General features: G+C 38.7%; 1 pseudogene across 1 annotated transcript; it reads left to right on the plus strand.

The window, feature by feature from the left end:
• Window positions 1-19,063: 19,063 nt before the first annotated feature.
• Window positions 19,064-54,940, plus strand: LOC309972003 (bolA-like protein 3; annotated as a pseudogene). Its single transcript has 2 exons — window positions 19,064-19,130; window positions 54,568-54,940. The product of its transcript is annotated as a bolA-like protein 3 (transcript).
• Window positions 54,941-72,089: the final 17,149 nt, after the last annotated feature.

Here is a 72,089-nt window from a genome sequence, read left to right on the forward strand (position 1 = left end):
TACACACACACATATATATGTATGTATATGTGTGTATACGCACACATATACATACGCACAGGTGCTAGGAAGGACAATAATCATATCATATGCTTGCATAGTGTTTCTTAATTTTTCCAGAGAAACTTCACATCTATTATCCTCCTCAGTGCAAGCATCACCCTTTCTTACCTGAAATATTTTTCAGATATTAAAATGCAGTTGTGCTGTAAAAAAGAATGAAATAATGCCATTTGCAGCAACAAGGATGGACCTAGAGATGATCATACTAAGTGAAGTAAGTCAGACAAAGATCATATATCGTTCTATGTGGAATCTAAAAATAAGGTACAAATGAACTTATTTACAAAACAGAAATAGAGTCAGAGGTGTAGGAAACAAACTTATGGTTACTGGGGGAAAAGGTGCAGGGGGGATAAATTGGAAGATTGGGATTGACATATATACACTACTATACATAAAATAGATAACTAATAAGGATTTACTGTATAGCACAGGGAACTCTAGTCATATTCTGTGATGACCTACATGGGAAAAAAATCTAAAAAAGAGTGGATATATGTGTATGTATAACTGATTCACTTTGCTGTACAGCAGAAACTAACACAGCATTGTAAATCAACTATACTCCAATAAAAATTAAAAAAATAAAAATAAAAAAATGCAGTTGTAATTATTTCTATCGGAAATGTCAAGCTGAAAAGAGCAAATTCCAGTGTGCTTTCTGGTAATATTTCTCTCTTTTAAATTAGATTTAACAAGCAGTCTTCATGAGCTCAATGGAGAACACCACAGTGATAAGCCTCCCTTTCTTTCCACAATTACCAACATGGAATTTCTACAACCACAGTTTTCTATCTCTTGTTTTAACCAACTTGTCATACAGACAGCCTGTCTTTCCCCAGTCTAATTTCCTAGCTGCACCCTAAGTCCACTTTGTCATCAAAGTTCACATTGACTTTTCCAACACTTTTTCCCTAACGGTAAATGGCATTGCTAGATTTTTACAGTCATGGCAGACACATAAATTTGCAACTAATAAAATAACTAGAATAATAATTATTACTATTTATTGAACACTTTGAGTATGCAAAGCTACTCAAAGTATATGCCAGGTACTTATAACTACATGCTGAAGTAACTACATGGCAAAGTAATTATTACACCAATTTCATAAATGACCAAACTGCAGAGAGGTTCAATTACGTATATAGCTTTATATTCTGACTAACCAAAAAATTAGAGATTCAAAATGAGGTCTGTTTGGTAAAAATACCCATACTCTTAAACATTACACACTATCTCATGAATAGACAGGAGTCCACCTCTTCCTATTATCAACAAATCCTTACTTTGACTTGACATTACTAGCCAAGAAGAAGGAATACCCAGGATGATATCTAACAAGTATTTTGTTTTTGTTTTTGTTTTAACCATGGCCATGATTACCACTGCCACTGTTGCTGCTGCTAACACATCTCTTAATTACTCAAATGCTGTTAATGTGTCTCTTAATTTCATGTTTTATAAACAATAATATTCACTAAGAAACTCTTAGCACAATCAAATGTGCCTACACAAACACTCTGAATATGTTTTAGAAATTCTTAGAATAATAATTTTGATATCATTTCTTATTAGTACTGCATTGATATAAACTGGCCAATCTTCATGGAAAGCATCCATTATAGATGCCTACCATGTTATTTTGACCTTTCTTTTGCATACATTTTGTTGCTGTTGATGTGTGTTTTTAAAGTTAATTCCCACCTCCACGCTACCCCCATTGTCTAGGTATTAGACAAAGTGTTTTGCCCTAGTGGAAGTTCAGCAAATGTTTGTTTGATTTGACTTGAACCATTAGAGATACATTCATTCCATAAAATGCACAGAAGTGTGAAATAATCCATCCAGCGAGCTGTTAATCTGCTAAATTATCAATTAAGGGCACAGCCATCCATAACAGCAATCATTAAAGACTACTAAGTCATTTATCTTGAAGTCTGTAAAACAGATTTCTGTTGGCAGACTTGGACAGCTCAAAGCATCTGCAATATGAATGAACAGGTCAATAATCCATACATTAAATGGTCACTAAGTACTAAAACTCTTTGAAATGATAGGCCATTAAGGCTAAGTCAGTTTCATTTATGGATTTAAAACTCACTTTCAAAATAGTCTCTAGATATGAATTTCTATGATACATCACTCAGGATGTACTGAGAAAGTATGTGTTCATTCATTTCCCCAAAAAGTATGTATTGGGTACCTGCCATATCAATGTGATACAGTTTATGAAATGTACAAGAAAAGAAGGTTGTCCTTAAAGAGCTTATAATCTAGTTTAAGTGTTATCTAAATAGATTATATTTAAAAAACTTTTTTTATTGTCTGTTACAACGTTATGTCTTCTGCCACCGCAGGCTCACCCACATTCCAATTATAACAACCATACCCCTCCCACCCCCCTGGCCTGAGTGAACCAGAGCCCCCTAATTAGCTGCTGCTTTAATGCTGTCCTGTCTGGATGGGAACAGAAGCCTGAGGGCAACCTACGCACAGAGGTGAAGCCAAAACCAAAGCTGAACCCCAGGAGCTATGCGAACAAAGAAGAGAGAGGGAAATTTCTCTGTGCTGCCACAGGAGCAGTGGATTAAATCCCCCCATCAACTTGAGGTATGCTGCATCTGTGGAATACCTGAACAGACAACGAATCAACCCAAAATTGAGGCGGTGGACTTTGGGAGCAACTGTAGACTTGGGGTGTGCTGTCTGCGACTGACTTGTTTCTGATTTTTATGTTTATCTTAGTATAGTTTTTAGCACTTGTTATCATTGGTGGATTTGTTTATTGGTTTGTTTCCTCTTTTCTTTTTTTTATTACTTTTTATTTTTGTTATTTTAATTATTTCAATTATTTATTTATTTATTTATTCTTTCTCTTTTTCTCCCTTTTCTTCTGAGCCCTGTGGCTGACAGGGTCTTGGTGCTCTGGCCTGGTGTCAGGCCAGAGCCTCTGAGGCGGGAGAGCCGAGTTCAGGACATTGGACCACCAGGGACCTCCTGGCCCCACATAATATCAATCAGCAAGAGCTCTTCCAGAGATCTCCATCTCAATGCTAAGACCCAGATCCATCCAATGGCCTGCAAGCTCCAGTGCTGGACGCCCCATGCCAAACAACTAGCCAGAGAGGAACACAGCCCCACGCATTAGCAAACAGGCTGGCTAAAATCGTACTAAGCTCACAGACACTCCAAAACACACCAGCAGACGCAGCCCTGCCCACCAGAAACACAAGATCCAGCACCACCCACCAGAACACAGGCATCAGTCCCCTCCACCAGGAAGCCTACACAAGCCACTGAACCAATGTACGCACTGGGAGCAGACACCAAAAACAACGGGAACTACGAACATGCAGCCTGCAAAAAGGAGACCCCAAACACAGTAAGTTAAGCCAAAAGGGAAGACAGAAAAATATGCAGCAGAGGAAGGAGCAAGGTAAAAACCCACCAGACCAAACAAATGAAGAGGAAATAGGCAGTCTACCTGAAAAAGAATTCAGAGTAATGATAGTAAAGATGATCCAAAATCTTGGACAGAATGGAGAAAACATAAGAAATGTTTAACAAGGACCTAGAAGAATTAAAGAGCAAACGATGATAAACAACACAATAAATGAAATTAAAAATTCTCTAGAAAAAATCAATAGCAGAATAACTGAGGCAGAAGAATGGATAAGTGACCTGGAAGATAAAATAGCGGAAATTACTGCTGAGTAGAATAAAGAAAAAAGAATTGAGGACAGTCTCAGAGACCGCTGGGACAACATTAAACGCACCAACATTCGAATTATAGGGGTCCCAGAAAAAGAAGAGAAAAAGAAAGGGACTGAGAAAATATTTGAAGAGATCATAGGTGAAAACTTTCCTAATATAGGAAAGAAAAGAGTCAATAAAGTCCAGGAAGCACAGAGAGTCCCATACAGGATAAATCCAAGGAGAAACACGCCAGACACATATTAATCAAACTGTCAAAAATTAAATACAAAGAAAAAATATTAAAAGCAGCAAGGGAAAAACAACAAATAACAAACAAGAGAATCCCCATAAGGTTAAAAACTGACCTTTCAGCAGAAACTCTGCAAGCCAGAAGGGAGTGGCAGGACATATTTAAAGTGATGAAAGGGAAAAAACTACAACCAAGATTACTCTACCCAGCAAGGATCTCATTCAGATTCGACGGAGAAATTAAAACCTTTACAAACAAGCAAAAGCTATGAGAATTCAGCAACACCAAGCCAGCTTTACAACAAATGCTAAAAGAACTTCTCTAGGCAGGAAAGACAAGAGAGGAAAAGACCTACAATAACAAACCCAAAACAATTAAAAAAGGGTAATAGGAACATACATATCGATAACTACCTAAAATGTAAATGGAGTAAATTCTCCAACGAAAACACATAGACTCGCTGAATGGATACAAAAACAAGACCCATATATATGCTGTCTACAAGAGACCCACTTCAGACCTAGAGACACATACAGACTGAAAGTGAGGGGATGCAAAAAGTTATAACATGCTAATGGAAATCAAAAGAAAGCTGGAGTTGCAATTCTCATATCAGATGAGATAGACTTTAAAGCAAAGACTATTATACAAGACAAAGAAGGACACTGCATAATGATCAAGGGGTCAATCCAAGAAGAAGATATAACAATTGTAAATATTTATGCACCTAACATAGGAGCACCTCAATACATAAGGCAAATGCTAAAAGCCATAAAAAGAGATATTGACAGTAACACAATCATAGTAGGGGACTTTAACACCCCACTTTCACAAAAAGACAGATCATCTAAAATGAAAATAAATAAGGAAACAGAAGCTTTAAATGATACATTAAACAAGATGGACTTAACTGATATTTATAGGACATTCGATCCAAAAACAACAGAATACACTTTCTTCTCAAGTGCTCATGGAACATTCTCCGGGATAGATCACATCCGGGTAACAAATCAAGCCATGGTAAATTTAAGAAAATAGAAACTGTGTCAAGTATCTTTTCCAACCACAACAATATGAGACTAGATATCAACTACAGGAAAAAATATGTAAAAAATTTAAAAAACATGGAGGCTAAACAATACAATACTAAATAACCAAGAGATCACTGAAGAAATCAAACAGGAAATAAAAAATTACCTAGAAACAAATGGCAATGAAAACATGACAAGGCAAAACCTATGGGATGCAGCAAAAATAGTTCTAAGAGGGACGTTTATAGCAATACAATCCTACCTGAAGAAACAAGAAACATCTCAAATAAACAACCTAACATTACACCTAAAGCAATTAGAGAAAGAAGAACAAAAACCCCCCAAAGTTAGCAGAAGGAAAGAAATCATAAAGATCAGATCAGAAATAAATGAAAAAGAAATGAAGGAAACAAAAGCAAAGATCAATAAAACTAAAAGCTGATTCTTTGAGAAAATAAACAAAATTGAAAAAACATTAGCCAGACTCATCAAGAAAAAAAGGGAGAAGACTCAAATCAATAGAATTAAAATGAAAAACGAGAAGTAACAGCTGACACTGCATAAATGCAAAGGATCATGAGAGATTACTACAAGCAACTATATGCCAATAAAATGGACAACCTGGAAAAAATGGACAAATTCTTAGAAAAGCACAACCTTCCAAGACTGAACCAGGAAGATATAGAAAATATAAACAGACCAATCACAGCACTGAAATTGAGACTGTGATTAAAAATTTTCCAACAAACAAAAGCCCAGGACCAGATGGCTTCACAGGCAAATTCTTTCAAACATTTGGAGAAGAGCTAACACCTATCCCTCTCAAACTCTTCCAAAATATAGCAGAGGGAGGAACACTCTCAAACTCATTCTACGAGGCCACCATCACCTTGATAACAAAACCAGACAAGGATGTCACAAAGAAAGAAAACTACAGGCCAATATCACTGATGAACATAGATGCAAAACTCCTCAACAAAATACTAGCAAACAGAATCCAACAGCACATTAAAAGGATCATACACCATGATCAAGTGGGGTTTATTCCAGGAATGCAAGGATTCTTCAATATACGCAAATCAATCAACGTGATAAACCATATTAACAAACTGAAGGAGAAAAACCATATGATCATCTCAATAGATGCAGAGAAAGCTATCAACAAAATTCAACACCCATTTATGATAAAAACCCTCCAGAAGTAGGCATAGAGGGAACTTACCTCAACATAATAAAGGCCATATATGACAAACCCACAGCCAACATCATTCTCAATGGTGAAAAACTGAAACCATTTCCTCTAAGATCAGGAACAAGACAAGGTTGTCCACTCTCACCACTCTTATTCAACATAGTTTTGGAAGTTTTAGCCACAGCAATCAGAGAAGAAAAAGCAATAAATCCATATCGGAAAAGAAGAAGTAAACTGTCACTGTTTGCACATGACATGATACTATACATAGAGAATCCAAAGATTCTATCCGAAAACTACTAGATCTAACCACTGAGTTTTTAAAGTGGCTGGAAACAAAATGAATGCAGAGAAATTTCTTGCATTCCTATACACTAATGATGAAAAATCTGAAAAAGAAAGAAGGAAACACTCCTATTTACCATTGCAACAAAAAGAGTAAAATACTTAGGAATAAACCTACCTAAGGAGATAAAAGACCTGTATGCAGAAAAGTATAAGACACTGATGAAAGAAATTAACATTGCTACAAACAGATGGAGAGATATACCATGTTCTTGGATTGGACGAATCAACAGTGTGAAAATGACTATACTCTGCAAAGCAATCTACAGATTCAATGCAATCCCTATCAAACTAACAATGGCATTTTTCACAGAACTAGAACAAAAAATTTCACAATTTGTATGGAAACACAAAAGGTCTTGAATAGCCAAAGCAATTTTGAGAAAGAAAAACGGAGCTGGAGGAATCAGGCTCCCACACTTCAGACTATACTACAAAGCTAGAGTAATCAAGACAGTATGGTACTAGTACGAAAACAGAAATACAGATCAATAGAATAGGATAGAAAGCCCAGAGATAAACCCACGCACACATGATCACCTTATTTTTGATAAAGGAGGCAAGAATATACAATCGAGAAAAGACAGCCTCTTCAAAAAGTGGTGCTGGGCAAACTGGACAGCTACATGTAAAAGAATGAAACTAGAACACTCCCTAACACCATACACAAAAGTAAACTCAAAATGGATTAAAGACCTAAATGTAATGCCAGACACTATAAAACTCTTAGAGAAAAATATAGGCAGAACACTCTATGACATAAATCACTGCAAGATCCTTTTTGACCCACCTCCTAGAGAAATGGAAATAAAAACAAAAATAAACAACTGGGACCTAATGAAACTTAAAAGCTCTTGCACAGCAAAAGAAAACGTAAACAAGACGAAAAGACAACCCTCAGAATGGGAGAAAACATTTGCCAATGAAGCAAGTGACAAAGGATTCATCTCCAAAATTTACAAGCAGGTAATGCAGCACAATATCAAAAAAACAAACAACCCAATCCAAAAATGGGCAGAAGACCTAAATAGACATTTCTCCAAAGAAGATATACAGATTGCCAACAAACACATGAAAGGATGCTCAACGTCACTAATCATTAGAAAAATCCAAATCAAAACTACAATGAGGTATCACCTAATACCAGTCAGAATGGCCATCACCAAAAATCTACAAAGAATAAATGCTGGAGAGGGTGTGGAAAAAAGGGAACCCTCTTGCACTGTTGGTGGGAATGTAAATTGATACAGCCACTATGGAGAACAGTATGGAGGTTCCTTAAAAAACTAAAAATAGAACTACCATACCCAGCAATCCCACTACTGGGCATATACCCTGAGAAAACCAAAATTTAAAAATAGTCATGTACCACAATGATCATTGCAGCTCTATTTACAACAACCAGGATATGGAAGCAACCTAAGTGTCCATTGACAGATGGATGGATAAAGAAGATGTGGCACATATACAAAATGGAATATTACTCAGCCATAAAAGGAAACGAAACTGAGTTATTTGTAATGAGGTGGATGGACCTAGAGTGTGTCGTACAGTGTGAAGTAAGTCAGAAAGAGAAAAACAAATACTGTATGCTAATGCATATATATGGAATTAAAAAAAAAATGGTACTGATGAAACTAGTGGCAGGGCAGGAATAAAGACGCAGACACTGAGAATGGACTTGAGGACACGGGCCAGAGGGGAAGGTGGAGCAAAGTGAGAGCAGCATCGACATACATACACTAGCAACTGTAAAATAGATAGCTAGTGGGAAGCAGCAGCATAGCACAGGGAGATCAGCTCGGTGCTTTGTGACAACCTAGAGGGGTGGGATAGGGAGGGTGGGAGGGAGGTTCAAGAAGGAGGGTATATGAGGATACATGTATGCATATCGCTGATTCACTTTGCTGTACAAGAGAAGCTAACACAGCATTGTGAAGCAATTATACTTCAATAAAGTTGTATAAAATAAAAGATATACTTCAGAAGGAAGAAACATGATCTCAGGAGGAAAATCTGAGATGCTAGGAGTAGTGAATAAAGAATCTGGCAAATATGTGGCTAGATCTCAACAGATTATGTAAAACAATAGATTTGAAGAAAAAAAACCAATAGATTTGGGTGATATAAAAATAAGTGACAATTAAAATACTGGATAACAATAATATAGAACATGGGAAGGATATAATCATGTTTAAAGAATTCTGAAATTACTTCATTGTTCATGAAGAGAGTAGGGATATTAAATTTAAACTTTAGTAACTTAAGTAGGCATATTAAAAGTTTTTGAGCGATCACTCAAAGAGCTACAGTGTATATAACTTCCAAAGCAGTGGGAATAGGGAATAAAACAAACAAAAACTCTAAGGATTCAATAGTGGCAGAAAAGAAAAAATAAAATATGAAGCAAAAAAGTAAGATGAGACATATTAAAAGTATAAGTAATAATAAGTGTAAATGGTCTAAACTATTCAGTTAATAAGCAGAAATTGTAAAATTGGGTTAAACATAAATTCAGCTTTAGGCTATATACAAAAAATCACATAATACATAAGGACTCAGAAATACTTAAAATAAAAGGCTAGAAAAAGAATATATCACTCAAATATTAGACAGAAGAAAGCTAGATTAATACCAGAAAAAAATAATTTAAAAAAAATTTAGGAATAAAGAAAAGTTAATATATAATAATAAAAGTTTTGATTCATGAGGAAGATTTATCACTTTTAAACTTGTAAGTACCTAATCTCAACAAGCATGAGGCAAACAACTGACAAACCTGCAAGGAGAAATTGACAAATCCACCGCAGTAGTAAGCAATTTTAATATACCTCTCTCAGAAATTGATAGATAAAGCAGACAGAAAATGAGTAAGACAATAGAAGATTGGAAGAAAACTATAAACAAGTTTGATTTGACTGACATATATAGAACTCTGCATATAGCAATTTAGACATAGAGATACTTTATGAAAATTAGCCACATAATGGGCCAAAAGCAAATCTTATTAAATATCAAAGAATCATTATAATAAAGTCCATGTTCCCTGGCCACAGTGCAACTAAATTAAAATCAATAACAAGGCAAAACTATAGAGATTTTATAGAATATGTAAAACAATAGATTTGAAGAAAAAAGACAATAGATTTGGGTGATATAAAAATAGGTGACAACTAAAATACTGGATAATAATAGTATAGAACATGGAAAGGATATAATCATGTTTAAAGAATTCTGAAATTACTTCGTTGTTCATGAAGAGAGTAGGGATATTAAATTTAAACTTTAGTAACTTAAGTAGGCATATTAAAAGTTTTTGAGCGATCACTCAAAGAGCTACAGTGTACATAACTTCCAAAGCAGTGGGAATAGGGAATAAAACAAAAGTAACTGAGTTATTTGTAGTGAGGTGGATGGACCTAGAGTGTGTCGTACAGTGTGAAGTAAGTCAGAAAGAGAAAAACAAATACCGTATGCTAATGCATATATATGGAATTAAAAAAAAATGGTACTGATGAAACTAGTGGCAGGGCAGGAATAAAGACATAGACAATGAGAATGGACTTGAGGACACGGGCCAGAAGGGGAAGGTGGAGCAAAGTGAGAGTAGCATCAACATACATATACTAGCAAATGTAAAATAGATAGCTAGTGGGAAGCAGCAGCATAGCACAGGGAGATCAGCTCAGTGCTTTGCGACAACCTAGAGGAGTTGTCTCCCTGTCCAACTGCTAATGCCAGTCTTCACAGTCAGCCTAAGTTCTCTCTGCTCTGTCAATCTTTTTTTCAACTACATGAGATAACAGGTATGTTGGTTTTTTAAATGTATGTCGTCATGACTCTGAAGACTGGCAATAACTTGGGTAAGTGGTGAGATGGTGGGACAGCGTTTTAGGTGATGAAAATACAGTGAGCACATACACACGTGAGGATAGAAGCATACTTGGGTAGCTGTCCACTGGCCTATGTGAAATGAAAAAGACAGATTCCTTGGAAGGACCAGTGCGAGGACAGGTTGAAGAGGAGGTTGGAACCCAATTGTGCAGGGACTAAATGCCAGAATGAGAAAGTTGGGCTTTATTCTCTAGGCTCTGGGATTTCTTTAAGGTCTTTGAGTGTAAGAATAGTGTACTCCAGTGTCATTTTCAGAAATTAATATGGCAGCCGTGTATGAGATAAATTAGATAAGCCTAAGAGTAAAGACAAGAAGACAAATAAAGAGGTTTTTAATTATGGAGGACTGAAGCAACAGGAACCTAAACATGGATGGTGGGGAGAGATAGAGAAAGGCTCAGATTTAAGAAACATTACAAAGGAATCACAGGAATAGATTATAAAATTGGAATGTGCTCCTATTCCACTAAGACGTAGACAAAATAAAAGCGTATGAAGGGTGAGTAAAGGGAAAATCTGGAAATTTTCTATCATATTTCTAATTGTAACAATATTGATGATGACTGACTTTTTAAAATCTACAAGCCCAACCTCTGGCGATAATCTTCTTTCAACTATACATGAGCACATCTTTTCAAATGCGTCTGTTCAATAGAACACTTTTGCCCTTCCCCCAGAAATACCACAATCAGCAGCCTCTGCATGGAATGCAAATTATAGTATTAAGAAGCTGCTGTTAGCTGCTGACAAATCAAACAGGGTAGATGGCCACCTTATTTTTCTCTCTGTTGCAGGTAACTAGTGAACTGCAAAATAAAGATATTTTCTTAATTTAACACAGAACCATTTTCCCTTAGTAGTGAGACCTTGACCTGATTTTTATACACTGGATAAGATACTATTAGCATAAGATACGATTTGGGACTGATTAGTCATCTAATTTTTTTTACAGTTTCAGCCAATGTTATGCTAAATTTCCACCTAATTTTCAATTGAAATATTTGAACTCTTATTTCAACTCCTTAAGTATATGTCTACACAATATAGAATATACTATACAATACACTAGAATTAAATTTAATAATGTTCTAATTTCTAATCTGATTTTATTATGTTCTAATGGATTTAAAGCATAAATATATTTCTTTTCTTAAAAAAGCAATATGGGGCATTCATATTGCTAATCCATTAGTATTCACTTGGATTTTGAATACTTAATGAATTAGCTTTAATGCACTAGCCCTCATACAAACAAAATATTATTTCTGCCCCAAGGAAATGCTTTCCACTCCACACTGAAGATATAGTGCTAAAAGAATGTAAATATTAAAGCTTAATGTTTTTTTTTGTTGTTTTTTTTTTTTTTTTAAAAGTGAACTCCAGCATTCATTTATTTTTAAAATATATTTACATTTTCTGCCTGTATTACTTCTTGTGGGGTAACTTGAGGTGGATAAATTTGCTTTTCATTGTTGGCTGAAGAATTCCTTTAATTTGCTCTAAACTACCTATTTCGAACTTTAAAGGGGTGCTCATATCCTGGGATTTGGTGTTCACTTTTCCTATGTGAGTCATTGTTTGTTTGTTTGTTTTTAACATCTTTATTGGAGTATAATTGCTTTACGATGGCGTGTTAGTTTCTACTTTATAACAAAGTGAATCAGTTATACATATACATATGTTCCCATATCTCTTCCCTCTTGCGTCTCCCTCCCTCCCACCCTCCCTATCCCACCCCTCTAGGTGGTCACAAACCACCTAGCTGATCTCCCTGTGCTATGCGGCTCCTTCCCACTAGCTATCTATTTTACATTTGGTAGTGTATATATATCCATACCACTCTCTCACTTTGTCACAGCTTACCCGTCCCCCTCCCCATATCCTCAAGTCCATGCTCTAGTAGGTCTGTGTCTTTATTCCCATCTTACCCCTAGGTTCTCCATGACCTTTTTTTTTTTTCTTAGATTCCATATATATGTGTTAGCATACGGTATTTGTTTTTCTCTTTCTGACTTACTTCACTCTGTATGACAGACTCTAGGTCCATCCACCTCACTGCAAATAACTCAATTTCGTTTCTTTTTATGGCTGAGTAATATTCCATTGTATATATGTGCCACATCTTCTTTATCCATTCATCTGTTGATGGACACTTAGGTTGCTTCCATGTCCTGGCTATTGTAAATAGAGCTGCAATGAACATTGTGGTACATGACTCTTTGAATTATGGTTTTCTCAGGGTATATGTCCAGTAGTGGGATGGCTGGGTCGTATGGTAGTTCTATTTTTAGTTTTTTAAGGAACCTCCATACTGTTCTCCATAGTGGCTGTATCAATTTACATTCCCACCAACAGTGCAAGAGTGTTCCCTTTTCTCCACACCCTCTCCAGCATTTATTGTTTCCAGATTTTTTGATGATGGCCATTCTGACCGGTGTGAGATGATATCTCATTGTAGTTCTGATTTGCATTTCTCTAATGATCAATGATGTTGAGCATTCTTTCATGTGTTTGTTGGCAGTCTGTATATCTTCTTTGGAGAAATGTCTATTTAGGTCTTCTGCCCATTTTTGGATTGGGTTGTTTGTTTTTTTGTTATTGAGCTGCATGAGCTGCTTGTAAATTTTGGAGATTAATCCTTTGTCAGTTGCTTCATTTGCAAATATTTTCTCCCATTCTGAGGGCTGTCTTTTGGTCTTGTTTATGGTTTCCTTTGCTGGGAAAAAAAAGCTTAATGTTTTAAGGCACTGTTGTAAGTTGAGAGCATGTAGGGGTGGCTGCAGAGAGAGGGATTTTGATTATGTCAATATTAAAGTCATATATATATCTATCAAGATAGATAGATAGATAGATATGTATCTAGATATGTAGATATGTGCCGGGACAGTCAAAAAATGGAAAATCCATGTCCAACTGGAATGCAAAAGGACAAAAACCCTTTCTATAAAGGCTTTTGTTAACACAACATGGAGAAAGCAGCCATCTCAATAAGAGGATGCTAACCTCTGCAAAAAGAGAAAGCGAATTATAGGGATCTTGGTTTAGAGACTCAGAGATGCAGCAACGATTGACAAGCTTAACAAGTAAGAATTCAGCAACAAAGCATGTGTCAAGGACGAGACTCACTAACGTGCATCCATGTTTTCACCTTCCCCATTAAAAATAAGAATCCATCTTCTACCATTCAGCTTTTCTTCCTCTCTGATCTCCGAAGGACTTAACAGCGTCTCTTTGCCAGACCAGTTGCTCTGGAGTTTCTCTGGAGAGTAGGTACAATAGAGAATTTTAAAAGAACCTTGTGCTCAGAAGGGTCCCTTTCTTGGTTTAATGCTCTGTTGTAGCCTTCAGGAAATTTTGCATAATTTCTGAACATGGAACAATTTTTGAACAAGGAACCCCATACTTTTATTTTGCATGGGGCTTCACAAATTATGTAGCTGGTCCTGAATCCATAGGGTGGAAAAATCCAGGAGCAGCAGCAATAGTTAGCACACAACACACAAACAGCTGGACAGGACAAGCCACACTCAACAGATATCAGTGGCTCACTAGTCAGATCAAGGGAAATTTCCAGGAAAGCCCCAAAAGACACAGGCTCCTCCCTGTGGCCCTGAGGCCACCCACACCTTCCCTTACACCTGGAGCCCACTTTGGAAAGGAGGATGGACCTTTGAGAGAGGAGAAATAACAATAATGAAGAGTTTGAACTTTAAATCACCAAAACATAAAACTGAGATAGCTTTACTTTAGAAATTGAAGTTTTTTCCACCATTTTCAGGTATAAAGCTCAAAATCAAAGGAACATCACTTATACAAAATAAGATTTTTCTTATATTTTTCCCCCATCTACATCATCATTATGTAAATTTTGACCCCTCTGTAGAAGGAAAGCAGTACACTCAGAAAATGAACTGTTTCAGATTCAAGGGCTTGCCTTCCCACACATGAGTTATCCATGAATAGTTTAGATGTATAAGTCCTAGTTTGAGACTCTCTTTTGTTAAGCATTCTGGAAAAAGTGTGGTCAGAATACCAGTTGCAGGGGCGCGGGGGGAGACTCTTTTGTCCTCTTTTAGCAATCATCTGGACATGTGGATGCAGACCTCTGAAACAGGGATCTCTGCAGGGATGCTTGGCAGTAAAATAAGGCAATCCAGAAAATATGTAAAATATACATTTCGGAGCAGATTTTTAAAATGTACCAGATGGTTAGTCATTGTTTTTTTTTTCAAAGTTCCTCATAAAAACATATGAAATACTTTCCTTCTCTTTAGATTAAGCCTACTCAAGCATGACAGATGACATGATTTCCCATTCAGGAAAATGTTTCATTACTTCAAACTAGGATAGACGGCTATAAAATGCCCTTTTCTTATGAAATTTAGAGGTGAACTCACTGGTACTACTCTTCCTCTTCTGTTTCTCCCCCATACACACCCTTTCTTCATCAAGAAGCTCCCTGACCTGTTACCCCTTCTCTTTAATGTAGTCCCTTTGGTGGCCTCTTGTGCTGTATTTTACTAAAGGAGAAGAGGAGGTCATGGTAAAGAAGACAGAAAACTGGTGGAAAGGTATCTACAGTTTACCTGGGAATTCAAAGCCAAGAGTAACTGAGATGATCTCCCTCAGATGTAGTACCAAATGTTAAGCCTGTAGTGCTGCACTTCGCATTCAATGGGTGCTCTAAGTGTCAGTCACTTGCATTATTTTGCCCTAATCATAAAAGGGCCATTTTGCCAGCAATATCTGTGCTGAGACCTCAGTGCTCTCTCCACTGCCATTTTCCCACACCCACCTGAACCAGACTTGTTAAGAGAACCAGTCACAGATACCCAGGAAGATCTGGAACAAAAGTATGGCTGTGAAAAGTTAGATTACAAAGGCTTTGTATCATGGTTTTATGGTATAAGTCACCTTATAATTTATTATAGAGTTTCTCAATTTTTCTATCCATATAAAAGCACCATGAAGACACAGGCCATGCCTGTCTAGTTCATATCACTTCATAGCACCTAGGATAGCACATAGTAGGCGCTTAATAAATAGGTGTTAAATGAATAGGCAAATCAAGCAAATAATAGATGCTGACATTTAAAATCACACAGCCCAATCCATTTCACAGTGGCCCAGAGAGTTGCCCAAGGTCAATGAAATATGGAACTAACCCTAAAAGTAATGGATTTCTATGTCCCACTGCACAGATCCCTGAATTATGAGCACTTTCTCCAACTGAAATAACATGAACATAATTTTCTTCCCAATTATTCTGGCTGAGGGATATACAAAAGGTTTCAGTGGGTGGAAGATTTACGGCACAGCTTCTGGGAAATCCTAGAAGCACCATGGGGCAACTGCTAAAGGTCTTACGGTAATAAAATCGATAAGCCTGGGGACCCCTGGAGGCCCACAAGGTAGGCAGGAGGACGGCCCTCTTGGAGGAAGGCACTTTCGCTGATGTCCATTATATAAAAGATCCTTAGGCAAGCAAGAATGAAAGCAAATACAAGAAAAGAAAAATGCCTGTGGTTTCCTGTTGCTTCCAAAGTTCTCATGTACACCGACCTCTAACGTAGCCTTCAGCTTGATTGAATATTTCCCTGTCCTATTATAGCAAGGTGGACAATTCACACCCTAAAACTCGGATATACAGATCTTCCTCAACTCACAATGGGGTTATGTCCCAATAAACCCATTGTAAGTTGAAAATATCGTTAAGACAAAAATGCATTTAATACACCTAACCCACTTAACATCATAGCTTAGCCTCGCCTACCTTAAATGTGCTCAGAACACTTATATGAGGCTACAGTTGGGCAAAATCATCTAACACAAAGCCTGTTTCATAATAAAGTGTTGAATATCTCGCCTAATTGAATACTGTACTGAAAGTGAAAAACAGAATTGCTGTGTGGGTACAAAATGGTTATAAGAGTACAAGTTGGGCTTCCCTGGTGGCGCAATGGTTGAGAGTCCGCCTGCCAATGCAGGGGACGCGGGTTCCGTGCCCCGGTCCGGGAGGATCCCACATACCGCGGAGCAGCTGGGCCCGTGAGCCATGGCCGCTGAGCCTGCGCGTCCGGAGCCTGTGCTCCGCAACGGGAGAGGCCACAAGAGTGAGAGGCCCGCGTACCGCAAAAAAAAAAAAAGAGTACAAATTGTTCACCCTCGTGATTGTGACCATGTAGCTGACTGGGAGCTGCAGCTCACTGCTACAGCCCAGCATCACCAGAGAGGATCATACCCCATCTCATGAGCCCGGGAAAGGATCAAAATTCAAAGCATGGTTTCCACTGAATGCATACTGCTTTCACACCATGGTAAAGTCAAAAACGATTGGAAGTTGGGGACAACCTATACTACAAAAAAAAATGCAACATCCTTTTTATCCTTATAAGTTAACTAAACCTCTCACGAGCACCTCCCTTTAACTGGGAATTGGGAGAATGGGGGAAGATAGAAAGGGAGAGACAAAAAGGAGGAATTTTAAACTAATAAAGATTTCTCTGTCTATGCAATTTAGAAGAATTTCTTAAGGTCTCATTTGGAAAAATACTCAACCTGTCAGGTTTTCTTTATGACATCCCCCCCATCTTTTAAGAGAAGGTGTCACATGGGTATAAAGAGTAGCTTATGAGTCCTCAGTGTGATGGGGTGGGGGTGGGGCTTGATCAGCAGAGAGTCCTTCAGGTCCTGTCACTAGGGCAGCCCTGGGCCCTCAGTCCCCTTGAGGTGACTTCTGGGGGCAGCACTGCACTGGAGCAGCAGTTGGAATCCATGATCAAGGTGACCCATCTCTGGTTGAGAAGGGCCCCTGATTCCTGATGGCCCATTCTACATCTCTGTGCTCCCCAATGGGGACCATGGGAACTTTGAGATCCTCTGCAACCCATCCACTGGCTTTGGGGATTGAAAAGTGCAAGATGTATCCCTAACCCATGGCTAAATCACATCCTGCCCCCATCAGCGTCGAGTTCAATGTATTGCTACTCAGACAGGTTGGCTGCGTCCCCAGGCTACTCCTGAGGAAGTAGGACACAGCTTCCCCCTCTCAGCATCATAGGGGTTCCCTTCTGCTTCCTATTTGGTGAAGACATCCTGAAGGTTAAATCCCTTTTCTCTATCTTATGGATGTATTTGCTCTAAGGAGATATTATGCATTTGCAGTACATAATGATTGAAGAGGAATGAAAAATACAGTGGCTTATATTTCCAAAACTCTGTGTCCATTTCACTATAATCTCAGAGAGTCCACAAGGATACAGGCCTGACTCCTATGATTTTGGTCAGACATTGTTCAAAAATTAAGCTACAATATAAATAAGTAACATAAAATAACATAGGAAAAAAATCTTATTAAATGTAGTACAGTGAACTATATTTAACATCTACAAGTCATAGCTAAGCTTTGGTTTCTTTATAAAATGTGGATAATTACACCTGCTCTGCCTACCTCACCTGGGTATAAGGAAAATACTTTGAAAGCTATAAAGTTCGGAGGAATAAAACTTAGGATAGGAAATCCATAAAACAAGTTTGATACTTGAGCCCCAGCCCTATGGCATAATGGGAACTCACTATCAAGAAAAGCCTGACCAGACGTCCCCTGACCTCCCAAGAATCAAGCAGCAGTGTCCCATCACACCGCATAAAGCTCAGTGTGGTATATAAAGGTACTATTGTTGAACCAGATTTTATATGTACTCTTTCTATTCTATTCACAGAAAAAGCCACATTTACATGAGTGTGGTTGAAAAGATTTGCTGTAGAGCAGCGATTTTATGGAAACGCGTGTGTGGGAAAGGTTTGATTGAAGTGCATACGGCAATCCTTTAAGACTGATTTAATAGAGGGAAATGCCTGCCAGCATCTGGAACCCTGGATGGGAGTAACTCGGAGCCCGCAGATGCTACAAACATTTCAGGAGCCTTCTGCTGACTAGAAATTGGACACATTTTGAATCAAATCATTCTGCAGAGCAGGCTTATTCTGTAGTAGTTCTCCCAGCATCTGGAACTTTTTGCCAAGAGTGATCATATTTTTGTAATCCCAAATCCACAGCAAGTTATACTAGCTAGGAACTCCCCTGAAAGATGGGAAGGAACCCAGAAAAGCTGGGGAACACAGGGGCATGATGTTTAGCCCAGGAAAGATCTTCTTCCTCACTCCTGGAATTGCTTCAGGGTCCACACACCCCACTTTCTCCCCCATGTATCCATAGAGCAGACTGTCCATTTTACCTTTCATCTAAAATGTCAGCTATGTGTTTTTGCCATGGCTGGATATGCAAGTTCTAAAAATATATGCATATAAGGAAAATTTGAGCATTTAAAAATAACACTTGCTGGTTGTGGCTTTCGGGTGCCTTCTAACTCAGCTAGAACCAGTTGCTCCCATCTCACCAGCTGGATGATGATACCTAACTGGTAGCCTATGCTCATGGCTCTCACGAGCTGCTTTCTCGTGCCTCGCCTTATGGGATCCTCTCAAACATCCTGGCATCACAGCAATGCAGGCATCACTAGCCCCAGTGGAGAGAATGACCCAGAGATAATACACGGATAACACACTCATTTGGTAAGAAGAGCCGCGATGAAAGCCCAGATCGCCAAAGTTCCAGATGATTCCTTTGACTCTTCCAGCGACTACTCAATCATAGGTGTTTTAAAGTTATTAAGAAAATGACAGGCAGTCATGCTGCTTTCAGCGATAGCCCTCGCAACTGATAAGTTTTCTTACACTAGTTTCAAAAGTTAGATATTTCAAACTCCAAAGTCAATGTTCTCACCTATCCTATTCCTCTGTTCACATCATTCCCTGCCAGCCACAGAGAAGATGAGCAGCGATCATTTGTCTCATTGCTTAAAAAGGTTCAGAGCTATCAGTTATTTTCATCTCTCAACACAAGATACAGGTGCAGATTGATATTAGGACCCTGGAATAATACTGATTAGCCGTTCCCAAACAAATGTGTAATTTATGAAAATTTAAGATTCCAGCTCACTTCTGACTAGAACAGAAGAAAAAAAGAAATGTTCATCTTTTAAAACAAGTTGTGTATGCCATGGTACCTCTTCTTTATCCATTCATCTGTCGATGGACACTTAGGTTGCTTCCAACAAGGGCTATTCTATATCGAAAACGTCAAGGTCAAAAAGGACCAGAGTGGTACCTGGTCTCCCAGGCAACAGTACAATTGCACTAGGCAAATGTATAGGCTCTAGGGCACCTTTGGGATGGCACCAATACAGATGCCTCTTTTCCACCTTCTAGATTCCTAACGAAATTATATAGAAAACAAAATGTGGACAAGTCTATATTCATAGTGGGCACAAGTCAGAAGGTTTAAACCAATGCTGCCAGATGCTAACAGGCCTGGATTGGAGAAAGCATAGAAGACCGATTCATGGCCTTCCTTCTGGAAAAAGCAGAAGTCAGTAAGGAAAGTCAGTAGGACAACCTGAAAGGACCAGACAAGAAGCAGGAGCTGGAGGTAAAGGGCTCCCTGTGAGGAACTTCTGGTGACATTAAGAGATGCTCTTAAGAGTAATTCTGTTGTCATCTAGCAAAATCGAAGCACGTATTCTAAGACCAAGCAATTCCTCTCCTAGGCATGTAACCTAGAGAAATTCTCGCACATGTATGCAAAAAAGCATGTACAGCGGTGCTTATAACAACTATATTTGCAAAGTCAAAAACTAGAAACAACCTAAATGACCATCAAGAGAACAATGATTAAATTGTTTGTAGTATATTCATGTAATGGAAGACAACATAGCCATGAAAATGAATAGAGTCACATGTATCCACATGGATGAATTTCACAAACAATGCTGAGCAAAAAACTGGCAAGTTTCAGGAAAACAGTTTATTCGATTAACATAAAATATTAAAATATGAAAAGCTGTACACCATTTTCCTTATACATATTTACCACTGTATTCTATATATTACTGTACTGTCTTTAGTCAAAGAATAAGATGTAAATGGGAATAATAATTACCAAATTCAAGATAAGGGTACTTCTGGTGGGGGTGGGGAGGTGATAAGATAAGAAAGGATACAGGGAGTTTCAACTTATGGGTAATATTTATTTCTTAAACTGAGTGGTGGGTACACAGTTACTCACTATATTATTATTTAGAGCTTTTTGTTGTTATTTATTTTATTATAATTTACAGCTTTATCTCTGTTTTAACATTTCACTGTAACTTCTAAAAAGGAATATTAAAAGAATCATGTACTTTTTTTGAGTGTATTTTGCAAAACACACGGTGCCTGCCATTATGGATCCTGAGCTATGGCCGCACACGATCCAGTTGTGGGTAAAACATGTGCAAAAATGCATAATATCCAAAGCTCACGAATATCAGGCTGTGTAGTATAAGGACTGAGAAGGGTTGCTCGTAAACCCTATAGCCAAGTCCTGGGAAAATAATCCCATAAAACCTTAACAGTAGACACAAGAAATGGAGAGAAAAAAACATATTTCATTACACCTCAATTTCCTTTCTAATGTTTTGAGGATTAGGGCCGGATTTATTTTTCCTCATCTAATGCCTTTAAGTGCCTCATTCCCATAAGCCAGATAAAATTTATGTTTAGAGAGGTAGGGCCTAGATATGACCAAATGAATGCTTCACCCTTGGGTGCCCATATACAAGGCTATAGGAACTCTGTCGTATTTCCAGAGTTTGACAGTCTCATCCTGGGTGGGTTTAAGTATGCTTCGCAATACTCTGTCCATTTTTCCATGTGTTAAATAAAGAACCAGGAGTCATTTTCTTACTCTCCTTGTTCAATAGTTTTACACCTGCCTGAATGCAACGGTTATGTGAAAAGTCACACCAACATACGGTAAGTGGGAAAGGACACAAGATGGGTACCCATCAAGAACTCACAAAATTAGTTACACAAACATTTATATTAACGTAAATATATCCTATACTTAATATAAAAACTTTAAGGGCCTCCATCTTCAAGGGGGCAAAAGAGTCAAGTGTATTCCCTGTTTTACCACAGGAGGAAAACTTGGTTAAATGGCTTGACTCACATCACATGTCAGAACTTGGTAACTTGATAACGTAAGAAAAGTATCTCACTTAGTTTGTGCAACAGTTATATTATTAAATTAAACTTTATTAATAATTGTTATTATCATCCCTTAATTATTCTCAGGAGCAGAATCCGAATGGAAAATCAAATTGCATGTGTGGTTTCTGGCACATGGTCTCACCTCCATCAATGATATTGTGCCCTTACCCCAGTCCAGAATACAAAAATAAATCCACTTCTACTCTGTCTCCTTGGCCACAGGAGTCCCCAGTAGCAGTGTACAATATCAGCTCACCTTATTGAGAAAATGGTCACGGAGGCTCCTCTCCATGTATTTTGAATTTTTCCATCATTGAAGAAATATTCACTATACATAATTGTATGCTTTCTAATACTGCTTTCCTTCAAATTGGATTTTCCCCCCATGGATTTTAAGGCTATTTCCATTAGGGAAAAGTAAAAACAGTTGTAATTTCAGCAATTTTCCATTTTCCTCCTTGTGGGATAGACCTACTCATTGTATTTGAAGGATAAATAACTAAATGATCTTGAAATATTTAATGTGAAAGAGTTGCCAAGATTTTCAACACAAGAAAGCATATCTAATATGCCACAAAAGGCAGCTTGAAAAACAGAACCGTTTTTAATAGATACATAAACTCCTATTTAACTACTAGCACTTTCCATGTCTTTATTCCTGCCCTATAATGAGCCATTCCAGGTTTATTGGTATTCAACTTGGTTACTAGTGCCACTTAATATAATCCCACATGGTTAAGGCTTTGAGAAGCGTCACACACACAAAAAAAGTAAATCAAACAGGAAAGGAAAGAATCAAAACGGTAATGTAACTAAGAACCAATCTGGGGGTAAAACAGAGTAGTGTGTCGTCTTAGATTGCAGAGATTTAAACATGCCATGAAACTGCATCAAGCATCCTGCAGTGGGCCAAAGCAACGCTTTTACATAACTTCACATATCTAAGAACGGCAGAAATCCAGAGAGCCGCATGTTTTTCAACCGGTTCCGGTAGTTACCATTCAATTCATCAGGTTTTCCATTGGCCTAACTCAGGTCCTATACATCTGAAGCTTTCCCTACCAAGAATCAAACTTTGAAGACTGAGACGATTTGAGGGAATGTATAATTTTTGTATTGTAGATTTATAATGAGAGTGTGATCCCCTCACTCCACATCAGACTCTATTCTTGCAAGAGTGGTTTATAGCTCATCTCTGACCAAAGGATCCTCATATTGCATTTATTTAGAAAGCCAGTCTTGGCCAAGGCAACGAGCATCAGGAGCTGTGAGATCAGCTTCCCCAACTACTAAAAATAAGTCCCAGAAAAGGATGGAGAGGAAACCACATGTCACTTTGAATAATTATTAAAACAATATAAAGAGACTGGAAAACTCATCTGAGTTCTTGGTAATAAGATAGAACCCTTTTCGTAGGCTTGCTTTCTGAGAATCACTCCAGGGCATGACTAATGAAATAACGACTGACACAGCACTTACTACGTACCAGTAATTGTTCTAAGCGCTTTACATGTATTAAATCACTTGGTTCTAATAACAACTCTATGAGGTATATTCCACTAATATCCTCATTTTACGTATGAGAAAACTGAGGCACAGAGAGGTTAGGTAATTTCTCCAAGGTTACACAGACAGTAAGTAGTAGAGTTGAGAGTCAAACTCAGAAAATCTGGCTCCAGAGTCTGTAAATTTCACTCTGACCTGCTGTGGTACAGAACTAGGTATTGATCAAAATACAACCCAAAACTTTTAACCAAAAACAAAAGCATGAATTTAACAATCTTTTGATTATTTTTTGGTCATTCCACAACCTGTGAACTCATTTGTTCACTCAACACATATTTATTGAGGATCTACTTTGTACCAGGCACTATTCTAAGAAATGGGGACAGAGACAAAAAAAAAAGAGTACTTTTAAGATGCTCAGAGACTACCTGGAAAGAGACAAAAGTGATAAAAGGGAGAGGGAAATCCAGGGTGCCATGAAATAAAACACTTACAACACATGTCCAGTGCTAGAACTAAATTGTCAAAATATATCCTAACCTTAAAAAAAAAAAAAAGAAAGAAAGAAAAGAAAAAAATTTCTCTTCACTGATCTTTTCTAAAAATCGAAATACAGCCTTCCTATGTCCCATCCCCCCACTGCTACCACCTCCAAGAGCCTGAGGTTGACGGCAGCCTTACTAAAAACGTTTTTCTTAGCATTGAGTTAGAATTCCAATATTACCCTTATAGTTTTCATATTTCCTTTGATATTCTAAAACCAGTGTGAAAGTTGACTTTAAAAATTATCCATTGCTAGCAAAGGTCTGTTATGCTAGCAGCTTCAGATAATGCAGGCGCTTGAAACCCAGCACAGGAGTCTAACCACTCTACAGGCCTTACCCAACATGAGTGAAATCCTTACCATTCGTGTGCCAACCCCCCAGCCTTGCAGTAAAGCAGTTCTTTGCAAAACGAGATTGTGCGGCTCTCCAGGCTCTTTAGAAACCATTTGCAGGCTGCAGCCGGAGAGAAACCAAAATGGCCTGAACTAGGGGCAGGAAAGATAATTACCCTGGGAGGACAACTTGGGGGCTGGCTTTTCACAGCCACAGACCGACTCTGCTTGAATTAAAGCCATGCCTTGTTTCAAACCCCTTCTACCTCCGGCTACCTGCTTGAGGATTCAGCTCAAAGTGGGACCAGAACGACTATCTTTCTGGAAGGATTAGGCCACAGCCTGAAGCTTCCGAGACTGATTTTGAAATCCACAGTTATTTTGAAGATGGCTTCTCACATCTGTTCTGCTTCCCTGCTCCACATGAAGCCCTAGATCTCCCTCCTCATCCTAAGGAGATTGCACCTGTCATGTACTAAATAATTTTAAGTCTCTTCCCTAGAATTAAATGCAGCTTCATTTGCTGTTTGGATTTTATAATTTTTAAACAGGAAGACAGAACAGCACACATAAGACAGATTGCTTCCTGCCCTCTCCTCTTGCCTTCCACTACTGTAGGGGCTTGAGCCATTTGTGTTTTTTTGGTCTCAATTTCCCTTTCTAGCAAATGACCATAGTGCCTATTCATGTCAGTTTATAAAGGACGCTGGTGTGCATTTTTAAAACTGTATCTGTTGGCTCTCTGTTTCTGAAATGTCTCTTTTTGAGTTTCTCCCACAGAAATTGGGATCAATTTTCATTTCTTTCTGCTCCGTTGCATCACCAGAAGTCTATATACCTTCCTGTAATTTGAAAAGTGCTGATCTGGCGGGCACCTCAGTTGACCAGTCATCAGGCCTGAGGCCTAATTTCTTTTCCTCCTCTGGCTCAGGCAGCTCTTACCTCACCTCCCCCTCTTCTCTCTAATTTTTCCAATTCATTCACCAATTATTCATCGATCACCTGTAATTCTGACAGATGTGGGATAGGTGTGAGGGAGCAACAGTGCACATGCTCAGTCCTTGCCCTCAAAGATTTTGTATTGAAGGGGAAGAAACTTCCCACCGGTGACAGCCCCAGCCTGAACCTGGTTCACAGAGTAACCCTGACTTGAAGGAGCAAGTTCTTAGACAGCCGTAGCCTTACCCGCCATGCCCACTAGCAGCCTCACTCCAGGCCATGTGGGAGCAGGTCCCAGTCCCTGGAGATCAGACCCAGAAAGCAGAGCAAAGTGATTCCCCAGGCTCCTCCTCTAGCAGCCAGAACCACATGGCCCCCATCGACAGCTGCTGATGGGAGAGCACTGGTCCTCTCTGTGTGGCTTCATTCTTAACTAGGAACTCGCCTTCCAGAGTCTTGGAGACCGAGTTGGCCACTGTGTAGCCCAGTTCCCATGATCAGAAGCTTTCATGTAGACTTTTTCCGAAGCCCTTATTCTCATCATTTGCCTGGTAATAAAGGCTCAGTTATGGAGGGGGCTCACTCCAAGCCTCTACCCCGGGGGCTAAAGCCGCACCCCTGAACCAAGCTCAGAGGGAAAGCAGTGTGCCACCTGGACAAGGGCATCCTGACTCTGTTGGGGCTTCCAAGCTCTCGCCAGTCCCACTGTGCCTGCCAACCACCTCCTTCATATGTACCCCCGCCTTTCTGCTGCACTGTGCTCTCCTGAGCCTTGAAGGTACTCTCCCAGAACTCCAAGTCCAGGTTGTTTTCCTGACACATACTCTTAGGAGAGATGGCTAGCGTTTCAATTGGGCCTACTATGTGCCTGGCACTCTCCTATAGTATGTGTGTGCATGGGCACATGCACATACAGGCTTTTCAATCTTCACAACAAGCCTATAATCCAGGGCCTATTTTTATGCCCATTTTATAGATTAAGAAACTGAGACATAGAAGTTACATGACGTGCCTAAGGTTACACAGCTTGGAGTGGCAGAGCCAGCACTTGAAACCAGACGTTCTTGTTCCAGAGTCTACACTCTTAACCTCTATGCTGGGACCCAAACTGCCTTCCCAAGGGAACATTACTTGCAGAAGATCAAATGCCATTACTAGACAAATTATTTAACAAATTCTACATAAACTCATATATTGTTGAGACACATCTCAATATTCTATTTAAAATTTTTCTATCTTCTGAAAAGAATCTGAAAAAGAATAGATATATAGATATATATGTATAACTAAATCACTTTGCTGTATACCTGAATCACTGTAAAAGAACTATACTTCAATAAAAAATTTTTTTTACCTTCTATGCAAATATTTTAAAAGCCTATTCCATGCTCTGAAAAAATGCTGTTGTTCAAGCGTACTTCAATATCTTTTATCTTCATACATTATTTAAGAGAAATGATCTGAAAGGTCAGCGTGGTGGTAGTGTGGCTTAATGGAACGAGTCAAAATGCCTTCTCAGTGAGCTGCCCCTTCTTCTAGCAGGCACCAATGATGCGATCTTCTTAATCAGTCACTACATGCTTTGAGCCTCTGTTCCACACTGTAAAATGGAGATGTAAGGAAAACTCTGCCTACCTGGTATTTTTGCTTTGAGGCTTACTAAGGCAACGTATATGAAAACACTATGTAAATGATAAAGCTTCATGTAAACAAACACAAATTCTCATTAAAGACAAAATGAAAAGACTAAAAAATGAAAAAGTATCTCTTGCTAATAAGAAAAAAGCCAATGACAAGGCTTCATGCTGAGAGACACAAGACCTAGGTCTTTGTTCTAGCATCTGCCGAGATAGAAAAAGAAAACAGAGAGAGGAGAGAATAAATTATTTCAGAGAAACCTCTTGAGAAACTGGCTATGGGAGAAAGCCTCATGGGAATGACTCTTAAGATGCGCAGCAGTCTGTGAAGTGCTGGAAGAGGGTCAGCCTTCTCTTTCAGGATCTTTGGTAGTTTCCTTCTTGGTGTTTCTTTTTGGACTACCAGCACTAGAGAACAGTGGAAAGAGGAGAAATCACCAGCACCAAGGAAGTTATTGGAGCAGTAATTTCCAATGTCACAGAAATTCAAACAGACTAGAAGGATGGGAAGAGAGATACCTTGGTGAAGCTAGTTTAAGATAATATTCCTGGAAAACCATAATGTTAAAACTGGAAGAAGAGACTAGGATTAAAAACAGTTATCTGGGAATTTATATTTTGTAAACATTACTTTAAATCATGAATGTGCTTCACCAGGAAGTCAACATCCAGATGATCTAGCCAGTAGGTCCACTAGAAGGAGACGGACCCAGCAAGTTTTCAGTCCTCAGGGTCTGGATTTGTCTCATCTACTTCTGCATCCACAGTAACTAGCACAGTGCCTGCCATGGAGGAGGTTCCTATTATAAAAAAATCAAATGGACAGACAGAGTCAAGTCCAAGTCCTGACTTTTCCTAATCTTAACTAATCTTGTAACTTCACTTCTCTAAGCCTCAATTTCACCATCTGTAAAGTCAGGGAGTTAAAGAGTCTCTAAGCTCCCTTTAGTTTCCAAAATTCTGTAATTCTATTGTTTGCATTGGAAATCAGATACCTAGGAGAAAATTAAAACTCCCTGGGGCACTGGTCTTTTCAATCTAAGCCTACTAATTGTAAGTATAAGAGTTGGAAGGCTTAGCTGATGAATAAGGCCTAATGTACAAGATAGTCTGTTCACCTTTCCCTTCTGTCCAGTACAAATGAAATTATCATTTCCTGGTGAAACAACTAGAAGAGGATATTTGAATGAGAATCACATCTATCATCACATACAAATAATTCAAAGCACAAACCCTACTTGGAATCAGCTCCTTGTAGGCAAATGTGGCTCTTCCTATAAATTCATTAACACCAGAAAGTATTTATAACTTGTCAAAACACCATGAACACAGTACTAAACATGAACAATACAAAATGAGCAGCATTAGATTAACCTTGGCCTATGAGAGTTTACAATGTAGGACTTTCTAAATTACAACATGAGATTAATGTGGTATTTGGGGGTCTTACTGACAAATTCAGAACGGCTATAAGCTATCCAATCAATTGTATGGTGACTGGCTATAGCAAGTTGAAAAAAGTTAGTGAACTGACATAGACCATTCCCCCAAAGTGCTAAATAAACAGGGATTAAAAGCAGAAATCAGGAAAAAGAGAAGCTGTTACTATCATTTCAAAATCAGGCGAGATGTATGTGATCCTTGCCCAGTGGGTTCTTGCCTGGATTAAATGAGCAAGAAAGATTGGGAGGGACGTACGACCAACCAACATTTTGAGTAAGAAGCAATACCCATGCTTTCCAGGCTCCCCAGAGCAGAATCACCATCCCTCCAGACCCCAAACAGAATGTCTGTGGCACTGATCCTTCCGTGGCCTTCGCTCTGAACCGAGTAAGCACACAATTGAATTAGATCGCGCCATTAGAGAAACTGGTCCCCAGAGGAGAAAGCACGTTTCATGGTTTGCTGAACGATTCTGAGGCTTCGTATAAACCAAGCGCGGAGCCTGCTGAGCGCTGCGCTCCATCTATAAATTCCACACTAGATCAAGGGGTGATAAATACTCAGATAAACATTTATATTTTATGCCTCAACAATTTATCCTCTCTTCCTCTTATCACACTGTGTTGACCCAACTTACTCAGTGAAAACACACATTCAGCGAATAATTGTTTACCTCTGCTCACTCGGGCAGAGGAGTAAGAAGACTCTCCCCATTTGTTATCCTGGTTGCCTTCTCTCCCTCGCCCATTCATCTTGATTTTCTCTCCCTTGCTATTGATTTTATGAAAGAGATCTTTTTTTAATTTGTCCTTCAAAAATGGTATTGACATAACTGTGCTTTGCCATTTTGCCTTACATATTGTACTGTAAACCTGTGTGAGAGAGTTCATTTTCTCCCACGGGGGAAAAAAAAAAGCCTGATAAGGGGGCTAGACTAGCAACACAGGGGTCAGAAAAGAAGCCTCTCTCCTTGACAGTCTCTCCACCAAATCTCAAGGACCTTTGTAGAAAATCATGCCTCACCTCCTTGGTTCCCTTTCTCCACTTGTAAGCAAGGAAGTTGAAAGTAGCTAGTACTGGGCAAACAGATGAAGCTACATTTGTTATGTATGTTGTGATGACTAACTGAAAAACTCTCTATAAAAGTCAGAAATAATAACATTGCTATTAGATTTGTGAACACCTTCACCACAGATGTATTACTCCATAACACTCATAAAAACAAGCAATGAGGTATTTGGGAGATATATGCATATCATTTTATAGGCAAATTTTTATTTGATGTCAAGCCTTGTCATGAGTAGCTCTACCAAATTATAATTACTAGTACTTGGGAGATGTTTTTAAGTGTATCTAGTGGTTAAATCAGTTTAAGAGACAAACAAAATAAAGTCAGTGTGTCGTTGGAGGGAGAGGGAGTCCCGATGCTTTATTATGAAATTAAGAATTAAATATCTGTGGGCTTCCCTGGTGGCGCAGTGGTTGAGAGTCTGCCTGCCGATGCAGGGGACACGGGTTCATGCCCTGGTCCGGGAAGATCCCACGTGCCGCAGAGCGGCTGGGCCCGTGAGCCATGGACGCTGAGCCTGCGTGTCCGGAGCCTGTGCTCCGCAACAGGAGAGGCCGCAACAGTGAGAGGCCCACGTACCGGAAAAAAAAAAAAAAAAAAAAAAAAAAAGAATTACATATCTGTATTCAAAGGGTTCCAATGAATATCTTACTTTTATGGTTTTTAATGTCAGCAGTTTTTATGGAGATAAAACTTGGTCTAGAATATAGCATTTCCTTGAAAATGTTAAAATCATGCCTCCAATACTAACTATGCATTTTGTTTTGTTTTTACTGTCCATCTTCTTACAAAGATAAAATGAGAATAGCTCATCACCGGTGAACCTCATTTTCTGCTAACTCAAACTTTTCCTGGTCCTCAGAAGCCCAGAGAGAATGCAAACATTGGCCTTTAGGAAACAGTTTACTTCTTGCTCTTGGAGTCTGCAGATGTATAGTCTAATTAACAATACATATTTTCTCCTTTAGCTTCTGTTTGAATCTCTAAGTCTCAAACATGCCTCTACAGGGCACAGTGCATAAAGAAACCTAAAAGTACCTAGATGTAGATTGAAGAGCCCAACTAATCATGTCAGAGGCAACCATGTCCAACCCTACCATGAGGTTTGGACACAAATTTTACCCTCAAAGAAGCCAAAAAAAGATAACATGTTTTTAAAAAAATACAGGTATAAATCTCATTATCAATCTCATTTAAAGTTTATCTTTCAAAGCTTCTCAAATTTTTGAACTTCAGTCTATGACTCTATTTATCATTTATTTATTATCCATAATCGACCAAGTATAAACAGAACCCTTTCCCAAAGCATTAGATAAATTGTTTGGGGGTGTAGGGAATTGTGGGGAGATATTTCTTGAGGCCGTTGTAGTTGCACATCAAGAAATACTCAAGTTCCTCAAAACTGGCTTATACCATTTCAACACAATTTTTCATTCTTGTAGATAAAGAAAAATGATGCGCTTTCTTTTAGGTCACAAAGAATCTCACATTATTGGAGGTTTTTTATTTCTGTTCAGAATTGTTTTACTATTATTAACAAATACCATAATTATTAAATACTCACCAGCATCTGGGTTCCTGAATTCTATTTTGAGGGCTGAATTGTCCCCACCCTCCAAATTCATATGTTGACATCCTAACCCCTAGTATTACAGAATGTAACTGTATTTGGAGATAGGGCCTTTAAAGAGGTAATTAAGGTAAAACAGGGTCATTGGGGTGGGTCCTAATCCAGTATGACTAGTGACCTTGTAAGAAGAGATTAGGACACAGACAGGCAGAAAGGGGAGACCATGCAAAGACAAAGGGAGAAGACAGCCGTCCGCAAGCCAAGGAGAGAGGCCTCAGAATAAATCCAACCCTGTAAACATCTTGATCTTGGACTCCTAGCCTCTAGAATTGTGAGGAAATAAATTTCTGTTGTTTAAGCCACCCTATCTATAGTACTTTGTTATGGCAGTTCTAGAAAATTAATACACACCCCTCCTCAATGAGCTTGAAAACTTACCCAACTTTTCAACAGAGGGTTGGTTTGGTGCCCTAAGCAAAGTCTACTTACTAGTCCAAGGCTGTGCATAGTTATGGTCACTAGACCAGAAACAGACAATCTGGGGTCTGCCTGCTGACACTGGCCCATCAGGAACTTTGCAGCCTGTCTATTCCATCCACGTGTGCCCCGTCGTCACTTAACACCATCTCCAAAGGCAAGCCCCCATAGCCACGTTATCCTCTCAAAAGGCGGCAGCTTATTGTCCTTCATCTCCGTATTCCCAGGTAGTGGAGAAGCCACCACATGGGTGGAAAGCAATGGATTCTTAACTGCCTTTCTCTCTTTCTTAACCTAAAACATCAAAGTTATAGCTTCGGGGGATTTGTTTTTCTTTCTTATTTTAAAATTTACTTTTATTTCTTTCCTATTTTCCTTTTTTGGGAACAGGGACTGTTGTTTCGCAAAGACTTTTTCTTTGTATTAATTTGTATCCTCTTGAATCACCACTGAGCTCATGCATTTTCCAATAAGTAGGGTAGAAACTATTGTGAACCAGTTTGCCATTCTTTTATCCCCAACACGAGACACACAAGTGAATATTTATATAAAACTAAGCACAGCTTGTTGTGGTGGAGTCAGACTTGTTTGATTTCATTCTTTCTCTGGAGTTTCTCTTTAAAGTATTCATGGTTTACTGGCATCTTTGCATCCTTTCCATCCTGGCTCAAATTTCACTTTCTTGGGCATTAGTGGTCCTTTTTATAATTGTCTTTAAATAAAACTTTCCACAAAAGACCAAATTAAAACCAGCTAAACAGCTAGGTACCACACTAGGGAAGGCCTCCCAGTGAGATGGCATGGAGCCATGTCTGCTTAAGGAAGACTGAGATAACTAGGCCTGGAACCCATCACTCCTGGACGTAGAAGTGGCTGTTCAACACAAGAAGTGGTACCTAAGGCCACATTTACAGAAGAGGCCAATTACTGTAAAGCATGTTTAGTTTCCCCAAACACCTAGAAATTTGAATGCGAACCAATTTAAAGCTATTAGCATATCATAGGCTCTTCAGTGTTTCAAACAGTGATAATATCCCAGTTGGAGTGCGAATTTGACTGAGGAATTATCTCTTCCTCAATTAGCATACTTGTGTGAATATTCTGATCAAGCAAAGCATTTTAAATCTGCCCATAAATTTCTTTCACCCTTGGCTCACTGTAACAGCGGTAAGTTAGTATCATGTTTTGTTGCTTTTGTTAATCTCCTAAGAAGTGCAAACTTCGGAAAAGTTTTGCTTTACTCATCAGTTCCCTTGGTGGAAGAGACTAACCCAACATATTGTTGAAGTGCAAATTTATATGTCCATCTTGTGAAGCAGAGACTGAGAATCAAGTAGCTTGATTCTAGAGGATTCCCCAAGTTCTCAACCTCTGATTTCACCACTTCTAGTCACTTCCATTGGCCAGCATGGTAAGGAGCATAGAAATTTCCTTTCCTTTCATAATGGATGATGTGCCCAGAATCAGATAATCCCCTAACCAAATGCAGAATCTTCCAGAAATCATTTCAGCCAATCAAGAAAAAAATCCTCCGTAAGTCTGAGGAGGATCTCAAACAATGGCACACTAAAGTAGCATTTCTCATTCCATAGGCTGTATGCATTGCTGATGTACAGGGTATTTTAGGAGGAACACAGGTGAACTTTTCTATTGTGATGTACATATAATTATTTAAATAAAATAGTTATAGTCTCATTAGAAAAATTATAACTGGCATATTAAACCCATGATTTCACAGCCTTTTAATGTTTATTTATACTATAATTAAGAGTTTTTGAAGTCAATTTAAAGAAAGATATTAAGTAAATTACGGTACAAGTGGTAAGCAGACAAAGCAAACATTGGGAAGGCAATTGATAAATGATGGAAATTTAGGAGAGGCAGTACAAGAATTCCTTTCTAAGGCCTCAGACAATTCTTTTTCCTGGTACTGAACAGGATAAACAAAAATGACTCTATCCAAGCACAGAGTGGTGCAACTGGAGTACAGTGAAGACAAAAATAGTGTTTTTACAATAAATCATCTAGAAAGCAAAGGCAGTCCATAGAGGACATCCTAATAATAATACTGGAAGCCAGAAAAAAAGATAATACAAAGTCCTAAAAAAGAAAATAACTGTCCACTTACTGTTACATGCCCAGCTAAACTATTTCTTAGATAAATTAGACATTATTTAGAGTAACATTTTCGGACTACAAAACTGAGCATAATTACCATTAACAGATCCCTACAGAAAAGGTCCTTTTAAAGATGTACTTCAGGAGGGCTTCCCTGGTGGCACAGTGGCTAAGAATCCACCTGCCAATGCAGGGGACACGGGTTCGAGCCCTGGTCCGGGAAGATCCCACATGCCACAGAGCAACTAAGCCCATGCGCCACAACTACTGAGCCTGCGCTCTAGAGCCCACGAGCCACAACTACTGAGCCCGCATGCCACAACTACTGAAGCCCGCATGCCTAGAGCCCATGCTTTGCAACAAGAGAGGCCACTGCAATGAGAAGCCCGTGCACTGGAACGAAGAGTAGTCCCCGCTCACCACAACTAAAGAAAGCCCGTGCGCAGCAACGAAAACCCAACACAGCCATAAATAAATAAATAAATAAATTTTTAAAAAAAGATTATTCACTAAAACCTTTTTAAAAAAAAAAGATGTACTTCAGGAGAGTGAAATCAACTTAGAATGGAAGAGGGAATGAAAAGGAATGAGGGATATGCAAGGAGGATTGATGAGCAAAGACTTAGAAGCGTGGGGTAAATCTAAGCATTGGCTTTCTAAGGTAACACTAAAAACTAATTTTGAGTTTTTAAAAATTATATGAAACTAAGATATGGGACAACAACAACCTGCAAGCTATTACAGAGGTGATGAGAGCTGCTGAGTTCTAAGGTTTTTATATCATTTGGGAGGAGGGCAGAACTTTGACTAATATTTGGTGTTACTAAGTCAGAAGCATGTGTTAATAACAAGTGTAACCATTAAGGTAATATACAGCCTTCCAACTAGGAAGGGGCAGTGGGTGCAGGTGGGAGGGAATAATTAAAAGAAAAACAAACAAAAAAAAACCCATCATCACATAGAAGCTAGAGAAGGAGATAAGAGAAGGATAAAGGAAACCACCAACAGAACCAAAGCAGAATCTAAACCAAACCTGGACATTTTGGAAGAGCTACATCCCAAAGCAGATTGCTTCTTTCAAAATGCAAATGGTTCTCTGTCCACACTCGACACACCCTGTTGCTGTCATTATTATCACAACCACTTTCTGTTACAGAGGCTGCCAGATTTAAGCTGCCAGGGTCTAATTAGGAAGCCCCCTCCATCCACAACTGCAGTTAGGAGGTTCACCCACCACACGTCCTTATTATCCCAGCTGGTGCTCAGTTTAGCATCGGTTTGGAAGAGCATAACAAAAACCATCTGCCAAAAAGACCTCGCATTCGTAAGTCCACACGGATACATTCCAAAACCCTAGAGCTCGTTACACGCTTCTTTATCTTGATCCTGAGTATGTACTGTATAGACCCCTGAAGTCAGATCCTCTTCCCACTATAATTTAGCTGAGGATTCTGTTACATCCGTCTGCAGAAGGAATTTAATTTTTCAGAATGGAAAGTAATAGAGCTCACCAGAAACTGAAATTGCAAGGTTGGAGCCTCCCTGCTTCTTAGCATCAGTAGGCATGTAAAAAGAATAAGATTTATGTCCCTAAACCTAAAATATTCTGAAGCAATTATTTACTTAATATTTTACTAAATTACCTAGGATTGCAGTTTTGATTAGGAAAGCAAAAGAGAAGTCTGCAGGTGGCCTGTAAAGCGAATTTTGAAGATAGCTCTGCTAAGCGCATGCAGTGGTCTTGGAGAATACCAACACCGTGTTAAAAAACGCAGGGCCCTCAGGGTGTCCACCTGCCACAGAATTTAATTTATTTTATATATCCTCTAATAGACTGAGTCTCATCCATTAGGTAAATGTAATGTGGAAACACTGTCTTGTTTCTCTAAAGCAGAAACCAGCGAAGACAGGAGATTTATTCTCGCAGAATCTTGTGCTACTCTAATTGGGTTCTAATTGGGTTCAAATTCCCTTGTTAAGGTTCAGTGTATATGATACCGCTCACATGCTACAGGATCATGTGTGCTGCTTTAGAATATGTAAGACAGACAAAAACAAAAATCAAATCAAATAGACAATTTCTGTAATGATGAATTTACCAGTCGAACTTAAAATGTCATCCTATAGTTGCCTGACATTCATAGACTGAAAATATGTCTATGTACCGTGTACTCTGATTAAGCGTTTCGAGGTATTCACCAAGCTTGGTAAGGATAATAGACCCAGAACTGGATAATTCTGAGGAATGTTTCATATTAGTGGTGACAAAGAAAGAGCCTTGGAGCAGTAGGCAACCTTTAAAAATAAAAATAAGAAGTAAGTGAATCAAATATGGCATTACAATAGAGAGGAAATTGAATTCCTCTGCACACGATAAGGGTGGCTTCATTATTCACGGGCGTCCTGGCTGTGCCATGACACCGGAGACTGATGAGACCATCCCATCTCTGGAAGATAAATTCAATACACCAGGTATTGTTCTAATATATCCTAGAAATGTATGGAATACACTTAACTGATGGCAATGGGATAGTATTTTTATCTTCAGACATTCATAACAAAAAAGAACATAATTTGCAGTAAGGCAAACCTGGAATAAGTTTCATACAGACCCACCTTCCCAACTCATTTGGCAAAATTAGAATAGTTTCTCAGGGGGAGGGATTGGAAGCTAAAGGCATTAGGATGCTTTTATAAGTCACCTAGGTAGAAGTGAGTTCTTCACCATGAATAAAATAGCTGAGAAAGTGCTATCCCTAAGCCTTTGAACAAGAAAGCCTCCAAACATTTGGAGAAATCATCCACTGACAGAAAATTTCAATCAAAGTTCACTGACTCAGTTAGTTTAATCTTTGCCTACCAAAGTTTTTTTAAAGCTTTTTAAATTCTCTCATGGCAACTAATAATTCTTTCTTTCTATTCATCTCTTCCCTGACTCCTCCCAAATTATAAATCCAGTTGAATAGATGGCAAATACCCAAATCTGTACCCACACATTCCCATTTCAAATATGCTTTCCTGGGGCTTTACTCTCACCTTTCCTTCTGATTATTTGCCCACCTGATTTCAGCAAACCTCCCCATTTACAAAAAAAAAAAAAAAAAACAAAATAACATGATGCCAGTCAGATCAGGGATTTCAGTTTGGGGTTCTGGTAATTTCTCTAAGATAGAGTTACCTTAAAGCCTGATTTCCAAGTATATAATCTAGAAGTAGCTAAAACAAAGGTGAAAACTGCCAGGGGAAAAATGAAATCAACTTAAATAGCATGAGATACCTCAACAACCACTGAAGCATTTTTGGAGAAAGCTTTGGACAGTAGAGGAAGTTACTTGTCCAAATGATTATGTATCATCCAAAATACACAGAATAGTTTCTTTGTTTCCAAATGCTAAAGTTTGCTCTTCCCTAGTTATAATTATAGGGGAAATCATTGCAGATGAGGCATCATTGTCTCTGGGTTAACTGTCCCAAATGAAGGACTGGAGAGGCAGGTTTAATTGAAGTGAATGAAATTTAGGATATACTTAATCTTCTAAAAGTTGAGACGCTTACCTCTTGAGTTCTTATAATTAAGATCTCTAAGTAGTAGTTTCTTGCAATGTTTGGTCAGTATTCAACACTTTTAAGCCAAAAATTCTACAAGAGGTGGCCTTACTTGTGTCATTACAATGTTTTTGTTAACATACTGGACTGAAATACTGGCTCAGATTAGTGGCATAAATTTAAGTTTTTGTTTCATGATCAAAATGTCAAGGAGACCATTTTTACCTATTGTTTAAGGACAAAATAATTACATCTCCAGCAAGCTGGTGTTTCCTCCTTTCTTGCGTCCTCCTTTCTTACTCCTATTCACCTCATACCAAAAGCTATTAGATTGTTATTTACAATTATATCATTTATTTGGCCTTTTTGTCTGTCCACTGCTAATGCAACATGCAAAAAGTAATGTAGAATAATTATGACATCAAAATTTATACACTGTTACAAAGTTCAGAAAGTCCTTTCACATTCATAATCTCATTTAACTCTCCCAATAATCCTGCAATGAGTTATATTAGCTTAAAAGACAAGGATTTTAATGTTTAGAAATGCACTGTAACTTTCCCAAGTTTGCACAGCTATCAGGCAGCCAATGATTCTTGATTCCGAGCCATGTTTTATTTCCTACATGTTTGTTTCTTTAAGGATGTTCTGATTCAATCAAGATTTGAACTAACGAACACTGTGTATCCACTGAATTTTCTCTTCCTGGGGAATAAGATTTACTCCAACTCAGAGTTACACAGATAATGCTCCTGGGAGAAGTGGGAGCATCTGGATCCTTCTAGGAAATGCTCTAGAAGTTCCTCAGAGAAGCTACAGGAACACAAATTCACCAGGAGCCTGGAATCACAACTGCTGGAGGAATATTAAAGGACAAGTATGCAGGAATTAAGTTTGTACATTCCCATGCAGAAGAGGGAGGAAAAGGTACAGATATTGTCAGGTTGAAACTACCAGGAAAATCTTCAAGAATATTCCAAAGACCTACACAAAAGCTCCTTTCCATGGTCAAGCAATAAGTATTTCATATTCAGGTTTCCAAATGTTAATACCATGCGGCAACTTTTCAAGGGGAAATTTGCAGGAGGTAATTGAGGCTGCAACATCCAGGGTTTTTGGCTTATCGAACCTTGGACTCCGCAAGCGAAGCCCAAGTTTCCCCAAAACTGCAGATACTTCAAGAAAGCAAAGATAACCTTACAAAACAGAAGGAAAGAGGAGGAAGAGGAGGAAATCCACTCAAGGGAACTATTTCAGAAAACCTCCACAGTGTTTGCCTGACCTACGAAGAGGAGGCCTCTCCCCCGTTAATGATAGCATACTCAGCCCAAACAGCCACTTGACACACCTCAAAACAGAAACTCTATGGGCATAGTGACTGAAAAAGTCACAAATCTGGGACTCAAATTTAGATCTTATGACGCTAAATTATATTCTCTTCCACTCTGTATCATAGAAGAGAAAAGGCATGCACATGAAATTACAAAATATTACAGAGAAAAAATTAAATGAAACATTCTCCGTTCCCCCTTCCCATTCCCATGGGTTTCAGTCTGCTTGGCCTATCATAACGTATGAATCTGGAAGGGACACAAACATTTAGTGCATGGCACCATGTCACTTCTTGTTTGAACAACTGTGATTGTCCCCTGATGGGTCACCTATCCACCAATTTTTCCTTTGCTCTGATCCATCTGCCATGCTGTACCCAGAGTGATCTTTCTAAAATATAGATCTGGTCATGGCATCCCCGTTCTCTCCAAAACACACACACACACACACACACACACACACACACACACACACACACACACACACACACACACACACACACACACACACACACACACACCATGCTTTAACGATTTCTCACTGAATACACATCAAAGCCTAAATTCTTCAGCGTGAATACTCCTTGCACCTTTGCCATACTGGCTTCCCAAACACAGAGCACTTCTAGCCTCTGTGCCTTGCTGGTGCTGTCTGCTTTGCCTGGGATATTTACACGCTCTTTTCTTCTGTCCGTTAACTCCGGCTGACATCTCTAAGTTCACATCCCCTCAACAGCCTTTCCTGACCCCATCTCCCAGTTTATTTCTTCTATTTAAGTAATGTGATTATGTTTTTGTAAAGATGTGGAGAAAATGTTATTTCTGGCACCAGAAATTCTCTTAGAAAGGGAATTGTATTTCTTTGGAAAAAAATATATTCTGAAAATGACGAGGGTAAAAGGTGAGATGGCAAATGGTCTGGGTGAGGGAAGAACTGCTAAGGTTGGGACAATGGAAGGAATGTGTTATTCTGCACAAGGGTCGGAAGGCAGGAGTCAGAGAGAAACGATGGAGAGCTGGCAACTCTGAAAGAGCAGATGAAATAATACTTAATGAGATCCCTCCAGGAATAACCTGAAATTATTGGTACATTCTGAAAAGATACAAAGAAATCTTGAACTGAGCGGATTTATACTTGGAAACCCATATAGGACCAAATCCTTGTGTCCTAGAGGAGATGGGTGAAGAAAGTGGACATTGACACAGGAGCCAGACCATAATAGTGTAAGCTCTGTAAAACTGCAAAACTTTTAGAAGGTTCATATAAACTCAAGCAATAGAATTGGAGAGATAAGGGAATGCTACCTATATACTAGAGCCAAGAAGACCCAACCTGAACTCTAAGTTACTCTTCAATCATGGGCTCTTCTCTAGTCCGTCTTTATTATAAATAACTGTGTATATGTCTGGCTCCCACACTAAACTATGATCTTTTGTAGGACAGGAGCCCAGGCTTATTTACCTCTGAATCCTCTTATACAGGAAATACAGCAAAATACTTATAAGCAAAACTCAACAAATGTTTGTTGAACTGAATTGAATTGAATTATTGATAGGAACACTTTCAAAACATTCAGAAACTCCAGAATAATTCATTTCAGGTGCAGTTTTCAAAGGTCAACCAAAGTATGAATGGGGCCTTGGGAAGAAAAGGAAGCAGATAATGTGAGTGTAGGAGTGGAGAAGCCTGGGAAGAGGTGGCAATCAGCAGGGTCAACATGTAATATGAGGCCAATATGCAGGAGACACATCCTTTAAAAATGACTTCTTTAAGACCTAAATGTAAGGCCAGAAACTATCAAACTCTTAAGGAAAACATAGGCAGAACACTCTATGACATAAATCACTGCAAGATCCTTTTTGACCCACCTCCTAGATAAATGGAAATAAAAATAAACAAATGGGACCTAATGAAACTTCAAAGCTTTTGCACAGCAAAGGAAACCATAAACAAGACCAAAAGACAACCCTCAGAATGGGAGAAAATATTTGCAAATGAAGCAACTGACAAAGGATTAATCTCCAAAATTTATAAGCAGCTCATGCAGCTCAATAACAAAAAAACAAACAACCCAATCCAAAAGTGGGCAGAAGACCTAAATAGACATTTCTCCAAAGAAGATATACAGACTGCCAACAAACACATGAAAGAATGCTCAACATCATTAATCATTAGAGAAATGCAAATCAAAACTACAATGAGATATCATCTCACACCGGTCAGAATGGCCATCATCAAAAAATCTAGAAACAATAAATGCTGGAGAGGGTGTGAAGAAAAGGAAACACTCTTGCACTGCTGGTGGCAATGTGAATTGGTACAGCCACTATGGAGAACAGTATGGAGGTTCCTTAAAAAACTACAAATAGAACTACCATATGACCCAGCAATCCCACTACTGGGCATATACCCTGAGAAAACCATAATTCAAAAAGAGTCATGTACCAAAATGTTCACTGCAGCTCTATTTACAATAGCCCGGAGATGGAAACAATCTAAGTGTCCATCATCGGATGAATGGATAAAGAAGATGTGGCACATATATACAATGGAATATTACTCAGCCATAAAAAGAAATGAAATTGAGCTATTTGTAATGAGGTGGATAGACCTAGAGTCTGTCATACAGGGTGAAGTAAGTCAGAAAGAGAAAGACAAATACCGTATGCTAACACATATATATGGAATCTAAGGGAAAAAAAATGTCATGAAGAACCTAGGGGTAAAACAGGAATAAAGACACAGACCTACTAGAGAATGGACTTGAGGATATGGGGAGGGGGAAGGGTAAGCTGTGACAAAGCACGAGAGAGGCATGGACATATATACACTACCAAACGTAAGGTAGATAGCTAGTTGGAAGTAGCCACATAGCACAGGGAGATCAGCTAGGTGGTTTGTGACCACCTAGAGAGGTGGGATAGGGAGGTGGGAGGGAGGGAGACGCAAGAGGGAAGAGATATGGGAACATATGTATATGTATAGCTGATTCACTTTGTTATAAAGCAGAAACTAACACACCATCGTAAAGCAATTATACTCCAATAAAGATGTAAAAAAAAAAAAAAGACTTCTTCCATTGACTTCCTCAAACTTGAGCCAGTTGACCTGTTGGATCAGATAATTCTTTGTTATGGGGGCTAGCCTATTATTAGACAATATTAAGCAGCATCCCTGGTCTCTCCCCACTAAATGCCAGTAACACCCACCAGCTGTGACAAGTAAATACGTCCTCAAACATTGCCAAATGTCCCCTGGAAAGCAATGTCACTCCCAACTGAGATTAGCTAATCTGAAATGTAGGAGCCTTTTAGCACCCACTGAGGAAGAACGGGGTCCCAGCTTCTAAAGCGGATGGAGTGACTGTTATGAAGACATTTGCCATAAGACATTCAACTGACTTGTTCAGTATACCCTCACTCTTAAATGGTCAGCCTTATTCTTGGTTTTAGCCCCTACTCTTCAGTGCTCATCACCACCTGACTCTGCCACATCTCCAGCTTGGCGACGCTGTTGGAGTGAACATGATCTCTGCTGGCTGGCTGGTTTGTCCAATGCCTTCTTACAACCACTCATTTTGATTCTCTTAATCATTCATCAATTTGTCATTAATTTACTGAACACCCCATTCAAAACTCAAGCTCCAGAATCAATATTAGCCTGACGCAAGGCCTGCCACTTTCCCAGTTCTGTCACCCTATCCTGGCTTCCTGTGGCTTCTCTGTCTACCTGTGTTCTTATCCTGAATATTAGCCTCTGCTTTGACATTAAAGGGTCAGCATGCAATTTGCAGTAACTGCCTCACCACTGGAGCCTATTTCTATGAAATAGGAATCATTGGATCCCACTAAGTGTAGCTTCAAGATATAGAACAGCATTTCCTTTTTGCATCGTGGGTTCTCAACATCTATAAACTACCGTGAAGAGAAGAGGAGCCAATGGCATCAAGGAAAATGATGACCATATTTTTGGATTACTCCAGAATGCATTCCATTCCAAATAAATGTGCACAACAGTGACACTCTACAGTGTAATACTTTAACTAATGTAACTGAGACTTTAGAAAAATAAAAGAAACAAAGACACTGTCACTGTGACCACATCAATCACTTTGGAATGGATGATAATGTATAATGGAAAGAAGTTGGAGGAAGGTAAGAAAATAGGAGGCCGAGGTCTCCATCCACTCAGAAACTAAAGAGAGGTCATTTTTTTTTTTAATGCCCAAGGACAAGCCAATGAATAACTCAAGCATAGCTCATGATACATAGGAAATACAAGCACTCAGGATTCCTCAGAAATTTCTAATTCTAATTAGAACTGAGAGAATTGACTCTGAAAATGAGTTATGGTAATCAGCTTCTTATGAGACTTGAGCCCCAAGAAATCAAGAGTTTTAAACTACTAATTGACTCATTTGGTAAGAAAGATACATATTTAAATCAACTTGGATTTCTCTACTGGCCCTATTTTATACAAAGGGAAGAAAGAACGAGGGAGTGGGCTATTGAGCATACAACCCCTGACTGATTGGAGATTAAGAAGAATTTAGAATATGCTTTACCATTAAAGCCCTAAAAAGAGATATAGCTATTTGTTAATCAGATGCTGCTTCAACACAAGAGCTTTTCCTCATTTAGTTTTCCAACTGCAATAATTAAAAAATATATAAGTGGACTTGCTTTAGTCTCAAACGTGAGAATATTTTTCTCACACATACAAACACCCACACTACTAATCATAAGACAAATCTACCCCATTCATTCTGTCAGTCATTTATTCAACAGATATTTCTTGAGGTCCTCCCCTCTGAGAAGGCTGTTCTGTGAGTCCACAGAGGGATCCACCTGGAGTTGGAGAAAAGAGGGCATGCGCACTGACCCAGCCGAGGCACATGAACCAGACCAGGTGGCGACAAGAGTGGGAAGTCCACGGAGCTGCCTCATTTGTGATGGCTTCTCATCCCAGGCCACCAAAATTTTCATAATGAACCCCCTCTTCCTTGAGGTATCTGAGTGACTGTCTGTTCCCAGTCCCTGAATAACAAAACGTAAGCTTCAGCCTGGCATGTGCTCAAGATAGCACTTAACCATTGAAAATTAAAAACAAACAAATTTTTACAAATCCAGAAAATTTTACTCCAGTATTGAGTCAAAATTCAGTTTTGATACATGCACTGATAGGTCAGGCCAGCAAGTTGATAATCTGCTTTATATGCAAATTCAGGACACCCCACCCCCGCCTCCCTCTCCAACCAGCCTTATGTTAGATATTTGGATCCGCTGAGGCAATTCTATTTGTGTCCGTACATCCCTGTCAGGCTCTAGTCTGAACTGCTTAAATCCCCCATGTTGCTTACCCTGGAGTTATGAACAGGTAATACAGGCAAAATGGATAGCATCTAAGCTAGCAGGGAGACTAATGTAAGTAAAACACAGCATTGTACTGTGGAACCTGTAATTGGTTTTAATCATATTTAACATCTGTTTCTCTACTTTACCATATAATTTAGAAGAAGCAGCTTAGAAATCTCAGCAAGAATCCATATTTTACATTTATTGAAAGAGGAGCACTTTCTAAGTGATCAAATTGTTCTCCTAATTCACTCATAATAATGCAGTAATTTGGAAAGTCTTTTTTTACTCATGAAAGGCTCTTAATCAGTGGTCCAGCTACTAAGGACTTCCCATCTGCCATTCCAACAATAGCAACATAAGGTTATCAACCCCATAGAACATCTCAGATTTTCCCCTCTGTGGACATGTCTTTCTTTCCATTTGACCTCTAACTTGACCTTGCTGCTGAAACTGCTCTCTAGGAAGTCACCAACTGCCTCCCACCCATCAGACTCTGCGCCATTCTCACTTCTTGCCCTCCGTAACTTCCCAGAGCGATGGAACCCAGTCAACTTGAAATTCTCACTTCCTGTTGCATCATAGGGATTGATGAATCCCTACGAACCATGGGAACTTGGCTCTACCCCTACTTCTCTGACTGTTCTATCTCTACCTACTTAAGAAGGAGGGCTCCACGGCCCTTAGTCTAGGCCAGGACAACAGGTATGTTCTCTTTGTTCTGCACAGTGTTTTTAAAAATCTGACTTATTGTTTTATAATACCATGATTCCCATTATAATCTAGATTCATGATTTCTCTTGGAAACTCAGAAGATCTGGTGACACTGGGCCCACTCATTAAAACTGAGTCCCAATGGTCCCCATGCAGCAGGCTCACCTCCTTTGTGCCCCAGAATACCTACCTCATACTCAGTGGGTGAGTATGCACTAATCCCAGGATCCCCTCCTCATTAAGTTACCTGCCGGGCCCTTGAAGGCTTTTCCCACACCTACTCCCACGGTGCCTTCACCCAACACCCCTACACCAACAGTAGATATTTGCTAATGTTCTAACTTTAGCTTTCTTTTTCTCTTTATTTTTCAGGAATCTTATTCCTTTCCATAGTCTCAAAATTACTTCCTTTGAAATGATGCCTAAGTGTACAGTATACTTGAATCTTTATCTCTCTTCTAGCTCCATACCCAAATTGCTAACAGCCTGCTGGTCACCTCCACTCAGAACTTAAATTCACTCACTTACAACTTAAATTCAGCATACCCCAAACTGACCTCATGACTTATTTCCATCTTTCTTACCGCACAGGTCAGCTTCTCCCAAATTCTTTATTTCTACTATTTCTCTCTTCCTCTCACCCAGCCCTCAAACCTCCAAATCATCTTGTCATTGTCTCCCCTGCTTCCTATAAACCTAAGTTGTGTCAGGTGTGTTCCTACAAAGCCTCTTGAATGCCTCCCCCTTCCACTGCCACAGTCCAAGTTTACATCATCATAACTTCATGGGCGCTACAAAATCAAGCCCTGAAATAGCTATCAAACTCCCGTGCTATTTTCCAGCTGGACTGTCGCAGTCTATCTCTTTCCTTGAATGTTACTTGCACCCTCCAATTCATTCTACATGCTGCTATCAAACTAATTTTCCAAAGCAAAGCTCTGATCCAGTTAAAACACATTCCATTTTTTCCCCTGACTGCCACCTAAATGAAGAACTTACACAGTATGACCCAGGCTACCCTCCAATATCCATCTCCTCACTACTCTGTAATGAATGCAAACATCATGTTCCATGCAAACTAGTCGACTCACTGTTTTTTGTACAGGTTTTTCCTTGCACTGTTCCCTCTGCCAGAAGCCATTCCTAACCATGTTTCCCCTCCCTGCCCTTTAGAAGCTTACAGACTCTTCAAGGTTCAGGGCAAATTCCACTTCCTCCTTGGAAACATCCTGTGTTAATTTTTCCCTAATTCCCGTAATAGCTTAATTATGCCATCAATTTAATACAAGCCTTGTCCAGGAGTGACCCAAAGGTCTCTGATTTGGTGTGATTTGTCATTTGAGTTGTATATGCAACAAGGAGGTGAGTTATTCAATTAGAGAATCAGCCCAGCCTTGACATATCTAAAAGCTATTGTCCCTTTTTGGTACATAATCTTATTTAAGTCACGTATAATAACAATGTACTGTGGGTAGATATTATATCTCTCATTTTACAAATGAAGAAACCAAAGAGATTTTTGAGTATAGTAATATTTGGGAATCTAGGGACTCACCAAGCTTTCTACACAATGAGGGACCAAATCTAATTCCCTGAAGGCATGAACCCCTTAACTCAAACACCTATAATTATTGTGTCCTTGCCCAATCCATTATTCTAGACTGAATTTTCTTAGAGCAAACACTGTATCTGTTATAAGAGCTATCATAATGCCAAGCACATAGCAGATATTCAATGCCTATTGAAATGAAATGGGGGGAGGAGAGCCAACTTTTTATGTCCAGCTTTTTCCTAAAATTTTGAATTTAAAAGAATTGTATCCACATCAAAGGATGAAGTATGCAATTGAATGAATGCAGTCTCCATAAAGCATCAGGTGACGTTCAGTAGTGCTTCTCAGGGAACAGAGTATGAGACACAAGAAGAATCAGTATCGCAGATCACCCACCTCAGGGCAAATGGGTTAAAACCTCCACGGTGCTCAGGTCCGCTCCCGCTTGACCCAGCTGGTCTAGAGAGTCACTGGATCAAAAGCCTTCTTGGCACTAAAGCCCTGGTCCAGGAGGTTTCCTTTTAGCAGGATAGACTCAGCCTGAGACTCTCCATTCTTGCTTCTTTCTGTCATTGCACATTTTCTTATTTAAGCTGTTGGCATTTGAAAAGTCCCTCTGAATAATTGATGACTTTCTGGAAGTGGGCAGAGAGCATTTTTGCCAAGAACAGGAGCCCCATTTGGGGAGCTGGTCAGATTAGAAATTCAGTTTCAAGTCCAAATCCCTTTCAACCTGAAACCTTCTGCCAGCTTGGAAAAGGAAGGCCAGGTCTGGTCAGCACTTGGCAAGGAAATAGCCATTTATAATGAGGAAAGACTTTTTAAAGCAACAGATATCACTCATTTCAATGAACAAAAGAAGCGCTGGGGATTATTTTCACTGCCATTACTCTTTTGTAGAGCATAATCGCTGTATACAATAATGCTACATGGCAAATCTCATGCTGTACATAAGACACAAAGAATTAAGGGCATGGCTCTATTTTATGTGGCTTTTTAAAAGATCATTTACCTATTGCTGAGAGGGTCTAAAGAGATGTAGTTAAAAGTACTTTTTAACCAATGTATGGGGGAAAAAACAAAGAGCAAATGGTTATGACCTCTTTTCTCTTTTCTCTGTTTCTGCAGACATTTCTGACACACAGTAGCAACAAATGTTGCCTCTCCAGTCTCCATCTTATAATCATAATAGACCTGGTCAGTAAAAGGGACTTTTTCTTTGTCAACTTTGAGGTAGGCTCCTGGACTTCAAAGTTTATGATCAGTTAATTCCCAAATAAAGACAATCCAACTGTGGTTTTGACTGCCATTAAACCAGGGTTTCCTTTTTTTTTTTTTTTAATTTTTTTAAAAAATTTATTTATTTTGGCTGTGTTGGGTCTTCGTTGCTACGCACGGGCTTCCTCTAGTTGCAGCGAGCAGGGGCTACTCTTCGTTGCGGTGCACGGGCTTCTCATTGCACTGGCTTCTCTTGTTGCGGAGCACGGGCTCTAGGCACACGGGCTTCAGTAGCTGTGGCACGTAGGCTCCGTAGTTGTGGCACACAGGCCCTAGAGCACAGGCTCAGTAGTTGTGGCACACGGGCTTAGTTGCTCCGCGGCATGTGGGATCCTCCCGGACCAGGGCTCGAACCCATGTCCCCTGCATTGGCAGGCGGACTCCTAACCACTGCGCCACCAGGGAAGCCCAAACCAGGGTTTCTTAACCTTTCCTGGGCCTTAGTCCCTTGGAAAGTCTTGTGAATCTTCTGCATTTCTTCCCAGAAATATTCTTCAGTGCATAACATAAAATAAATGGGATTACAAAGGAAAACAAATATATCATAAAGCTATCATTTTTAATTTGCAATCTAGTGATTTATGTGCTTCTTTATTAATACATTTAATAACAAGATCCAGTGGATTTGTCTAATAACTGCCATAATTTCAAAGCAGAGATGAGCAAGCATGCATGCTATTTCAAGACATCTGCGTCAACAGTAATATATGCAGACATTTTGCACTGAGGTCATAAACACTACTTATTACTATAGTGGTTTGTCGTCTACATTCATAACAGATGGAAATGTGAAATTTTAGTTAAAGGTTAGTGAAGTTACAAATGTAAGTTTTTTTCAGCCAAGTTCACAACTCTTTGGACTTTATTTTCATAAAGAAAAGATGCATTTCCACTTAATTAGTTCTGTTGGCTCTTCTAAATCCCCAATATTGCTAGAAACTTTATATCTACCTTGAACTAATACTGGTATGTGTTTGTCAATTCAGTGGTCCTAATGCAGAGATGATGAAGGGAGGTGAGGGTAGAAGGTGCTGTGTCTATGTGCAGACTGCAGATCTGTAGCTCTTCTTTCCTTTCATTAGATTAAGTGATGCACATAAATATTTTTATTGCACATCTTCCCTGTTAAGGTTTTCATTAAGTGCATAGATTCTATATTATGTTAGATTATCTGATTTATTTGTTTAGACTGGAGAGCATCCCTTTAGCATGCTGTGGTGTTCAGTAAAGGGCGTCTGACAACAAGCAAAGATTTAAACAATCATTTAGTAATCAGCAGGCCTCCTCAAATCACATCCTAGCTCTAAGCCCAGGTACAAACCAGTGGACTTACTGTGAACAAAGCACCCCATTTACTGAAATAATCTATTAAAGTCATCCATGGGGTGAAATTCTTATTAGACTCTAAAATAGAGTCTGTGCAAAGCCGAGATGCATATTTTCAATCAATTATTCCAAAATATCTATTGCGTATGGGTTTTTTACTAGATACTGAGGAAGTCCAAAGAATATGAAATAGACTACTTCCTGCTTTCAAGAAGTTGATGATCTAGATGTAGAAAGGAAAGATCTTGGAAGTGAGAGACAACATTTTAAAGGTTACAGTCTCATCTGTACTGTATTCCAGTACCTAGTTGTCAATCTTTAGGGGCCATATCTTCACCACATTGATTGCAGGAAAGTCAGGTGTTATGCAAGAGAGGTTTTCCTAAAGAGATATTTCAAACCTTGCAAAATTCAAGACTAATTTCCTGATAGGAAAATTAGTCCTATCAATAGAGGTTTCCTATCAATCGAAGTCCTATAAATAGAGGTTTTCCTTCTCAGAGTGAATTCCATCATACCCATGTAGTCTAGGCGTACCCTACAGTGATGTTTATCATACAGCCATGTCCCCACAATCTTAGCAATTTTTTTTACCATTATCCCTGACTGGCTATTTGAAAACTTTAAAGAATTTGAAAGAAAGCCTGCTTTGCTATTCCTTCTTAGTTTACTCGGGATTATCTCTAATATTTCCCAGAGTTAGTTCTACTAAATGATAACACAGTAAAATGGTATTTTCTCCCACCTAACTTATGTTACAAGGTTATTACTTTGGAAGGTAAAAAGGAAGGAGGGAGATTCAGAGCCCTAACACTAACACTACTGCTTAATGAAAGCTTGAATAACCTTGCCATTGGCTCTTTATATTGATTCATTATAGTAAAGTGAAATTAAACCAACACATTTCAACATATGGAACAAAGGCATGGTTCATTATTCTGGCAGAGTGAGTGCTATTTCTCTTTAACAACTAAAGAGGCACTGCCAAGTAACAATATCATATACATAGTTTATCATTTACTCAGCCCAACAGCTTTGAAATTTTGTAATTTTGGCAACTATCTTTAAAGTTGGAGGACTCCCTTTATCTCAAATTTTGCATACAAAATAAATTATTAATATTTTAATAATTTTACTTAATGCAAATTCGTATGCTATGTAACTGTGTTGCATTTATTGTGTCCAAATCACCATTGAAGTTACTTTGAAATATCATTGGCCCTGTGCACTTTTAAACTTTTCAGATCCCCAACTGTGGGAGTATGTTAGTAGCTTCCATAGTTTACTTGACTGGCACAGCATCTAAGGTTTGCAAAATATTTTCTCCCATCTTATCTCATTTAAGCATTATAACCACTGTGTTCAGTAGGTAAGTAGGTTGAAATATATTCTCATTTGAACAAACTGATGCTCATGGGCTTCATTTCCAGCTAGTAATGGAGCCAGAACACAAATCTAGAATTCCCGATTTTAAATCCAGAGACCTTTCTCACCAAAAATGAAAGGAATCAGGTGAGAAGGAATGCAATTATCTGTCAGACGAACAAACCATCACTGTTAGGACCATCCGAGGGAGCACTCTGAGGTAGAGTGGTCAGGAAAGCTTTACAAAAAACAAACCAAAAAGAGGAAAAAAAACAACCTGGTGCCTGAGCCGACTTTTGAGGGAATTGGGCAGAATTGTTGAAGGGCACAACTTGGCTCAGTGGAATGGTATGTGAGAGAGAAAGAGAGAGAGAGAGGAAGAAAATTTAATAACTCATAGTTTTTCAAAGAAGACCATTATGGACAAAGCTTCACTGGGGTCACAGATGGTGGCTAACACAGGGGTAAACTGCAGCAAGGATCACCAGACCAGAGCAGACAGGCTGCACCTCCAGCCTCTACTGTGGGAAGGCCTATGTGTGCCATGATGCCTAGTGTTGTGTCATGGAAAGAACACCAGTCTGGGAACTGGAAGTCCAAAGCTGGTCCAAATATTGTCTCTGCCACTTAAATATTCTTTTGGGGAAAGCAAGCTTTTTATCCTCTGAGAGCTTCATTTCCCACACCTGGAACATGACTGCTGCCTTGCCTGGTTCACAGGAAACTGAAGGAGTAAATAAGCAGCGTTCTATGGAAGGACTTTAACCTGCTATGTAAATGTGAAGGGGCACCTACGGGGAGTGGAGTGGAATTCTGGCTAATGAAGGGGCTCTGCGTGACGATCTACTTTAGGCACTTACTAAAGAGCAAGTAAAAACAAAACCCCTTGTCCCCTTTGTATTCTTGATAAAATCTCTTTGTGATTTTTTTTCCACTATGAAATCAATATATGCTCACTGTGAAAGACATTCAAATAGCCCAGAAGTGAATAAAGTAGAAATGCAATTTGCCCATCTCCCACCCACCCTCATCCCATTCCCCGGAATAACCACTGCCCCCAGTTTGGTGTATACCCTCACGTAGGCCAGACATCTTCAGCACCATGATGAAGACGGCACAGGGACAAAGCCCAGATGCCCATCCTCAGCCCCATCTGAGGAAGGACACACACTCTTGACCCTGACCTTGGCCCTGGGCTCTGAAGCATAATGTCAGTGCTAATGTTGACTAGCATCTTGCCAAATGCCTGCATGTATTTCTGCTGTATTACTCAGCTAGAACTGGGAGTTTCGACTATTTGGATGCCACTTCCCATTTCTGACAAAAAGATGAATGGTTTGCTGTCTTCAGTCTGATTAGTGGCTGTTTTAGCCAGCCTGTGGGACGTGGCCCTTTTTCCTCACAGGCACTGGCATGTCAGAACCAGAGGAGCCATGGCCAGCTCGGGCTGCTGCTGTAAACCAGGCCTGTTCAATTTGATGCGGAGAGCCGGGCTTCCCAAAGAGAGCCCGGGCTCACTCTGCCAGGGGTGCTCTCAATTCCTGATTTATAATACCTTCCTGGAAAACCAGGTGCAAAACCCAGGTTTATAAATCAAGTATTTTTATTTAGGATTCACTGGCACGATTTGAAAACCTGTTTCAGGACTTGTAAACCTGTGTTAGGATTTGTAAACCCATTTAAGGATATGGAAATTAATTTTTGGACTTACACTAAAAACAGTTTGGCTACAACTACCATTAGGAAGAAGAGAGACTCATAAATCAAAAGCAGGCTGCTAAGATTTGCTGGCAGTTTCCATAAATTAAGTCCTGGGTTTATAACTTCAGGTGAGTACAGATTAATAAATCCGACTTGTGAATCATCCCCAAAAAAGTACAAGATTTTGATTCCAATTTGAAATATTACAGAGCAACATCACTGTTGATATCCTACTGATAAGTTAAACATTTCAAAGTAACAGTAATAATCGATTAAGATTAGAAGGATTTGATATATAGAACCAATAGGTCGTTGCTGGAAAATCTATGGGAAAGGTTGTCTGTGCTTCTCTCTGCCTTGCTTTGAAAGAGCTGAGGAAGTCTGAGACTACAGACTGGGCATAGGCTGGTGAGAAGAAAATCATTACATCAACTCTGAAATCCCAGGTCACTTTGGCTGTGAACTGGAGATATTTAACAAATGTTCACTCTCCACAATACAAGCCAAACCTCCACATTTTATCTCTTAGATCTCATTAGATGTTATACTTCCTGAATAAAAATATGGCCCAAGTAGGCTGATCACAGCTGCCGAGATTGTTATTACAGAGCAATGATCCTCAACTGGGGCCATTTTGTTCCCCCCGCCCCCAACTCCCCAGGAATATTTGGCAATATATGGAGACATTCTTGGTTGTCATAACCGGGGGAGTGCTACTGACATCTAATGGGTAGAGGTCAGGGATGCTGTTAAACATCCTACAATGCAATGAGTAGCCACCACAACAAAGAAATGCTGGCCAAATGTCAGTAGTGTGGACTTTGAGAAAACCTGCCACAGAGGAATCTTTAGCACAAGCCAGTACAGAATGACCGCATCAGGACCCTTCCACCTCTGGTTCCAGTGATTCTGCCATTCAGAATAACTAAGATGCTTTTTTCTTGTTTAGTTAATCTAAGAGGAGAACATGTTGAAAATTTATGATGTAGTGAATATGATAGATCACATTATGGATATGTTTTGCCGCCTCAAATGTGCTCTATATTTGATCAACAGGTCTTCTTCAGAAACTGAAGTTATAGCATTTGGTGAAATTATATGATTTGACCGGAGAGACCAAGTATGAAAACAAGTATGTGGATTAGGAAGGAAACGCAAGGCAAGAATTCTTTCAGGTTTTGTTCAACAGTTTTATAAAGCAACCCCACGTATTGAACTCCCTGGGAGCCTGAGACCCTCTTGATTACATGGTGTTTGGAATAAAATAGAACAAATCCCATGTTCTTTTATTCTGACCTGAAAAAGATTTCTAAATGATCACCTTGGGTGTTCTTTCCCTCTACTTATTGCTGTGTTCTTCCATTTGAATTACTACTCAGCATCACCTAAGAAGTCAGCTGAATATTGGCCAATTGTAAGAAGACAGTCTCATATTGAGATTATAGCAGCTCTCCTTAGACTTGCCCTACTCGTGGGCCCAGCCATTACAAGAACCTAAAGATGGAGACAGGACTCGACATTCAAATGGTGCACTTGAAGCACACAGTGAAGTATATTGTGTAAATGCAAATGAACAGATATATGGCGTTTTAAGAGCTCAACCACTTGTGCAATTAGGAAGGAAATCAGGATTAAGAGTGCAGCACCCAGCAGAGCACTCAATTCTGCACAGGGAAAAAGAAAGTTTAAAGAAACTTGGTATGGTGACTCAGGTCTTTGGAGAGTTTAAATCCAAAATATCTGAGATGCAACCAGTATGTAGGTAACGAGAATCATATCCCACCCCACCTCCTGCCCTCTGCAGGAGTATTTCCCCGCTGATATTTAGTATTTCCCCACTGATATACTAAAATGCATATTATTCCCCTGACTTAGGCAGTGTTTTGTCCCATTGAATGAACGATGTATGGTTCTAACCCAGTAGCTGCCAAAGTCATTTTTCTCACCATAGGATCCTTAAGCATTCAAGCTACACAGAGACCAACAAGAAGAGCCTTCCATCAGATCATTTGGATCGCTTATAGAAGCTTTCTGTAGAACTACAGATTGCAAAGGATTAGGAAAATACCGAATTTCTTGGAATTTCATCATTCTATGTGAGACAGCACTAAGCAAACATAAAACCTGATGGCTAGAAGCAGTGACTTCGTTTTATATTAATTCACCCATGTAGTAGATGAATGCATAAGAAAGGAATAAGAACACACGTTCAGGACGACCCCAAGAAAAAATTCAAAATAATTGATATTTGTTATTGAAAACCTACTCCTTCTCTCACTGTTCTCCACTTCTACCCAAGAAGCCTGCTGCCCAAGATGCTCCATATGGACCAGCTCTCCTTTGACAGCATACAGCCCATGTCCATAATCTTTTCAAAACTCTTTTCTCTCCAACCACACCTGCCAGAATCTTCATCTACAGCCTTCAGATTCACAATTCATTCAGCAACGAATCATTCAGCCAACATTCACTGTGAACCTAGGTTTTCCCAGGCTTTGCTAGGTGTTGGGATACAAAGATGAATAAGCCACTGTCTGATACTGAGGTACTCATATCCTGAAGGGAGAGACAGGCATGGAAATAAATAATCCTAACACAACATATCCCATGTGCTGAAAGGAATACATTTCAAGGTACGGTGGTAGTACTGAGGAAGGAGGTGAAATCTCAAAAGGTGACAGTGCTTGAGCTAATTCTTGATATATGAGAGGCATCTAGGAGGAGGTAGAGCAGAGAAGTGTGGGAAGACCATTATAAATGAGGAAACCGCAGGGTCAGACCCAGATTCATAAGGAGGCCAATGCTCAGAGTCCAAAAAATGTGGCATGGCTGGAGCGATGGTTTTCAGCCAGGATAGGGTATAGGAGGAGAAGGTGGTATCAAACTCTCCTATATCGAACTACATGACCCACCAAAATGTACACGGCTGGAGTCCAGGATGCAGGTGAGGGACTCATGAGAGATAAGTTGCAGAGAAATGCTGGAAAAGTAGATTTAAATGTGACAACTAGATAATCCAAAGATTTAATCACTCTCAAGTCCTAGTAATATGCTTTCTTCCTTGTGTTTTCTCTTGTTTTCTGCTAACTTATACCTATCCACAGAAATATCTCACCCTTTAGGTTGGTATGATAAGTGATACGGACCTCACAATCGTCGCAATTTCTTACGGCAGTTCGTGAAATAGCATCCATTAAGGTGGTAAAAAAAGAAACAGAGACGGCGGGCCGTGTCGGCCGGGCCCGGTGGTGTGGAGACCCGCGGCGGCAGCGCCTCTGCTCCGCGGAACCGCCGGCTTCTTCGCCACTGTGCCCAGCGCATGTTTGCCTCGCAGACTGAGGGGGAGCTCAAAGTGACCCAAATTCTCAAAGAAAAGTTTCCTCGAGCTACAGCTATCAAAGTCACTGACATTTCAGGAGGCTGTGGGGCACTGTACGAAATTCAAGTCGAATCGGAAGAATTTAAGGAGAAGAGAACGGTCCAGCAGCACCAGATGGTAAATCAGGCACTAAAAGAAGTCGTCAAAGGTATGCACGGGTTGTGGATATTTAGCTCTGTCCCCAAACACTGACCACGAACGCCCTGGCTGACTAGATGTTGCTGCTAAACCCTTGGATGAATCTTATTGTCACCATTCTTTCCTAGGCATATGACAAAAATTATCTATTTTGTTCACAGACATTTCCATATTGTAATTATAGAAGAAAATGGTATCTATTTAGATGTTAATTAAAGGCAACAGACAGCTTAAAAAAAAAAGAAAAAAAAAGGAACAGAAGAGAAACTAGGGGTCTAGAGAGTCCATAAACCATATGATTAATCTCAGGATAGCTCATTATCAACTTTATTGGGAAGCTTTTGTCATCAACATTTATTCACCTTAAGAGTAGTCACACACAGACAAGTTAAGGAAACATCACTAAAACATGTCAAACTAGACTGGCTAAATTTAGCACCTGAGTATGGAGTTTAGGGAATGATCCTAGGGATATATTAAATACATACAATATTTCCTCCTGTATCTTCAAAGAAAAATCTTACTTCTAAACTTATTTCTAGTTTCTCTCAGGACGGAAAAAACAATCTCGACTGACTACCCAAATCTTTTCAGTAAAGTCTTTCTGGTCTTACCTGTATCAAAACCAATAGGAAAGTGAATTTATATGAGAAATAAATCTACATAAGAAACATGAAGGGAGGAGAACTGATAGATGCCTGGTTTCCGATTTGCAGTTCCCGATTATTTAGAGCAATAGCTCCTAAGACCTGATGCATGTAAATCAGTCTTAGTCTCCCCAGGCACTCATGGTGAAGGCTGGAGGGCTCTGCTCAGCGAGTGTCAGCTAAATCCCTCCCGTCTGCTCAACAGAAACCCCAGTTTATGAGAGAAGGAAGTCATTGATTGAAAAAGGCTCTTTTTGTAAAACTCTGGTGGTAATGTTCGGTGAAATGATAAATGAATAGGTTTTTACTGGCAAACTACAGTAATTAGGCCGTTCCTCATTTCTTTATTGGAGGCAGATCTAGATGTTTAATCATCATCATGTGATCATTTACTTTTAGCAAAGTATTACTATTGGAAATATTATACATTTACTCGGCCCCCCTCCCCTTTTTTTAAGGTGGTGATTAAGGGAAAAACAAAGTTTTAAATCATGCCTGTAGTTTAGGGAGAAACAGGACACTAATTTTCAATTTTACATAATTTTAGTACTTTTTTTTCCTGATTTTCATTGTAATATTATGTAATAGTATAACAGTACTGCATAAAATGTGAAAAATATGTAAGATATTAGAAATTCCACTTTCCTAAGAAAACCATCGTTGTTAATATTTTGGTGAATTTCCTCTCAGCCTTTTTTCTTTGGGGTTTTACTTTATAATATTCACAAAATAGCAAGATTTAAACTAGTATCAAACACAGAAGCATTCCAATAAAGGTAGCAAAATATGGCTATTTTAAAAGCAATTTTGGAAAACTTAGAAAGCATTTTCATACTAATCACTGACCAGGCATGGCCACAGTAAAGAATTAAGTTTTCCTTCTTATCTTTGTGCCTGAAATCAACTAGGGGAAATGAATAAACATAAATTAAGAACTTTAAAAGAATAAATATCTTCAAAGAGCTTGAATCTGTAGTTTCCCCAAAGAACAGATTTATGATCTAAGCCCATTCTTTTCAACTTAATGCATCGACTCTTCCATAGGCTGGTAAAAAGCAGTTCAGTAACAGCATCTTCCGTCCTCGATGATAAGACCTCCTACAAAAGGATCAATAAGACCTGCTTTCATAGCACTCTTTTTCTTATCCCGTAACCTCAAAAATCATTTTGTGCCACAGTGATCACTACAGGGAGGAAAATAAAGAGATGTTGAAACTATCAAAGTTTTTCACAGTGAGGCTGGCTTATTTCAAACCATCACAGCATGGTGGTTAACAGCTCTGGAACAGCCAAAGGATGGAAGCAGGAGGAAAAAAGAAGCCAAAAGATCCTCTCCTTTCTTTACAGGGACCTTCAAAGGTAAAGGAGAATAAGATTCATATTCCAGGCATTTACTACCCAATTCGGTATTGCGAATTTCAAACTAGGCTTAATTTTTTAATCCCACTCTTAACTAAGAGATTTATATAAATAATTGTATTATATAAATTTATATAAATAAGCTCTAATTCAAAATTAATGTGGAAACTGTTAATAAGTGGGATAAAAAGGATGACCCAGGTCCAGATTAGTTTGGGAAACCAGTAAGCAAGCTTATTCTTTGTAGTATTTATCAAGGTCTTTTCTATTCCATGTACACTATGAGCCTCCCAGAGAGGCCTGTAGTATACAGTATTCCAAATTTCTATTTCTATTTTTCCTCATCTCTGAGCTCCACAGACCTCATTTTGAGAAAGTTATTTTGTATGTTTCTGAGCACCCAGATATAGTAGGTCTGAGTTCCAGAGCTGATTCCTTTCAATGTGACTATAAAGGTCATACTTATAAATACAAAGTCATAACTATAAAGGACTTTAAATGGCATGAAATCTTGCAGCATAGTATTTGAGAAAATATACCTGAACTTGAAATCACTGGAGTAGGGTCAAGTACTGTGATACCACTTTTTAGGTTTATGACCCTGGACACGTTATTTAGCCTTTGTGAATCTTAGTTTCTTCCTCTGTGAAATGGAAGAAAAGCCTTGCCTATCTCACAAAATTGTTGTGAGGATCAACTGAAAGCTCTTCAGAATACAGAGACTGCATTAAAAAAATGTGGGGAAGTGTAATCATGACTAGTGCCTGCTTCAACACTAAAATACATGTTCTTTGCTAGATGTTGGCAAGTAAACTATGAAGAAAGGCTCTGTGTCTTGTACAGCAAATTCCTTTCTGAATGTATATTTCTATACCTTCATTAAAAGTTAAACGGAGGCATATTAAAAATGTTAAGAGTTTACTTGAGCCAAAATGGATTTGAATTGGAGTATGCCAAATGGGAAGTGGTTAGGAGCTCCCTGAGGACAGGAACCAGGGAAAGGACTTATACAGAGAAGGTGCAGAAGCAAAGAAAAGAAATTACTTGATTGGCTAGAACTTAAAGCCTAGTTAGCTGTTTGTGATTAATTGTCCTTAGTGTTTTAATTTCGTGACCTAGAGGCATTTACTGGCTCAGCTTTTGGTTTGCTTCTGTCGGCCTCCTTGGCATGAGAGCCACCTTAGTCTGATGGCCTCCTTGTTTAATTAAGTTAACAGCTTACGGGGCAGTTTTTTTCTAAAATTGTTTTCTATGTCTTAATCTCATCTCCCATAACAGACTAGAAACTCCTTGAAGGCAGGGCAGGGGTCTGATATTTCCCTTGACTAAGAGGTTGTTGGGTGGTATTACATTAAGATGGAGAAAATCATCATAGTTGAAGTTCTTCCATAGAAAGTATACTCCTTCATGCAGACGTACATATTCAGAGTCAGAAGACAAAAGACTAATATCTGCAAACTGTTTCTGTTAGGATGATGTTTATATACATAATGTATTTAAACAGCAATTCAAATTGGTCAAACCATCTAACATTGAAGGAGGCCTTTATAACTGAGATAGCTGATAACAATGATTATCAAAAAGAACTACCAACCCCCTCCCCCAAACCCAAGGGGCAAATCAAAAGAGGTAAGAAGTAGAAAGTATGAAGCAAGTTGATAAATCTACTCTCTCCAAATAAATAATGCCTAAATTAATTCCAAAATAGCTTGATTACATTTTAAGCATAAGGTCGAGAATTCAAAACCAGTGTTTCTCCCAGTTCTTTTTGCAGTTAGAGAAAAAGTCCCATTGGAATGTATCTTGAGACAAAACTATATTTGAATTTCTTTGGCTTAAGTTATAATCTAACACATGCTTTCTACAGACAGTGGGTCACGCTCCCTATTGTTTAAGCTGGTCCTCCTCAGACCTTCCTTCCAAAATGCCCTTAACTGAAAGGCAAGTGTGCTTATTCCTGGAAACCTGGGAGCCTACCTCTGGAGCAGTACAGCACAAATATGAAATTTCTTTACAGCCTTATTTTATTCATATTAAAATGCAGGAAAATTGTTCCGTATATTCATAATCCACTTGTGTCTGCGTAATATAAAGTTAACAATTATATTTCCTATCATCAAGGAACCCTAATGCCCCAGCAGGGTATGCCAGGTGTGAATGGCATGCCTTGCAGTTCAGGCCGGCATGTACTGAGTAGAAGCATCCCAGTGAGGATGTGAACCCAGCCTTTAATTTCAGCAATCTCATTAAGGCTTCTCTTCCATGTTAATCTAATAACATACTACAACAATTAAAAATATATTTGCTTCCCTGAGAAAGGGAAATTCACACGTGAGTACTTCTCATGCAATAGTAAAAGAAAAACTTTTAATGTGAGAAACTATAGGGCAGATGAAGAACTATCATATGGTGAGGCTATTCTGTGACTTCATGCTCCAAGCAGAACACGTGAACTTAATGATGCTAATGTTTCTACATTGAACTAACAAAATTTCTTCTTAATGGTTTTCTTCTTATTGTAACTGAAATTTATGTCAAGAAGTCTTACATTTCTCTAAGGACACATGGTTATGGTTTTTGCCTTCAAACTTCATTAACATACAAACCCTCCTAAGTCCCATTGTGAGAATGCCAGCATTGTGTCTAGTCTTTCAAAAAAAAAAAAAGTCCTAGTACTATTTCTTTAGTATCCTGGTACTATCAACTCTAAAAGTATTTGACATAAGATGCTTAGCCCAACAGCATCTGAATATGGTGTATTAAATGCTATTTATAAAAAGTAAAGCTGTGCTAATGTGCCTATCTTCTCCCTACTGCTTACAGTATTAAAGACAATTGTTTTGGAAACTGAAGAGTCTGTAATGATTTCTTGGGAAGTGCTCCTCCTCAGCATTCCAGATAAGGTTGCTATTAAATTTTTGCTGCTATGGATGGCTTGGGTCATTATACACTTAAATTGAGTTGCTGTCATTGTTATATAATGAAATGAAAGAGCCTTTGGCCTATAGTAATACGGTGTACCTTTTAATGAATGTGTACCACTACCTAATTTATAAAAATTGGTCTGTTTGCATTATAGTACTAAGCTCCTAGGTGCTTCAAAATGATTTAGATGAAATGTCCAAAGAATTCTCATGTATATCAAAGACAAATAGCTGAGTTTTGCATTAACCTGCTTTCAATAATCACTGAAACTTTTTGAGTGATTACTGGATGTAACAGATTCATGGTTCTTTTTTCTGTCTCATAATTTAATAATGTCTTGCTCTGAAGGGAGGATAGGCAAGAACCTGGATTTTTCATAATCTTATAAATAACTTGTTCAGATTAAAGAATAGTCATCCTGATCTCTTCATTCCAAGCATGTTATTGGAGAATCCTCTTACAATTTTAGAAGGCTATACATTATTTTAATTCTTAAATGGGCCAAAGGTTAGTTTAAAAAAGATGAAGGATGACATCACATTTCTTAAGTTTAAGACTTCTTTCATTCTAATACAGAAAAAATTCCAACTACCACTTCTATGGAGAAAAAAATTTTCTTCTTCCTTTCCCAGCTTTGTAACATCCCAGCTCACTATCTAATTACAGAGAAGTAGGTTAGTCACACTTTTAAAATACTTACGTATAAGTATTACCTATATTTTCAAAGTCTTTTCTCTTTCCCCTTAACTTTTTAAAACATAAAAACACAGTTCTTTTCTTTTCTTACACTATGTGCCTATCCAATAAAAATATAAGAATTTTGTTAATACTTTAAGATCAAAGACTCAAGAAAAACTGAATTTAAGAACTCAAACAGATGGACAGATTCAGTGATTATGCAGGTCTTTGCTACCTCCAACTCATGGCAATATGAGTTACTTTGTTAAAACTACAAGTCAGCAATATTTAAATGTCAACTGGCATGACAACTTTTTTCATTTATAGTATTCTCTGAAAATTGAAAAACTCATGCATTTTGAATTGATCCAATAGCTCAAGAATACCTGCAATTCTCATCATTATCCCTTTTCTGGGTCCTTTAACACTTCACAATCGCTGTTCTGCCTCTCTGGGAGAAACAAGTTTTCCTCTCCAATGTATCTTTATCTTCATCTGTGTGCTTCAAACTACAGAGAGAGGATACTCAAATTCTTAGAGAGAGTTTGCTTTAATATGTGGCTCTATTGAGTCTAAAAATGCTGCAATCACAAAAGCCGGCTGAAGATGCTTGTATACTTAAACAGACACATGATTTTTCCCAGCAGTAGAAAGCAATTTATGGCTTTTTCTGTTGCTCCAGAAGTCCTTCAGAAAATGGCCCTTGCAAGAATAATGTTATAGTGTGCAATCAAAGAAGACTTATCTTTAAAGATTAACTGGGTTGTCCAGCAACCTGTAGTCATGACAGCTAATGTTGATCAATAAGCTCAGAAATGGCAATGCCATGGGAGCTCACCCCTTCAAGTGAACATGGCACCTAGCTGGAGCATGATGCTGGAGAGTGGACACCATGGTGCAGTGTCAGCCTTTGGGAGTACACCGAGGTGCCTTGTTCAGGTCTGCTCCGGGACCCTGTGTTATTTCACCTTTTCACTAGAGTAATTCTCTAGGAAAACACAGCTTCCTGCAATTCAATCCAGTCTTCAGAAGATAGAACCCTGTTCAGGGTTAGAAAAATGGGCACATCCCAGTCTTCTTTATTTTGGAGACTCTTTCTATCCTATGTCCCAAGTTATTTCTTGAGGATTTAGGTTCTAAGGTGAATTATTTAGGCTTACTGCTAAGGTCTGGATCATAAGTTAGTGTCATGGCAATGAAATTAGTAGCCAAATGGCATTTTATGCATGAGATAGCTGCTTTTCTGTAGCCAGTACAAAGACTATGAACACTTGGGAATCTGATTCCCAAAGAATTTTTATTGCATTTTATTCTTCAACAAACCCAACTTGAACTAAATACTTGGAAAGAAAGTTGTACCAAAATGGTTTCTGCTCTCAGGCAAGGTACTTATGATGCTTTTTCTTTTTTTTTTTTTTTTTTTTGCTGTACGCGGGCTCACTGTTGTGGCCTCTCCCCTTGCGGAGCACAGGCTCCGGACACGCAGGCTCAGTAGCCATGGCTCACGGGCCTAGACGCTCCACGGCATGTGGGATCTTCCCGGACCAGGGCACGAACCCATGTCCCCTGCATCAGCAGGCGGACTCTCAACCACTCCGCCACCAGGGAAGCCCTATGATGCATTTTTAATGAAATTCAACACTATGTAAAATTATTTTAGTCATAAAATACTTCTAGAACAATATAAGAGCCTGTTCTGAAGTAATTTTTTAAAAATCAAACTTTTATATAGTGTTTACTGTTCTAAGAATTTTGTGGATATTAATTCATTGAATCCTTACAACAACCCTCTGGGTAAGTTCTGTTATTATCCCCATTTCACAGATGGGTAAATTGAGACACAGAGAAGAATAAGGTCTCCCAGCTTATGGTAATAAAGCAGAGATTCAAGCTCCAGAGTCTGTGTTCTCAAACCTCTAAGACTGAGATTGATAAGGAGGAGATAGAAGGTAAGATGAGACAAGAAAAGCAGGGAAAGTCAGGTGAGACAATGAGGTCACAGGCCTGGAGTGAAGTGAACCTTAAGGGGAACAGTGAGAGATGACTTTCAATGGACATAGGATTGCCAGTCACTGGAGAATTTTGAATACACTATGGAGAGTCATTTGATCAGAAAACCATTATGGGTTCTTGGGCATATGGATAATATAACTTAAGAAAATATATTTTGCAAAGTAAACTATTATAAGGGAGACTACTTTGAATATAACTGAACATACAAACACTTAGTAAAGGTAAACATATGTATTTCCTTTGACTCAGCATTTACACTTATGGTATTATATGAATCCTAAAGAAAACCTTACACATGAGTGAGTGTGTAAAAACAATATTTGTTAACAATAACAAACTGCTAATAGAATTCAACAGGAGAACAAATAATGTGTAGTTTACTCACAAAATGAAATAGACTATAGCTATACTCAACAACATAGATGAATCTTAGTAACATAGAGTTAAAGGAAAACCAGAAGTTCTCATATAACAACAGCATATTGTAAAATCCCCAAATATATATAATATATATGAAAAACTATTTTTAAATATAAGGAATAGATGGGAGGAGGTCAATATGGCAGAGTAGGAGGACAGTAAGTTCACTTTCCCCCCATGAACACATCAAAAATACATCTACATGTGGAGCAATTCTCGCTGAAAACAAACTGGAGACTGGCGGGAAGATTCTTCTACAACAAAGCCTGTAAAGAAAGATCCACACAGTGTTAAGTAGGAAAAGAGGAGAAGTGATCACGTTAGGACCCGTGACCGTAGGAGGGGACACAAAAAAGGAGGGGGATATCACAGGCTTGGAGATCCTCCCTGGGGAGCCATGGGTTCAAACAATACCTTGGGCACCCCAGCCATGGGATCCGACACTGGGAAGACAAGTCCCCTTAACTGGTTTGAAAACCAGTAGGACTTACAGGTGGATGAAAAGAAACTAAGACTATCTGTGGAGAGTGCACACACACTTGATTACTCCGGGGAGCAAGGAGGAGGAGCAGCAGACTGAAACTGCCTGGGGCTCTGGCTGGTCTCCCAGATCAACTGTCCTGTCCGCGTGTGCACCCTGGCTATCACCAAGCACCGGCCCTGGCCCCACCTGCTCCAGCACAGGTCCATAATAGGGTGAAGGCTGCCATTGCAGAGGAGAGTGTGCAGCTGCAGGAGATGGGGCTAGCTAGGACCTGGCACTGCATCACAACAGGGCAAGGGCAGCCATTACTGGTGCCACAGGAGGCAGCAAATTGAGAGTGATCTGGAATTCTGACTGACATGCAGGGACAGCCCTAGCACATGCCCTGAACTGACTGGGCATCTGCTTCAAACCCTCTTACTTCAGTGCTGCTGCCCTCTGGGGCAAAGGTGCCATTACTGAGAGTGGGGAGAGCACACACTTAGAAGGGATGGGAACAGCTTAGACCTGACCCTCAAGACTTCTGCTCCAGCACCCCAGGACCCAATCCTGCCCACAACAGGGCAATGATGGCCACTGAGCATAGGAGAAGCCCTGGCTCACACCTGGCTCTGGCTCAAGCCCCTCCGTCTCCAGCCCAACTCCCAGCAAGTGATAGCTGCCAGCACACACCAGAGGAAGATGTGATTTACGCTCACTTCAGATACAGCTCTCCCACCAAAGTCACTGGGCACACAGAGACCAGGTAGGGACATTCACAGACAAGGACACCCCATCAAGACTGGAATAGGTAAATGTTTCACATAATTTCATACAAAGTTACAGAAAACAAGAAGATGGAGAAATTTCTTTCAAATAAAAGGACAAGAAAACAAAACTAAACTAATGAAATAGATAAATAATTTACCAGATAAAAAGTTCAAAGCATTAGTAATAAGAATGCTAACTGAACTTGTGAAAGGATTCGGTGAACACAGTGACAATTTTAATAAGAAACTAGAAAATATAAAAAAGAAGCACTCAGAGCTGAAGAATACAATAACAGAAACAAAAAATACACTAGACAGAATAAACAGCAGACTAGGTGATACAAAAGAATGCAACTGATCTGGAAGATAGAATAATGAAAATCACCCAATCAGAACAGCAAAAAGAAAAACATAATTTTAAAAATGAGGACAGTTATACCTAGGAATAAACCTATCTAAGGAGACAAAAGAACTGTATGCAGAAAACTATAATACACTGATGAAAGAAATTAAAGATGATACAAACAGATGGAGAGATATACCATGTTCTTGGATTGGAAGAATCCACATTGTGAAAATGACTATACTACCCAAAGCAATCTACAGATTCAATGCAATCCCTAACAAACTACCAATGGCATTTTTCACAGAACTAGAACAAAAAAGTTCACAATTTGTATGGAAACACAAAACACCCCGAGAAAGAAAAATGGAGCTGGAGGAATCAGGCTCCCTGACTTCAGACTATACTACAAAGCTACAGTAATCAAGACAGTATGGTACTGGCACAAAAACAGAAATATAGATCAATGGAACAGGACAGAAAGCCCAGAGATAAACCCACGCAACTATGGTCACCTTACTTTTGATAAAGCAGGCAAGAATATACAATGGAGAAAAGACAGCCTCTTCAATAAATGGTGCTGGGAAAACTGGACAGCTACAAGTAAAAGAATGAAATACTCCCTAACACTCCCTAACACCATACACAAAAATAAACTCAAAATGGATTAAAGACTTAAATGTAAGACCAGACACTATAAAACTCTTAGAGGAAAACATAGGCAGAACACTCTATAACATACATCACAGCAAAATCCTTTTTGACCCACCTCCTAGAGAAATGGAAATAAAAACAAAAATAAACTAATGGGACCTAATGAAACTTAAAATCTTTTGCACAGCAAAGGAAACCATAAACAAGATGAAAAGACAACCCTCAGAATGGGAGAAAATATTTGCAAATGAAGCAACTGACAAAAGATTAATCTCTAAAATTTATAAGCAGCTCATGCAGCTCAATATCAAAAAAACAAACAACCCAATCCAAAAATGGGCAGAAAACCTAAATAGACATTTCTCTAAAGAACATATACAGATTGCCAACAAACACATGAAAGGATGTTCAACATCACTAATCATTAGAGAAATGCAAATGAAAACTACAATAAGGTATCACCTCACACCAGTCAGAATGGCCATCATCAAAAAATCTAGAAACAATAAATGCTGGAGAGGGTGTGGAGAAAAGGGAACACTCTTGCACTGCTGGTTGGGAATGTAAACTGATAACAGCCACTATGGGGAACAGCATGGAGGTACTTCAAAAAAGTAAAAATAGAACTACCATACGACCCAGCAATACCACTACTGGGCATATACCCTGAGAAAACCATAATTCAAAAAGAGGCACGAACCACACTGTTCATTGCAGCTCTATTTACAATAGCCAGAACATGGAAGAAACCTAAGTGTCCATCAACAGATGAATGGATAAAGAATATGTGGCACATATATACAATGGAATATTACTCAGCCATAAAAAGAAACAAAATTGAGTTATTTGTAGTGAGGTGGATGGACCTAGAGTCTGTCATACAGAGTGAAGTAAGTCAGAAAGAGAAAAACAAATACCATATGCTAACACATATATATGGAATCTAAAAAAAAAAAAAAATCGTTCTGAAGAACCTAGGGGCAAGACAGGAATAAAGACGCAGACGTAGAGAATGGACTTGAGGACACAGGGAGGGGAGAAGGGTAAGCTGGGACGAAGTGAGAGAGTGGCATGTACATATATACACTACCAAATGTAAAATAGATAGCTAGTGGGAAGCAGCCACACAGCACAGGGAGATCAGCTCGGTGCTTTGTGACCACCTAGAGGAGTGGGATAGGGAGGATGGGAGGGATACGCAGAAGGAGGAGATATGGGGATATAGGTATATGTATAGCTGATTAACTTTGTTATAAAGCAGAAACTAACATAACGTTGTAAAGCAATTATACTCCAATAAAGATGTTAAAAAAAAAATGAGGACAGTTTAAGGTACCTCTGGGACCATATCAAGCATATTAACATTCACATTATAGGGATCCCAGAAGGAGAAGAGAGAAAGGGGTAGAAAATGTGTTTGTTGAAATTATGGCTGAAAACTTCCTGAACCTGAAGAAGGAAACAGATATGCACGTACAGAAAGCACAGAGTCCCCAACAGGATGAACCCAAAAAGACCCACACAAAGACATATCATAATTTAAATGGCAAAAGTTAAAGATAAAGGGAGAATTCTAAAAGCAGCAAGAGAAAAACAATGAGTCACATACAAGGGAACCCCTGTGAGACTATCAACTGATTTTTCTACAGAAACTTTGCAAGCCAGATGGGAGTAGCATCATATATTTAGAGTGCTGAAGGGGAAAAATCTACAACCTGGGATGCTTTACTGAGCAAGGTTATCATTCAGAATTGAAGGAGAGATAAAGAACTTCTCAACAAGCAAAGACTAAAAGAGCTCATCAATATTAAACCAACCCTAAAAGAGATGTTAAAGGGTCTTCTCTAAGTGGAAATGAAAAGGCTACAATGAGAAGAATTTATAGGAAAAAAAATATCCTACTACTAAAGGCAAATATATAGTAAAGACAGTGGATCCACTTCTTAAATAAGCTAGTATGAAGATTAAAATACAAAATTTGTAAATTCAACTGTAACTTAGTAAAAAGTTAAGGGATAGATGTGAAGATGTAAAATATGACATCAAAAACACAAAACATGAGAGAGGGGAGTAAAAAATATACATCTTTTAGAATGTGTTTCAATTTAAAACACTGTCAGTTTAAAATCAGTAGATATAGGTCAATATATATGAACCCCATGGTAACCACAAATCAAAAACCTACCATAGATACAAAAAAAACCTAGAGAAAAAGGAACACAAATGTACCACAAAAGAAAATCATCAAACAACAAGAGGAAGAAACTAAAAGAAGAAGAAAATAACAGAGAAGAACTACAAAAACAACCAGAAAAACAAGTAGCAAAATGGCAATAAATACATACCTATCAATAATCACTTTAAATGTCAATGGACTAAATGCTCCAATCAAAAGACCTAGGGTGACTGGGTAAAAAAACAAGACCCATCTATATGCTGCTTACAAGAGACTCATTTCAGAGCTAAAGACACACAAAGACCGAAAGCGAGGGGGTGAAAAAATATATTTCATGCAAGTGTAAATGAAAAGAAAGCTGGGGTAGCAATATTCATATTAAGGTAAATGTTAAAACAAAGTCTATAGCAAAAGACAAAGAAGGGCATTATATAATGATAAAGGGATCAAAACAAGAAGAGGATGTAATGTTCTTTAACATATATGTACCTAATATAGGATACCTAAATATGCAAAGCAAATATTAAAGACATAAAGGGAGAAACTGACAATAATAGTTGGGAACTTTAATACCCCACTTACCTCAATGGACAGATCATCCAGACAGACAATCAATAAGGAAACAGTGGCTTTAAATGGCAAAAGATTTAATGCAAGCATTATCAAAACACCCATGACATTTTTCACAGAACTAGAACAAATAATCCTAAAATTTATATGGAACCACATAAGTCCCCAAAGAGCCAAAGCAAGCCTGAGAAAAAGGAACAAAGCTGAAGGTATCACACTTGACTTCAGACTATACTACAAACCCGCAGTAATCAAAGAGCCATGGTACTGGCACAAAAACAGACACATAGATCAATGGAACTGAATAGAGAGCCCAGAAATAAACCCACACAGTTATGGTCAAGTAGTCTAGGACAAAGGAGACAAAAATATACAATGGGGAAAAGATGTCTCTTCAATAAATTGTGTTGGGAAAACTGGACAGCTACATGTAAAAGAATGAAATTAGAACATTTTCTCACACCATATACAAAATAAACTCAAAATAGGTTAAAAACCTAAATGTAAGACTGGAAACCATAAAACTCCTAGAAGAAAACATTGGCAGAACCCTCTTTGACATAAATCATAGCAATACTTTTACGGATATGTCTCCTAGGGCAAAGGAAACAAAAGCAAAAATAAATAAATGGGACCTAACTAAACTTGAAAGCTTTTGCACAGCAAAGGAAACCATTGACAAAACGTAGAAACAACCTACTGAATGAGAGAAAATATTTGCAAATGGCATGACTGATAAGGGGTTAATATCCAAAAATATATAAACAGCTCATACAACTCAATATCAATAAAACAATCTGATTTAAAAATGGGTAGAAGACCTGAATAGACATTTTTTCCAAGGAAGACATACAGATGGCCAACAGGCACATGAAAAGATACTTAACGTCGTTAATCATCAGAGACATGCAAATCAAAACCGCAATGAGATATCACCCCACACTTGTGAAAGGCTATCATCGAAAAGACCACAAATAACAAAGGTTGGCGAGGATGTGGAGAAAAGGGAACCCTCGTTCACTGTTGGTGGGAATGTAAATTGGTACAGCCACTATGGAGAACAGTATGGAGGTTCCTCAAAAAAATTAAGAATAGAACTACCATGTGATCCAGCAATTCCACTCCTGGGTACATATTCAAAGAAAAAAAAAAACACTAACTAGAAAAGATACATGCACCCCAATGTTCATCACAGCATTATTTACAATAGGCAAGACATGGAAGCAACCTAAGTGTCCATCAACACATGAATGGATAAAGAAGAAGTGGTATATATATATATACACACACACACATATATATACACAATGTAATATTACTCAGCTAAATTTTGCCATTTGCAACAACATGGATGGCCTGGAGGGTATTATGTTTAGTGAAATAAGTCAGACAGTGAAAGACAAATACTGTATGTAGTCTAAAAAATGAAACAAATGAATGAATATAACAAAACAGAAGCAGACTCACAGATATAGAGAACAAACTAGTGGTTACCAGTAGGTAAAGGGAAGGGGGAAATGGAAGATAAGGCAAGGGATTAAGAGGTACAGACTACTACATATAAAATAAATGAGCTACAAGGATATATTGTACAGCACAGGGAATATGGCCATTATTTTATAATAACTTTAAATGGAGTATAATCTATAAATATATTGAATCACTATCTTGTATACCTGAAACTAATATAATGTTGTAAGTCAACTGTATTTCGATAAAAAATATTAAGGGAAAGATAAATGTGAAGTTCAGCTCAATAATAATATCTGATGAGGAGACAGGGACTTGGGATAAGAGAACACATTGTGTACAGGCAGGTTACTTTCAATGGTCTATTCCTTGAGTTAAGTGGTGGTTGCATGAGTGTTTGTTATACTATTAATACATAAATATGTAAAAAAATAAAAAACTTTCAGAGTAATCCAGATAAGAAGGAAAAGTAATAGGAGAGTATGAGAGAAGAAAATCAGCAAAGAAGGCTCCCAGAAAACAGTGACTGTGGAAATGGATGTAATGGAAGAATCGCTCTAGCTTCTGGAATCTTCTGACCCCGATTCAGTCCTCTCTCTACTCTTCCACAAGTGGTTTCCTATCGGAGAATAACTTCTTGATCACATCTTACATTTTTTTGTATTGTTCACAACACCCAACTCAGAACTAGGCAAATGGTATAGCCTCAACAATTATAAGAATGAATACAACTGCATGGCCGAGCAATGCAGATGTCTCAGAAATCACTGTCTTCCAACTCAGAAATCCCTTCTACAACATTCCTGGCATTCTACTTCTGCTTATATACATCCAGTAATGAGAAGATCACTGTTTTGACACAGTTTGTTTCATTGTCAAACAGGTGGAATTGCCAGAAAGGTGTTCCTTATAGACATAGCAAATTGATGACTGTAAGTACTAGATCTTCTCTGTAGGACAATGAAAAACAAGTCTATTACCTGCTCAAGGAAACAGCCTTTCAAATATTAAAGTAAAATAGTAACTCCTTGTGACTCTTCCTTTTTTCTAAGATGAGCTTTTCTAGTCTTTATGACACGATTTCCTGGCCCTTTCCTCCCTGGCACCTTCTCACCCAGTACTTTCCAGAACATTAATTCTCTCATGAAAGCACAGTCCCCAGAAATGAGCTCAGTTTCTCCTGATGATACCTGACCAGTGCAGGATAGAAAAGACTTAGCATAACCTGTCCTTACCCTGAAGTCAATACTTATAAATTTGCCACATGTAAAGAGGTTGGCTTTGGACCTACGAAGCAAGAAACCAGAGTTTAAGGAGAAGGCAAAAAACTTTCCTTTTCTCAGATGAGCCGTTCCATGGATATCATAAAAATAACAACCCATTACATCTGCAAAGCATTTTAGAGTCCATTAAATGCTTTCATGTACATTATCTCACTAAGTCTTTGAAGCACTCTCACAGTTAGGTGTTAGTTTCCACATTTTTCAGATGAGAAAACCAAAATCATGGAGCACGCGAGAGACAGAACAAGAGCTAGAACTTGTGCGTTCTCACCCTAGACACTAGCATCTTTCCACAGTAGCACGCTGCTTCAAATAATCATTAAATGGCTGGCCTCTCTCTAAACAACAAACTAGGAAACAAATTTTGCAGTAGAGACCTAAATACATTATTGATTTTTTAAATCAATAAGAAAAAGACTGCCAATCCAATAGAACAATGGACAATGAATTCATCTGGCAGGTTCACAGAAGAAATACAGATAGCCAATAAACACATTTTAAGATGCTCAATTTGACTCATGGTTTTAGAATGCAAATTAAACCATCAGTAGGCTATCATTTTTCCCTAACCAAATTAGCAAAAATTAAGAAAAAAATGGATAATGCACAGTACTGGTAAGAGTGTGGAGATAAAGAAAACTCTGCTACTGAGCGAAAGAATAAATGAATGCACTGTGTGTGGAAGTGCACTTTGGTACAGATTTTCGAAGGTCCATTTGGCAAGAACTATTTCGATTTGAATACTTTTGTCCTTTGACCCAGCTATTTCACTTTTAAGAATATGTCCTCAAGGTTTACTTAAGTGTTCAAAAATATCTGTCCAAGGACGTTTACTGTGGCATTGCTTACATTTGCAAGTACATGGATACATTCTAAATATCTGTCATTAAGGGATTATTAACTAAAGCACAGTACATCCATATAATGGAGCGCTGTGTAGCTATTAAAAAGATGAGGTGTGTCCATTTTTAGTCTGTGGAAATATGTCCATAGTGTTTTAAGTGAATAAAGTGAACTGCAGTATAGTATGTAATATGATCCCACTTGTAAAAAAGAACAACACTCATATATGTGGACACTTGCATAAATATTCATATTGTACAGATTATACATATACATACATATGTTTATGAAAACAAAATGTCTTGAAGGACACAATACAAACCAAGCTGTTAACAATGGTTATTTCTGGAAAGTGGAATTCCATAGAATGAAAAATGGGGAATAACAGGGCACTTTTATATTTCTGGCTTCTTGAACAATATGCCATACTCAAGAACAGGTCTGGACTATTTTGTTATGTCCGGAACATTAGAGAAAGTGGTATACAAGGGGGTTTCCTTTTGAACCAGAAATGCATCAGTCCCATTACTTTTTATTTACTAAGCAACTACTTTGTGTCAGGCATGACACTAAGAACTGCACGCATGTT

Source organism: Leucopleurus acutus, assembly GCF_964270905.1.
Source record: "Leucopleurus acutus genome assembly, chromosome: 15".
Taxonomy (NCBI): domain Eukaryota; kingdom Metazoa; phylum Chordata; class Mammalia; order Artiodactyla; family Delphinidae; genus Leucopleurus; species Leucopleurus acutus.